The following is a 72089-nucleotide window of genomic DNA, read 5'->3' as shown; positions in this document are numbered from 1 at the left end:
ATCGCCCAGCTGACTGGTCACTGGGTCAAGGTGGGTTGCTGGAGACTGGTGAGGTGGGACAATAAGGTGTCTGGGGATTTGCTTGGGTTGTAGGTGGGATCTTGGGTTGCCCCCGGTGATAGGGTTTATTTTCGGTTTGTCCCCTCTGATATTCGCTCCCCTTGCTAGTAGTTTTTTTCTTTTTTGCCACTTCCACCCATCTGGCTTCAATCTCCCCCGCCTCTGTTACAGTTTTGGGTTTCCCATCTAGGATGTACCTTTCTATTTCCTCAGGAACACCCTCTAAGAACTGCTCCATTTGCATTAGGAAAGGACAGCTCTTCCAGAGATTTAGCACTTGCTCCTGATATCCAGGCATCCCAATTCTTTCCTATGTGGTAGGCATGTCGGGTAAATGACACATCTGGTTTCCATTTTAGGGCTCTGAACCGCCGACGGGCATGCTCAGGTGTTAGCCCCATTCTGATTCTGGCCTTGGTTTGAAAAAGATTATAATCATTCATGCGTTCCTTAGGCATTTCAGCCGCCACCTCTGCTAAAGGTCCACTGAGCTGTGGCCTCAGCTCTATCATGTACTGGTCCGTAGAGATGTTGTACCCAATGCAGGCCCTTTCAAAATTTTCTAAGAAGGCCTCAGTATCATCACCTGCCTTGTAGGTGGGGAATTTTCTGTGATGGGAAACAGTACCTGGAGAAGGGTTGTTAGGGTTGGCTGGTACATCTGGCTTAGTCCTTGCTAATTCCAGGGCCTGCTGGTGGGCCTCCCTCTGGATCTCCATCTCTTTTTGTTTCATCTCCATAACTCTCTGGTGGTCAGCCTCTTTGGCTTTTTCTTTTTTTTTTCTTTTTCTTTTTCTTTCTTCTCCACCTCTTTTTGTTTCATCTCCATCTCTTTTTCTCTCGCCTCCATAGCTCTTTTGTGGGCAGCCTCTTCTCCGGCTATTTCTAATTGTTTTATTTCCATCTGTCTCTTATGTTCATTGTCTTTCTCTGTTGCTTCCAGCCTAGCCAGCTCTAGTTTGTTAGTTGCTCCACTGGTACTCATTTTCCTGCTTTCTTGTACTGGCCACACCCCTCTGCAGCTCACTGAAACTGGGATGCACTCAGCTTAGTGCTGCTTGGTTAACAGAGACTTTCTAACTAGCTATACCTGAGAGGCAGAAAGAAAGAAAACAATTCAGTTTGTAAATTCCTTTTACTGGCTGCTTGCTCACAGCTTGAAGCCTCCTCTTAACAAAGACCCTTGTTAAAAAACTTAACACCTCTGCCTTCAGGCTGCTTTCTAAGCAGCTAGAAAGGAGAGAAAAAAATCCTACTGGCTTTTGGTTCCTAAAAAATATCCCACCACTGCCACCATGTCAAGGTTCCTTCCCCACTCTGAACTTTAGGGTACAAATGTGGGGACCTGCATGGACACTTCTAAGCTCATTTACTAGCTTAGATCTAGTAACTCTGCCACCATCCAGAAATTTCAGTGTCTGGAGCACTTCCTGTCCCCCCCAAACTCTCCCCTTCCTGGGTGGCCTTGAGGGACTTCACCAATTCCCTGGTGAACACAGATCCAATCCCCTTGAATCTTAAAACAAGGAAAAATCAATCAGGTTCTTAAAAAGAAAGGTAAAAATTATTTTTGTAAAACCAGGATGGAAAATATTTTACAGGCTAATCAAATTCGCATAGCCCAGAGGAACCCCCTCTAGCCTTAGGTTCAAAGTTACAGCAAGCAGAGGTAAAATCCTTTTAGCAAAAAGAAGGACATTTACAGGTTGAGAAAACAAAAATACAACTAATCCGCCTTGCCTGGCTATTACTTACAATTTTGAAACATGAGAGACTGATTTAGAAAGATTTGGAGAGCCTGGATGGACGTCTGGTCCCTCTTAGTCCCAAGAGCAAACAACACCCAAAACAAAGAGCACAAACAAAGACTTCCCTCCACCAAAATTTGAAAGTATCTTGTCCCCTTATTGGTCCTCTGGTCAGATGTCAGCCAAGTTCACTGAGCTTCTTAACCCTTTACAGGTAAAAGAGGCATTAACCCTTAACTATCTGTTTGACACTTGGGCCTGATTCTTAACCTGCTAACATCTGCATAACTCAGTTGGCTTTGCTGTAGTTACTCCTGAAGTATACGATACAATTGAGATCAGAATCTGTCCTTTAGCGTACAATTTAATTAAAAACGGTGCATATTGGTTGGCAATTTGTGATGTCTGCATTCCTCACAGATTTGGGCTTTGCTGCACAACTTCAATAGGATGGAAGGCTTTGTAAGACTGGAAAGTTAAGCGGTCTTAAAACAACTAAACATCATGACATCTTCACTTTCTTTTTTTAAGCCTCAGACATCTGTGCGGATATCACACATTACTTCAACGTAACTTATTAGTGGAGCTGGTGGGGAATGTTTCATCAGAATGGTTTTCTGAGGGAAAATGCAGTTTCCATAAAATTGAAATGTTCCATGGGAAAATTTGAATTTTGGTGGAATTTTTTTTTTCCTGTTGGGGTGGAAAATCAAAATGAGAGAAGCTTTCTGACTCCTTGGCAGTCCTCCTGGAGGCATGCTGAGAAGCTGGGGCTTCCAAATCCCTGGCTCCTTGGCAGCCTTCCTGGTAGATGGGTGGAGTCAGGGCTCCCCAGGTGGCTGACTCAGCGCCTTGGGTTGCTGGATCAGTGGGTTACCCAAGTCCCTGGCTGTCTGGAGCGATGAAGTGGGAATATTTCATAATGTTTTGTATGATGACTATGTGCGCTTGAGTTTCCTTTATGCTGGATTAATTTAACTAGGTGGGGGAAAACAGTTGTTTACTCTTTGCAGAGACCCAGAGGTGACTGATGCCTAGCTGTCTGGGGACAGGGGTCCTAGGCCCATAGAGAGGCTGTTTGATACCTGGCAACTAATGAGTAGGGTGCCCTGCCCTCTCTAGGAAGCCAGACAGTTGAGACCAGCTGGAGAACAAAAGACTAAAGAAGATGGCCAGGCGACAAGAACAAAGGACTAAGGAGGGGCCCCTGGGCATTGTTAAATGTGGGCTGCTGGAAGCAAGAGACACTTCTGGATGGAGACTAAAGAGGGAGTCAGAGAAACCTCTGGGACTAACCCAGATAGACTATGCTGTAATTATCCTTTCTCTATGTTAACCAAAGGACTTTATATGCTGTGTTCCAACATCTAATAAATCCTTCTGTTTTCACACCGCTGGCAGAGAGTCACTCCAGAGCCAGGAAGTCAGGATTGCATTGCTCCCTTTGGGTGCGTAAGTCTCCCCAGGTGTCCAGTTCAGGTGCACTCACTGAGTGAAGAAGGGGTGCTCAAGGCCCTGAAGTTCAGTCCCAGGAGGCAGTGAAGCAAAGGGATTTACTCCAACTACAGAGTGTGCCCCGAAGGGAATTGACATACTAAAAGGGTCCTTCCAGTCACTGTTCCAAAGCTGTTCAAGAGCACCGAACATGACACGGAATCCATGACACTTGGGCAGCCAGTTACCCCATTCCCCTAAGAATCAACTCCATGGATTACCAAATGCTTGGGGAACTGGTTCTCCAACTCCCAGGCTGCCCAGCATCTTGGGCAGGTGGCTTTCCTTAGGGATTCAGGCAGCCTGGGGAGGAATCTGAATCATTCTCCCAAATGAAATTATCTGAGACTTTTCATCCCATGAAAAAATTAAAATTTTTGACTTTTTATCCCAATTTGGGACTATTTTTTTTTCAAAAAAATTTTTACAGGAAGGAAATTATGTTTTCTGGCTTCTTTAATTATTCATATATTTTCGTTGAAGAATATGGTACCTGGAATTGCACTGAGAAGAATAACCCTACTTTTATATCTGTTCAACATTGGACATGTAGATAAGAAAAATACTTAGCGTTATATAGCTCTCTTCATCTGTCACTCTGAAAGCACTGCACAAATATGTGTCAGTGTCATTATCCATATTTTCCCAATAGGGAGACTTAATTTTCTGTGTTACTTTAGTTTGGCAAAGATCACATAGTGACTCATAACAGAATCTCAGTCCCTTCTCCTAGTCCCTTACTCTAGACACTTTCCCCATATGTACAGTACAAAACAGTAGGGGTAAGAAGAGATACCATCCTTAATGTATTTTATCTAATATGTGGCTAGTTACCATGAATTGTATGAAGAAAATGATTCTCAAGTATACTTGCTGTATTGCCAAGAACTGCTTAAAATCTGATCTAAAAGCCTGTTGAAGTCTGTCCCACATGAGGTTCTCATAAGCAAATTAGGGGAATGTGGTTTAGATTAAATTACCGTAAAGTGGGTGCACCACTGACTGAAAGACTGTATTAAAAAAGTTATCAATGTTTCACTTTTCGGCTGGGAGGGTGAATCTAGTGGGATCCCAAAGGGTCCAGTACTACTTAATATTTGCATTAATTACTTGGATAATGGAGTGAAGTATATGATGCTGGCGGACCAAGTGCTAGCTCATGCCAAAGCCCTTAGGCCTCACTGAACACTGAGCAGTGCCTAGGTGGAAACCAGTACAACTCACCTGTGTGTTAGCATTGTTGAAATAGATGTTAAGTTAAGATGTTAATGTGGTTAGTGTTTAGATTTGATGAAATGGTTGTAGGATGCTGTATGTACTGATCTCACTTATAATATCTGTAGCCCATGGTATAAAGTTAGATTGAGTGTTAGTATTGTAAACCTCTGTAATTGTGTAACTCACCAAACAGGAAAGCAGCATTAATTAGTGTAAAGTGCTGGTTTTGCAGACAAGAAGGTCCCTTGAAACCAAATGAGCCATTGTGAAACATCAAAGGACAAAGTCTTTGTTGATTGCCTGCCACATCTCCCTCCCACATACGCCCATGAAGAGAAGACAGGCACCACACTTTCCCATAGTTTGAGCTCTAAGGGAAGGGAATAATTATCTCTGACCAGAAGGAACTGTAATACTAAGCTGCTTGGAATTCAGAGATAGCAACATTTCTAAGCATAAGCAAGGGATTCCCAAGCTGCTTGGTTTGGGTTAATCCTAAAGGACATATAGAGCTTGTACATCATAGCAGCTACTATTACCTTTTGGCACCTCAGACGGTAACTCATTTGTGAGTGAATGTTCACCTGCTTTAACTTTGTAAATAAGTCTAATTTCTTTTTTTTTAATACGTCGTTAGTTAGTGTGATAGGATTTACTACAAGTGTTGTCTTTGGTTTGAGATCTGAAGTACCATTGACCTAGGGTAAGTAACTGGTCCTTTGGGATTGGAAGTAACCTGAAATTATTGTGATTTTTGGTGTAAGGGACTGTCTATCACACAGGCACATTGGCCTAAGTGTCAAGATAGATTGGAGTACCCAAAGGGACTGTCTGTGACTCCATGTTAAGGCTGTTACAGTGCTTGAGTAGTTGATTCTTGGCACTTGGTTGGTGAAATCTAATTACAAAACACACAGCCAGTTTGGGGTTTGTGCCCTGCTTCTTGACATGCCAATCTGCCCTGAGGTTTCAGAGGGGTACCTGTGTTAGTCTGTATCAGCAAAAGCATCTGATGAAGTGGGTTATAGCCCATGAAAGCTTATGCCCAAATGAATTTGTTAGGCCTTGTCTACACTACAAAGTTGCAGCGCTGGTGAGGGGGTTACAGCGCTGCAACTTAGGATGTGTACACACCTGCAGGGCATTACCAGCGCTGCAAGTCCCTGTTTGCAGCGCTGGCCGTACACCCGGTCGTGCCTCGGGTGTAGAGGATCCAGGGCTGGATCACCAGCGCTGGTCATCAGGTGTAGACACTCACCAGCATTTTTGTTGACCTCTGTGGAATAAGCAGGTATCCCAGCATACCTGTGGAAGCCTCTCTGGTAATTAAGCAAACTCCACTGCCCTCCAAGCAGGTCTCCTTCCCCGCGGTATGCTCTGGCGTTCCCCGACCCCCCCTCCAAGCAGGTCTCCTTCCCTGCGGTGTGCTCTGGCGTTCCCCGACCTCCCCTCCAAGCAGGTATCCAGCCCCGCGGTGTGCTCTGGCGTTCCCCGACCCCCCCTCCAAGCAGGTCTCCTTCCCCGCCATGTGCAACAGCGCTGCAGCGTGGCCACATCTAACACCACTTGCAGCCCTGGTTGCTGTAAGTGTGGCCCTATACAGCTGTACTAATACAGCTGTAACAACCAGCGCTGCAAAATTGTAGCTGTAGACATACCCCTAGTCTCTAAGGCAGAGGTGGGCAAACTACGGATGTGGCCCGCAGGACTGTCCTGCTTGGCCCCTGAGCTCCTGGCCCGAGTGGCTAGCCCTTGGCCCTTCCCCTTCTATCCCCCACCCCCTGCAGCCTCAGCTTGCTTGCTCTGCCACTGGCGCAATGCTCTGGGTGGCAGGGCTGTGAGCTCCTGGGACAGCGCAGCTGCAGAGCCTGGCCTGACCTGGTGCTCTGTGCTATGTGGTGGCAGCAGCAGCAGCGTGGCCTGGCTCCAGCCAGCCATCGGTGCTCTAGGCAGCGCAGTAAGGGGGCAGGGAGCAGGGGGGGTTGGATAGAGGGCAGGGGAGTTCAGGCTGGTGGTCAGGGACCAGGAGTGTGGATAGGAGTCAGGGCGGTTGGGTGGGAACAGGGGGTTGAATGAGGGCAGCGGTCCCAGGGGGGCAGTCAGGAACAGGGGGAGTTGGATAGGGCAGCAGAGGGCAGTAAGGGCAGGGGTTCCGGGGGCAGTCAGGGGTGGTTGGATGGGGCACGGATCCCGGTGGGAGGGGAGGGGGCGCATCAAGAATGAAAGGAGGGGTTGGATGGGGCGACGGAGGTCTGGGGGCAGTCAGGGAATAGGAAGCAGGGATGTGTGGATGGGACGGGGTCCTGGGGGTGAGGTGTGTCAGGGAACAGGGGGGATTGGATGGGGCAGATGGGAGGCGGGGGCCAGCACATGACCCCTCCTCTAACTGGCCCTCCATACAATTTACGAAACCCGATGCGTCCCTCAGACCAAAAAGTTTGCCCGCCCCTGCTCTAAGGTGCCACAAGGACTCTCGTTGTTTTTGCCCTGAGGCTGGCACTCATGGTTGTGAGCCACTCCATACTGCTTGACAGAGAGTACGGTTATGAAATTTGCTGATGACACCGAATTGGAAGGGGTTGTTAGGACTTTGGAGGACAGGATTAGAATTCAAAACAACCTTCACAAACTGAAGAACTGCTCTGTAATCGACAAGATTAAATTTAATAAAGACAAGTGCAGAGTACTTCACTTAGAAAGGAAAAATCAGACAACTATAAAATGGGGGAATAAGTGGCTAGGTGGTGATACCAGTGAAAAGGATCCAGGAGTTGCAGTGGATCACAAATTGAATATGAGTCAACAATATGATGCAGGTGTAAAAATTTACATCGTTCTAGGATGTATTAACAGGAGTGTTGTATGTAAGACATGGGAAGCAATTGTCCCGCTCTACTCAGCACTGGCGACACTTCAGTTCTGGGTACAACACTTTAGGAGAGATGTGAACAAATTGGAGAGAATCCAGAGGAGAGCATCAAAAATGATACAAGGTTTAGAAAACCTGACCTATGAGCAGGGCCGGCTTTAGGAAGTGCGGGGCCCAATTCGAACACTTTCGGTGGAGCCCTGGCAGGGATGACTTAAAAAGAAAAAAGTGTAAAAAAAAAAAAAAAAAAAAAAAAAGCCTTCCATTTCTTCCATGTATTATTTACTTTCCATAACTATATAAATAATAAAATTGTATATTATGTACATTGCATCATATATGCTGTTGATTGGTTATTAATGACTGCCGTTTCACATGTGTGGGTCCCCGCCACCCCTTGGGGGTGTGCACATGTGTGGGTTCCTGCTGTTTCCTGCCCCCCTCACTGAAGCAGGTGTGCAGGTTACTGGCCTGGGAACTGCAGGGCAGCAGTGGACATGGGGCTGGTTGGAGGCAGGACAGGGGCTGACTGAAGGTAGAGTCTGGCTGCAGGAAGGGCAAGGGGTTTAGGGCTGGCTGGAGACAGGGGAGTGTGGGGCAGGCTGGCTTCAGGCAGGGCCCAAGGGGGGTGCAGCAGGGGTTGGCAGGACTGGAGAAGGAGGAGTGCAGGACTGGCTGGCTTCAGGCAGGGGGGTGCAGCAGGGGTTGGCTGGACACAGGGCAGGGTGGGCAGTGCAGGGCTGGTGTGGGCAGGGATGTGTGGCAGGGGTTGGCTGGAGACAGGGCAGGGCGGGTGTGGGCAGGGGTGTGTGGCAGGGGTTGGCTGGAGACAGGGCAGGGGGGTTGGTAGGGGCTGGCTGTGGGCAGGGGGTGCAGAGCTGGCTGCAGACAGCCGGGGGTGGGGCTGGTGCAGCAGGGCAGGGGGTGCAGGAGAGGCAGCTGGAGCCCCGGCCCTTTAAAAAGCCCCCAAGCCCCCCACTATCCCAGGGCTCTGGGGGCTATTTAAAGGGCCTGGGATTCCCCTGCTTCTACCCCGCCCGGACCTTTTAAATAGCCGCTGGAGCCCTGGGGAATGCATGGGGGCGGCAGGGCTCCGGCGGCTATTTAAAGGACCGGGGTGGCAGGGGCAGCTGGAGCCCTGGCCCTTTAAATAGCCCCCAGAGCCCCCTGCTACCCCAGGGCTCTGGGGGCTATTTAAAGGGCCCAGAGCTTCAGCCGGGGCCACGGGGCTTGCTGCGCTCCAGCCGGGGCCGCGGGGCTTTTCGCACTCCGGCCGGAGCTCCAGCCGGGGCCGCGGGGCTTGTCGCGCTCCGGCCGGAGCTCCAGCCGGGGCCGCGGGGCTTGTCGCGCTCCGGCCGGAGCTCCAGCCGGGGCCGCGGGGCTTGTCGCGCTCCGGCCGGAGCTCCAGCCGGGGCCGCGGGGCTTTTCGCACTCCGGCCGGAGCTCCAGCCGGGGCCGCGGGGCTTGTCGCGCTCTGACCGGAGCTCCAGCCGGGGCCGCGGGGCTTGTCGCGCTCCGGCCGGAGCTCCAGCCGGGGCCGCGGGGCTTGTCGCACTCCGGCCGGAGCTCCAGCCGGGGCCGCGGGGCTTGTCGCGCTCTGACCGGAGCTCCAGCCGGGGCCGCGGGGCTTGTTGCGCTCCAGCCGGAGCTCCAGCCAGGAGAGCGGGGCCGCGGGGCTTGTCGCGCTCCGGCCGGCGCTTTGGTCAGGGGAACGGGGCCACGGGGCTTGTCACGCTCTGGCCGGCGCTTTGGTCAGGGGAGCGGGGCCATGGAAGACCCCAGAGCAGACCACAGCCAGTGTAAGTAAAAAAAATTTAAAAGGTGCCTAAAGCGCAGGGCCCTCTTAGGCGCGGGGCCCGATTCCCAGGAATCGGGCAAATCGGCCTAAAGCCGGCCCTGCCTATGAGGAAAGGTTTTAAATAAAGGAATGTTTAACCTTGAGAAAAAAGACAGAGGGGCGACCATATAATGGTCTTCAATATATTAAGGGCTGCTATAAAGAGGACAGAAAACAATTGTTCTCTATGTCCATGGAAGGTAGGGCAAGACGTAATGGGATTAATTTGGAGCAAGGGCAATTTAAGTTAGATGATAGAAAAAGCTTTCTAACTATCAGGATAGTTTAGCTGTGAATGAGTCTTCCAAGGGAGATTACGGAATCCCCATCACTGGAGGTTTTTAAGACCAGGTTAGAAAAACACTGTCAGGAATGGTATAGATATATTTGGTCCTGCCTCAATGCAAGGGGCTGGACTTAAAGCTCTTGATGTCTCTTCAAGTTCCACATTTCTATGATTCTATAAAATGAATAGAAAAATTCCTGCTGATTTCAGTGGCCTTTGAATCAATACCCCGGTGTTTTGGAACTAGTATTTATCAGGCTTAGATGTTTCTTGTTTTTTAAAAGACTTTTAACTCCTAATGCATTACTATTTACTAGATTTTAGTCCTCCTTGATTGTATTGAATCTTGTTGCTTCATGTTCACAAATTATAGTGAAAAGATTAGTTGAGGCTGAAATTGTTTGGATTGTTTCTCTCTGTATCATCCATTATCTTACAGCATTATAAAATACTGCTTATAAAATAAGATTGTTCTTATGAGAAAGAGAGTAAAATTCTGCTCTCAGTTAAACCAGTGCAGTCAATGGATTGTATGCACAGATATCAGTATCTTTCCTTTTCTTTCTCCTTATTCATTCATTCTTTAATCTGTTCCCAGCTCACAGATCTTTATTGCAGAAGGCACCTTCAGTTATAGCTTTCAGCCCTGACATAGAAATCAAGATGGCATATGTGAAAATAATGTGTAGAAGGACAGGAGATTAAAAGTGTGGAGAAGGATGTGTGAAAAGACTGGAATGGGTTCTTTTCCACCCTCTGCCACAGAGTGCCTGTGTCATGATGGGCAAATCACACTAGGCTAATTTTCAAAGGTTATGGGTACCCTCAAGTCCCAGTGATTTCAACTAGAATTCTGGGTGAAAATTCTATCTCCCTCTGCCTCAATTCCCCATTTGTAAAATGATGCTTCCATACCTGGTATTTAAGGCTAAATTCATTAACATTTGTGCAATGCTCAACAAAAACAGTGATGAGACTTTATCAAAGCCTGAAAGTAAATAGACTGTCTCGGAGAAATGGTTAAACAAAATTAGAGAAGGTTGCATATTTTACACATGCATTTTAACAGGAGGTTCAATTAAAATCTGGCATTTTAACATGTACATTTTAAAATACTTCCTGAAAAATTAAAAAGGGAGAGACAAACACCTGTCAACATAGGCACCGACTTCCTCTGTACCCAGGGGGTGATTGGCTCCCCCCTGCTCTGTCCATGTCTTGCCCCCACTCCACCCCTTCCCCCAAGCCCCAACCCCGCCCTGCCTCCGCTCCGCCCCTTCCCCCCGAGGCCTCACCCTGCCTTGCCTTTTCCCACCTCTTCCCTGTCTCTTTCCTCCCCATCCCTCCCAGCAACTCCCACTTGCTGCAATCAGCTATTCTGTGGAGTGCAAGAGGCATTGATCAGTGGAGCTGCCGGCAGGTGAGAGGTGCTAAGGGCAGAGGGGAAGTGTGGCTGCTGATGGGTGCTAAGCACCTGCTGATTTTTTTCCGTGAGTGCTCCAATCCTGGAGCACCCGTTGAATTGGCACCTATGCCTCAGTGTGTGTGTGGTGCTGAGGAGGGAGGACAGGATGTACTACATGGCCCCTTGAGATACCTCCTAACCCTCCATTTCTATGACTCAGTTCAGTTCTATGACAGAGAAACTTTGAAGGAAAATCTGAAATCCTTACAAATTTGGAACTTTTTAGTTTGAGAGGTGAGGCAGGTTTGTGTTTTTTAAAATTTGTAGAAAAAACACCATACTTTTGCTTTTAGTGTTTTTATTGGAGACCTTTTTATTTTCCTCACAGTTTATCAATGGTGAGGTAGGCTGAAGTATTTTGTTACTGATTTATGCATTCCGCAACAGAATCTAAAGTACCATTCTTCAAGAGTCACCCATCTCTTTCTTTAAAGCTGTTGATCGTTTGCATTTGTTAATGTGCTCCCTATGAGTGGAAGGATTCTGGGTTTCCCATGACTTCTTATTCCAACATATTTCATGTAGATCACTTACTTCAATTTATTTTTTAATATGGGTGGATTGTGTCTGAGAGATTAGGGATCTGAGGACAAATTCACCCAGCCTGCTGGGTTTTCTTTTCAAATGTATAAAACAATATGCAGAATTCTATGAAATATAACACATTGCATAACCATATGCATACAGTTTTAGATAACAAGGTTATTTTTGCTATGACATATAAACATGTTCAATTATTTACTCTTTTAAAGGCATCAAGTAACTGATTTTCAGAATTAGTTACTGCCAAACATGTACAGAGCATATAATTCAAGAGAAAACAACAAACATGATCTTGTTGATTGCTAACAGCAACTACGTTCAGGCTGTAGCCATATGGTGGTCTTTGATTGCATATGACAAAAATCCTATCTCCTTTTACAAAATGAACTGGGAAAACTTACCTACATTCAGGATCTGCTTTTGAACATGGATTTTAAAGTACAATTAAATGTGTGGTTTTGAAAAACAGCCAAAGAAAATCTCCAAATAATGGAGGAGCTCATGGAAAAGTCTTATTTGGCACTCGTGACTGTACAGTATGTTACATTTCAGGTGGCCAGCCTTGGTGTGGTGTCCCTCCTCGTTCTATATCTCCAGGCAAGGACAACAAAATGAAACTCAACAAAGACAAATATAAGGTGCTATATTTAGGAAAGAAAAAAAACAAATTCACAAATACAGAATGGGCAATAACTGACTTGTCAGCAGCACTTCTGAGAAGGATCTGGGAATTGTGGTGGATCACAGCCTCAACATAAATCAACAGTGTGATGCTGTTGCCAAAAACCAGGCAATTTTAGGTTGCATTCAAATAGGCATAGCATGCAAGTCATGGGAGATGATAGTATCACCCTATTCGGTGCTGGTTTGGCCTCAGCTGGAGTACTGTGTCCAATTTTGGTTACCAATGTATAGAAACTGGAAAGGATCCAGAGGTGAGTGACAAAGTTGATCAATGGGACGGAATGCAAGTCATACGAGCAGAGGTTGAAGGAATTGGATATGTTTAGTTTGGAAATGAGATTAAGAGGGTGCTTGATAGTGGTCTTCAAATACTTGAAAAGCTGCCATAAAAAAGATGGAGAAAAGTTGTTTTTTCTTGTCACAGAGGGCAGGAAGAGGCAATGGGTTCAAACTACAGCGTATCAGATTTAGATTAAATCTCAGGAAAAACTTCCTAACTGTAAGTACAGTAGGACAATGGAACAGGCTGCCTCGGGAGGTCATGGAAGCTCCTTCACTGGAGCTTTTCAAAAGAAGGCTGGATAGCCAGCTATCTTGGATGGTTTAGACACAACAAATCCTGCTTCTTGGCAGGAGGTCAGACTAGATGGCCTTTGCCATCCCTTCTAAACCTATGGTTCTATGATTCTAATATCATGATTATATGATTTAGGCTATGTCTACCCTACGCTACTGTTAGCTCATGGTGTAGATGCAGATTATAACAATGGAAGGAGTTTGTCTGTCACTGTAGGAACTCCACCTTCTTGAGTGATGGTAGCAATAGACCTAACTATCTACATGGGGTGTTAGGTTGACATAGATACAGCAGTCAGGGGTATGAAGTTTTCACACCCTAAGTACCATAGCTATGTCAAGCTAAATTTTAAAGGTAGGCCACGCCTTTGCTATAACGGAAAGCCTGGCAGACAGATCTGGGGTGGGATTTTCAAAAGAGTTCAACATTTGCCTAATTTCACTCCTATTGGAGTCAATGGTAAAACTCCCACTGACTTCAGTGGGAGCAGAGTTAGATCAACACTGAGCACTTTCAAAGGCCCTACCCCTAAGAAACTGAAAGCCAAGCACTTGCAGAATGGTTTGCGGGAAGAGCACTTCAATAATCAAAGCCAGTTGGTGCTTGATATGTAGATCAAGGTTCAAACATTAGCAAGGGTAAGAGACTGTCTTTTCTTAGTAAAGTATGTGAAGGTGATTTTTTTTTCTTTATTAAAAAAAAGAAGCCTGGGCTTGAGGATAACTCCAAGGCTTTATGTTGTGCCATGAGGCAGATTTTGTTTATGTATCCATATGAACTATGAACCATGGAAGCACATGCATAGCTCCATTAAGCTCTATGGGCCTGCTCTCATAAAATTAAGCATGTACATAAGTGTTTGCAGGATTGAGGCCTGCCTAAGAAATGTTAGGGAAGAATAAAAATTGTATTATTTCAGCAGTATATACTACAGAACACTAACCATATTATTGTTTTCCATCTGCCAACCGATAGCAGATGTCAGGGTGTTTGCAGGTAGGCTTCCTGGTGGAGAAGACATCAATTACATGGAGTTCGGTATATTCATAGTGCAACTTGTTTATATTACACACACCATTCATTGAGCAGAGGTGGTCACAGATGGCATGCAGGTAATTCCCTCTTTCAGGAATCTCAACCTAAAAAACGATGCCCAGTCTCCAAGAAAAAAACCTGCCTCAAAAATTGACTTTAGTTAGAGAGATTAAGGCAGAGAACAAACTTCCTTGCTGCTTGCCACTTGTCCCCCCAAAACGAGTTAATCATAAAGCTAACAACAATACCACATTTCTTCTTAGCCTGTGAGCACTGTTTAGCCTTTGAATAAGTATAAGACTGTGTAACAGTGTCATCCGGTGACTCCACCACAGCATCACTTTCTTAATAAAATACTGCTCTGGTTACTGATGTAGGGTTCTTTTGCACTTCTGTCTGCATTTGCTGTTTTGGGTTTGCTGTTAGGTAATTGTCTACTCTCTGTCCCCCATGAATGAATTATAAATCACACCAATAAAACCTTAATAAAATGTTGATTTACAAATTCTGTTTTGCACTTTGTATACAAAAGAAGTGACTGATTTATACTATTTATACCAGTTCTAAGTTTGTTTAAAAAAAAAAAGCCTTTAGGGAGATGAAATAGTTTATTTTATGGAGATTTGCAAGCTGATGAGGAACACTATTCTTGGGTAAAAATCTGTCTGGGGATTGGTCCTGCTTTGAGCAGGGGATTGGACTACATGATCTCCTGAGGTCCCTTCCAACCCTGATATTCTATGATTAAAAAAAAGATGCATTGTAGAGCTAAGCCCTTCCTCATCAGCTTATTCTAAAGCCCATCTTAAAACTCTCCCTTAACCTTCCCAAATAAAGACCAAAGACTGAACAGATATTTCTAAGGCTTTAAATTAGTTTAACTAGAAATAAGTTCCTGCTTTTCTTCAAATGCAAAGGTTACCAAAGTATGTTTTAAAGTAACACTTAGAAATTATAGTGCTCAGTCCAATGTCCTACACTAAAGTCTTCTTTGTGGTTAGAACCATAGGAAGGGACCTCTTGGGTCATCAAGTCCAGTCCTCTGCTATTGCAGATACCCTGTCATATAATCCTGTTCGTAAATGTATCTAGTTCCATTTTAAGACTCGATGGGTTGTTGGTTCTTTCTAAGATAACCTGCATGTTTGACCTGACTGCATGAGAATGGGGGCTATTTTTCTCCTTGCCTTCACTCTCCCCACAAAGCACAAATAAGTTATTTTATATTTAAAGCAGCATAGTTAGAGGTTGCATTTTTACTGGGAAAGTATTACAATTATCTTGATTATTCTACTTTAAAGAGACAGTGTGGAGGCCTGAGCTGTTTTGTTGTTCTCAGCCAGAAAGCATAGTGTAGTTCACAAAAAGTCTTGGACCTCAGAACTTGTCTTACAGAGAGGGGATGTTGGGAAACCAAGTGTAAAAGCACTGGTTTTAGGGATGCTTTAACCTAAAAGGCGAGATATGGAAATCTAAGTAATGCATCTCAACTTGTGGTACCTCTATAGCTCCCAGCTGGCCCCACAGCACCACTGTGGCACCAAGACTCTGTTAGATAGTTCACATGACGTATTTACCTTCACAATGTCATGTATTTTTCAGAAGGGAAATCTTTGAAAGATCCCTGTGCATTGCAAGGTGGCTCTAGCACGATGTTGTTGATAGTAGAGAGATTGAGAAAGTGCAGCAGTGATGTCAAACAAAATTTGGGCAAAAAGGCATTTAAAAACAAGTCTGAAAATAGAAAGGTACCAAGCATGGTTTTCACAGCTCACTTGCTAACGAAAAGAGCCAGATTATGGCTGACCCTGTGCATCTATGCAAGCAGAGGCAGAGGACACATGGTGCCTTCCCCTTGTGCCCTTTAAAGTCCAACCCTGGGTGCAAGGCTGGGAGAATCTAGGACAGCTGGGCCAGAGTCCTGAAAAATGGGAGGGTTTCCCTGGTCCAGAATCCCCTTCCACACCAGTTGAGCCAGCAAAGGTGCATGCATTGCACCAATGTAAAGAGGCTGCTGCAACGTGCCTCTCCTGGACATCAATAAATTCCAACAGAGTCCGTTATCATTCTCCTGGGAACTGCTACTGCTGCAGAGCCTCTCTGCGCAGGCTCTGTGGCTTAACATACAAAAAGAATTAAATATCTGTGTTTCTGTTACAAAAAATGCATTTTTCTTTTCTTTCCTTTTTTTAATCCTTTGCCAGCTGTTTGAATGCAGATAGTGAAGCTACTGCTCCAAGCCCTGGAACCGGAGGGGCCCAGCATTGTAGGGCCTTGTGGACAGAAGTCTTCTGGCTCTGTGAATTGTATAATTTGTGGACAGGGCATCCTCACAGACCATGATTTATCCACATCTTTTTGTAAAGTTTTATTATTGCCATGTAAATTTGCAGGTTTGAGAAACTGAGTTTTTAAAGCAAGACATGATAAAAGGAACACACCTTTGTGACAGATATGTCAGTTTCCTGTAATCTTTGGGAGCTCTTACTGTATTGCTGTGGGCCAGGGATTGCATATAGTTCCATGAGGGAACGTGACCACAGCTCCTCCAGGAACTAAGAACAATGGGGGCTGATTAGGCAAATTCACTCAGGTTCCAGAGAAGTACCATGACAGAATTCTCCAGAGACCATCAGCCAAAGAAAGGACTTTGGATAAATATCCTGAGTTTAAACTGACTCAGGGTCTTCCTTCTGATACACCAAATGGACAGGACCTTCTATCTAAGGGGAGCCCCAGTCCTTTCTGGGAAGGACTGGAAGGTCTTTGGCCTATTGAGACCCATAAAACTGTTGGTTTTTAACATGTGTATAGGAACTCTGTTTTTTTATATGCTTTTTTCTGTAATGCTTTCACCTTAAGAATACATGAGCTTGCTTATATCGAGGAGTGTGATGACTTGCAACTGCTGGCAATTACAGCTGTTCATAGCCTTCTAAGGCCTGGGCTGCACTGGTGGGCGGAACTAAGATACGCAACTTCAGCTATGCTATTCATGTAGCTGAAGTCGAAGTATCTTAGTTCGACTTATCTGGCTGTCCTCATGGCGGCAAGTTGACCACCACAGCTCCCCCATTGACTCTGCTTACTCCTCCTGCTGAGGTGGAGTACGGGCGTCGATTAGCGGATCGATTTATCGCATCCAGACAAGACGTGATAAATTGATCCCCGATACATCAAGCATTACCCTCTGATCCGGCAGGTAGTATAGACGTACCCTAAAAGAAAGCAAAATGCAGACATTGGCTTCTTTAGGCAGCCTGGGTTGCTGGGGATAGTACAGTGTAGGCAGGGAACTGTGCAGTCTGAAAAAGTCAGGCAGAGGGGGAATTTGAACCTGTCTTTTCCATCCTGGATCAGTGCCCTAACCAGTGGGCTACAGATTATTAGAGGTGCCACCATCTCCTCCTCCTCTTGTTTTGTGAATCTAGACTTTCAATTCCTTTGCTTTTTGCTAAAAATGCCCGAAAACAAAATATTTTATTTGATCCAAAACAAAATTTTCCAACTTTTTAATTCACTGAAAATTCCCAAAATGTTCTGTTTTGACTCAAATAACATAATTTTTTAATTTTTTTTCCAAAGGAACTGACAGTGAACCAAAAACCAGTTATTTGCCTGGCTCTAATGCCAAGAGTTAAATGTTTCAGTTCATGCAGCAGAACTGTATATTCTTTTAAAATTTTCAGATACGTTAACTGAAAGATTGGATGCAAGCTGTAAAAGCTGAAGACTCCCATTCTTTTCCCCTTTGATAGCAGTCTGCTTCCCATCCCAATTTGCAAAATCATGATCATGCTTTAGCTGCTGCCCTTTCCCTGATTTATTTATCTCCCCTCTTCCTTTCCCTCTTCTTAATTGCAATACTTTAGTTTGTCTGTTCATTCTCTTCCCTGCTGTGCTGTGAAGTGAACAATGATGCAGGCCGCTCTTGGAACTCTGCTGAAATGTTAAGTTTTACAGAAAGTTACCCAATTTTATGGCCTTCACATCCCAATTATTTTTTTGATTATGATAGCATCTACAACATGCTGTCCAAACACAGAGGAAAACTGTTCCAAAGAGCTCATAATCTAAGAAGCCGAGGAAGGAGAGCTCATAATCTAAGGGTAGGGAAGAGGGATAAAACATAAAATCAGTTTAAAATATGCCGTAGAAGCTCAGTTACAAACACCTCAGGAATAGAGGTTGTTCGTAACTCTGAACAAAACATTATAGTTGTTCTTTCAAAAGGGAACATTGACTTAATACAGCTTTGAAACTTTATTATGCAGAAGAAAAGTGCTGCTCTCCCTATATTTTTAGTGGTTTATGTTTAACACAGTATGGTACTGTATTTGCTTTTTTTGGTGTCTGCTACTGCCTGATTGCATATTTCTGGTTCAAAATGAGTTGTGTGGTTGAATGGTCAGTTCATAACTCTGGTGTTCATAATTCTGAGGTTCCGCTGGTTTTAGTTCTCTAACAGGGAAATTTGGAGTGTTTTTGTATCCAAGTTTGTCCCAGGATATGAGAGAGACAAGGTAGGTGAGTGTGACGAGTTTGATCACAGAGAGCCTGTAAAGGCACACGGCCGGGGCTCGACCCTCCCTGAGGAGGAGGGGAGCCACACCGGCCTCGCTACACGTCGTCTACGTCAGCCCCTGTCTTCAGGGCTGAGCGACGCTGCACAGTCGCCCGGGGCCCCAGCCTTCGGCTATAGGGCGGGGCAACAAACACTAAGTTATAGAGGCTCAGACCCTCTCGGCTTAGGGCTGAGCAACAACAGTTGAGGCAGCTCGAGCCCTTTGGGGCAGGACTGAGCAGTGGCGCAGTTAAAGGGGGCCCAGCCCTTGGTGCGGGCGGGGCACCAAACACACTGTTACAAAGGCTCAGACCCTCGTGGCTCAGGGTCGAACGGTCAATAGTTCAAGCAGCTCGAGCCCTTTGGGGCAGGGCCGAGCAGTGGCACAGTTAAAGGGGGCCCAGCCCTTGGTTCGGGCGGGGCACCAAACACACAGTTACAAAGCTTCCACTGAGCAGTCAATCACTAGGCTTGATGGCCTCCTTAGGCCGGGGAGAGGGGGATTCTGCCACCCGGGTATGGGTGGCAGGGGGAACGCAGGCCCACCCGCTCCACTGCATTCCAGCCTGGGGCCCTAGTAGCGGCTATCACCGCTAACGGTCAGTGGGGTTCCTGACTGTCACAACACACTGACATGGGTTCAGGTACACTTGCAGCCTGACTGGGGTCGGCTGCCCTTGGGCTACTTCCAATCTCCCCCTCTGGGTCTACCTGTTCTGTGGCGTCAGCCCCTGGGAAGTCCAGTAGCATGGGCCCCACCCAGCTGGGGCTGCGTGGTAGATCCGGCAGTACCTCTGGGAAGTCTGGCCAGGGTTGCTCCGGGGGTTCCTCGGGATAACAGCAGGGACGGGGCGACTCTGGCAGTCCCTCCTCGTAGTGGGTGCAGGGAAGCTCCGGCAGCTCCTCCTCGTAGCGGGTGCGGGGAAGCTCCAGCCAATCAGGGCAACTGCCCTGGGCCTCAGCAGCCTCCCAGCCACGAGCACCTTCTGGCAGGTCTGCTCCCAGTGGTGGCTGGGCTCCAACTGAGCGCCGCTGGCCGGGTTTTATACTTCCGGGTCTGGGGGCAGGTCCAGTACCCTGTGGCCTCGCCCCTTCCGGCCCCTGGCGGGGCTCGACCCTCCCTGAGAAGGAGGGGATCCACACCGCCTCGCTACAGAGCCCCTTGGGACTGTCACCTGGTGGGCTGAGACTACTTCTCAGCCCATTTTCCCTGCTAGTGTGGGACTCCAGAACCCTGTCTTGTTGAGCCAGATATGCTAATCTGCTGAAACACAAACCCAGGGTTCTGGAGACCTACGATGGCAGGGAAAACAGGCTGAGAGGTAGTCTCAGCACACTGGGTGACAGTCCCAAGGGGGTCTCTGTGATTGAACCCATCACAGTGGCGTAGGGTCTCTGCACAGCTGATTGCTTTGAGATACTGGTGGTGATTTTAAGTGAGTTTTGAGTGTGGTGGATGGAGAACAGACAAAGTGGTTACTGGTTTGTTGTTTTCTGTTTGCTTATTTTGGGTAAGGGAAATAGAGACAGGAAAATCAGCAAAATAGGTGAGAGTGAAGCTCAGAAGAAGCTAGAACTGCACAGGTTACAAATTGCTAAAAAGGAAAGAGAGAGCCAGCAAACCCTGACTTAAGTAACCCTGGTTCTACAGCCACATAAATAAGAAGAAAATAAAAGAAGAAGTGGGGCCGCTATACACTGAGGATGGAATGGAGATCAAGGATAACCTAGGCATGGCCCAACATCTAAACAAGTACTTTGCTTCAGTTTTTAATAAGACTAGTGAACCTTGGGATGATGGAGGGATGATAAACGGGAATGTGGATATGGAAGTGGATATTACCGCAACTGAGGTAGAGGCCGTACTTGAACAGCTCGATGGGACGAAGTTGGAGGGCCCGGACAATCTCCATCCGAGGATATTAAAGGAACTGGCGCGTGAAATTGCGAGCCCGTTAGCGAAAATTTTTAAGCAGTCGGTAAACTCGGGGGTTGTGCCGTATGATTGGAGGATTGCTAATGTAGTTCCTATTTTTAAGAAAGGGAATAAAAGTGATCCGGGTAATTATAGGCCTGTTAGCTTGACGTCTGTAGTACGCAAGGTCTTGGAGAAAATGTTAAGGGAGAAAGTAGTCAAGGACATAGAGGTCAATGGTAATTGGGACGAATTGCAACACGGATTTACTAAAGGTAGATCGTGCCAAACCAATCTGATCTCCTTCTTTGAGAAGGTGACGGATTACTTAGATAAAGGAAATGCGGTAGATATAATTTACCTAGTTTCAGTAAGACGTTCGACACGGTTCCGCACGGGGAACTGTTAGTCAAATTGCAAAAGATGGGAATGAATACGAAAGTTGTTAGTTGGATAAGGAACTGGTTAAAGGGGAGACTCCAGAGGGTCGTATTGAAAGGTGAATTGTCAGGCTGGAAGGAGGTCACTAGTGGAGTCCCTCAAGGATCGGTTTTGGGACCGATCTTATTTAACCTTTTTATTACTGACCTTGGCACAAAGAGCGGGAATGTGCTAATAAAGTTTGCGGATGACACGAAGCTGGGGGGTATTGCTAACACGGAGAAGGACAGGGATACTATTCAGGAAGATCTGAACCACCTTGTTAACTGGAGTAATAGGAACAGGATGAAATACAATAGTGAAAAGTGCAAGGTTATGCATTTAGGAACTAATAATAAGAATTTTGGATATACGTTGGGGGCGCATCAGTTGGAAGCGACGGAGGAGGAGAAGGACCTTGGGGTGCTGGTTGATAGCAGGATGACTATGAGTCGCCAATGTGATACGGCTGTTAAAAAAGCGAATGCAATTTTGGGATGCATCAGGCGGGGTATTTCCTGCAAGGATAAGGAGGTGTTAGTACCGTTATACAAGGCGTTGGTGAGACCCCATCTGGAATACTGTGTGCAGTTCTGGTGTCCCATGTACAAGAAGGATGAATTCAAACTGGAACAGGTTCAGAGACGGGCTACAAGGATGATCCGAGGAATGGAAAAACTGCCTTATGAAAGGAGACTCAAAGAGCTTGGCTTGTTTAGCCTGGCCAAAAGAAGGCTGCGGGGGGATATGCTTGCTCTATATAAATATATCAGGGGGGTTAACGTTAGGGAGGGAGAGGAATTATTTAAGTTTAGTACTAATGTAGGCACGAGGACGAATGGGTATAAACTGGACATTAGGAAGTTTAGACTTGAAATTAGACGAAGGTTTCTAACCATTAGGGGAGTGAAGTTCTGGAACAGCCTTCCGAGGGAAGTAGTCGGGGCAAAAGACTTTCCTGGCTTTAAGACAAAGCTTGATAAGTATATGGAGGGGATGTTATGATAGGATTGTTAATTTGGGCAATTTATCTTGGATTACCACCAGATAGGTCTGCTCAATGATCTGCGGGGAGATGTTGGATGACATGGGAACTGAGTTACTGCAGAGAATTCCTTCTTGGGCGCTGGCTGGTGAGTCTTGCCCACATGCTCAGGGTTTAGCTGATCGCCATATTTGGGGTCGGGAAGGAATTTTCCTCCAGGGCGGATTGGCAGGGGCCCTGGAGGTTTTTCGCCTTCCCCTGCAGCGTGGGGCACGGGTCGCTTGCTGGTGGTTTCTCTGCAGCTTGAGGTCTTCAAACCAGTTTTGAAGATTTCAATAACTCGATCCTGGGATAGGGGTTGTTATAAAATTGGATGGGTGGGGTTCTGTGGCCTGCCTTGTGCAGGAGGTCAGACTAGATGATCAGGTTGGTCCCTTCTGACCTATTAGTCTATGAGTCTATGAGTCTATAAAAGACAAAAAACTTGAGGCCCAGAAACAGGCTCAAATTGAACCACAAAAGGCTGCCCACCAGCAAACCCTGGACTTAAAAGACAAAGAAATTGAGACCCACAGACAAGCACAAATTGAGACCCAGAAGCACAAACTGGCTGTAATGGAGTGGAAGAGGTGCACAGAGAGATGTATCCTGGAGGTGGAAGTTGGAGTCCTGGTGACTGCTGAGAGGGGAACAGACCTCAGGGACTCTGTAGGTGGAAACAAGCCCAATCTGAGTGAAAGAGGGGAGGATTTTGCTGGCCAGTGAAGGGTCTGTCATAGCTGATAGCTGTGAGCCCACAGGTGGATTAGGGTCACCTTCCCTTTTGGGGACACAGGAGTGTCTGCCCCAGAGGGGATCCCAAAGAGGAATTTTAGGTATACTACCTTTGCCATGGACAGTGTTCAAGTCTCTGGCAGTAAGCTCAGGAGGAGGATGTGATGTTGCACTCTATATGATTTTCTGAAAATATGCTAATGAGTGTGACTATAATGTAACTGGAATATGTTTCATGCTAAAGGTCTCTTATAAGGTATGACTACAAAGCTTATAATCTACTGAGTGTGTACATCCTATTTGTATAAAAGTATTATTCTTATATCTGAACCTAGAAATTTGAAATATAACTCTGAGGTCCTATTGTAATTATGCAAAGTGTGGACCATTAATGGTGGTTTGGAATCTTAATGGCTCCCATCAACTAGGACAATTGGTTGTAAATGGCTCTGTTTACTTGCAAGCCTTCCTGTGAGTCAGGCCAGGAAGAATGAAGGCTCGGGGTCTCACAGAACATTTGATCGTGTCACCTGGTACTGGAATCCATCTTAAATCTGGTGCTTTTCCATTTAGAAGGAGGGGTGGGGACCCATGGAGACAAAAGATTCCCGCCTTATGCCAAAGCTATATAAGAGGGTGGAACAGAACAAAGGTTCCAGTCATGAGAAATCTCTAATTACCACCTGAACTGGAGCTAACAAGACCTGTACCAGGGGAAAGGATTGGGTCCTGACTAGGAAGGAGTCCATTCTGTGAAAGAAGCTTATTGGAACATCTCTGAGGATGAGATTTTATCTGTAATCAGTTTCTTAATGTATTAGGCTTAGACTTGCATGTTTTGTTTTATTTGGCTTGGTAACTTACTTTGTTCTGTCTGTTATTACTTGGAACCACTTAAATCCTACTTTTTATACTTTTGAAGCAGGTTGGCTTGGAGTATTTGGGTGTCCTATTCCATGATGTGATCTAATTCTCTGGTGGAGTGTCCTTGTTTGGTGAAAGCTGTTTTAAGTTTGGTAAAATGTATATTCTGGACTGTCTCCTCTGAGAATATTCTGTTGTATCTGAGTGTCTGGATGCAGGTAACAGATTTCTTGGTGTGTTTGGGGTGGTTACTGAATCTAAGGCAGGAGAGATGATCTGTGGGTTTTTTGCATATAGAGTTCTATTGTTGAAGCTTATAGTGGTGTTCAGGGAGTTGATGTTGCTGTGGAAATGTTCTTGAGAGACTTTGATGAACGGCTGGTAGATGTTGAAGTTGTGGTGAAAATCCATGAGTGAGTTAGGTTGTTTGTCCAGAGGATGAAAATATCAATGCATCTCAGGTACATCATTGGTTTTATGGTGCATTTGTCCAGAAATTCTTCCTCAAGGTGGCCCATGAAGAGCTTGGCATATTGGGGAGCCATCCTAGTACCCATGGCTCTTCTCATGGTTTGGACAAAGTATTCATCATTGATCGTAGAATTGTTATGGGTGAGGATGAAATGGATGAGTTTTTCACAATGTGTTTGGAGTGGATATCTGAGTGTGGTCCATTTCAACAAGGGAAGCTAGGCAGTCCTATCATATCTGGCTAAGGCATTCACATTGAAGGAATATTAAGACTCATAGAAACCATACTCAAGCCACTCACCACACAAAAGGCCACCTTCCTCCAGGACACAACCAACTTCCTTCAGAAACTCTGCAACATTAACAACCTCCCTCAGATTACCATCCTTGCCACTATGGATGTCATCTCCCTATACACCAACATTCCCCATGATGATGGCATTGCTACTTGCCTCAAATATCTCCAGCTCCACCCCCTATTCCCCAAAAGTTTAATTGGCAATATTTAGTGAAGTGGATGCCTGTATTCTTGTATGGCTGCAGTGATGGGAGGGTGAAGCAGATGTTAACCCTGATGTTAATAGAGAGATGGTGTAAAATATAAATGGTTTAGTACAACAGGCTTCTAGCGATAAACCTGTAAGGTTTTCTCAGTAGAGCTGTGTGAATAACCAATTATTTGATTTGGTGGAAAAACTGAAGAATAAAACAAAATCAGACTGTTTGGTCTGACCTGAAATAATTTTTTTCCCTAAATTTCTGTGAACCAAAAAAGTAAAAAAAAAAAAAAAAAAGAAAAAGAAAAATCAACTTGGATCAAAAGAAACATTTTGTTCACTCCCACACAAAAACATTTTATTTTCAGAGTAGCAGTCATGTTAGTCTGTATCCGCAAAAAGAACAGGAGAACTTGTGGCACCTTAGAGACTAACAAATTTATTTGAGCATAAGGTTTTGTGGGCTACAGCTCACTTCTTCGGATTATTTTGTTTTTCAATAAAATGGAAGTAAAATTATAAACAAAATTGTTTGAATCAAAAAGTTTCATTAAAGAAAAGTCAAAACATTGGCATTGTTGTTTGGGTAAAAAAAAAATCCAATAAATTTGGCGAGCTCAACACACATTTATGAAATCTTTTGGAGAGCCCTAATCTGCATTTTTCAGTGAAAAACGGTTTCATCTGAAAAACCATTGCTATTTCTTAGCTCTACTTGCCAGTTTTATGTGATATCTCTTCTTTAAATAATCATTAATAACCAGGGGCGGCTCTAGGTATTTTGCCGCCCCAAGCGTGGCAAGCAGGCTGCCTTCAGCAGCTTGCCTGTGGGAGGTCCCCAGTCCCGTGGATTTGGCGGCACGCCTGCAGGAGGTCCGCTGAAGCTGCGGGACCAGCGGACCCTCCGCAGGCATGCTGCTGAAGGCAACCTGCCTGCCGCCCTCGCGGCGACCGGCAGAGTGCCCCCTGTGGCTTGCCACCCCAGGCACACACTTGGCGTGCTGGTGCCTGCAGCCGCCCCTGTTAATAACCCCCTTTATTTGTGCCCCTGTGGGAACAATGATCACTGTATTTCAATTAAAATAAACCACTGACCTTGAAAGGGGTACTCTGACATGCTCAGTCTCTTTTAACAGTGTTTAATGTACTAGCCAGGAAAGAAACTGCATTATGAACTGTTTTAAAATCTTAAAACTTCAATACTTTAGATGTTCCTTAGATCCATACCTTGCAGCCAGCTGATTTTCCTCAGGGTGAGATACATCTTACTTTGGTATGGCCCCTCCTCCTGGTGGATTGCCACAGAGGTACTTTTCTGGAAAGTTTCTTAGCATCTCTTGTCTGCTTTGTATAAATTAACTGATTCAACCTGGTACATGAACAAAATCAAATACTTGTTATGAATTATGTTTGTGGCGTGGTATCTTATTCTTTTAACTGAATGAAAGAAATGGGTGTCTAAGACATACACGCAGCAGTTTGTGGGACATCTGAATTGAATAGCTTCCCTTTTAGATAAGTCGGTAGGAACATTATTCTGTGTGCATATTCTATTCTTATTGGAGAAACTATTCCCATGCTAACTCAAGGTTATTTTTCAGAGCTGAATAGGACTAACAAGACTAGAATTATGTGTCCTTGACTCGTATTGGTTCAAATTAAATAAAAACGAGTGGGCTCATAAAGCTTACTGATGGAATTAGGTAATTTTTTAAACAGGGTTCCGAAGAACACAAATGGCCAGAAACACTGGATGACAGAAGTACTTCGCTCAGACATGAATCACAGCAGGCACAGTGTAGAAAGATCCACTTTGGTTAGACAAGAAGAGTCAATTCAATTGAGAGCGAAGGAGAGTGCAATTAAAATCTGATTTAGTCTATATGCCAAAGACCCTCTAAAGACCACAGAATACCCCCCTTGATTCAAAGGCCAATACTAGTGGAAAAAGCCTTAGAAATAAGATTTCTCTTTGTAAGCCTCAGAGCTAGAAGGCTGAAATGGAAAGAGAAACATTCTGCACCCCCAGTAGGAGAGAGGTGGAAAAGCTCTGGCAGGCTTAATTGGCATAAATATGATCATGTATTTTCACACAGTGATGTAATATATATTTTGTTTGTTTCTGGAAATTATATTAAGTGGTGGATATAAATGCATTTTTGAAAGGTGGGTGTGGAGAAATTGTGAAAGGTAGAGCTTACAGAAAGTGGGTCACCCTCTGCTATGGTAGTGAACTCAGACCGGATAGTGATTCCAGTTAAAAAAGATAACTGGAGATTCTATCAGTGACCAGAGATACTTTTTTGGGGGTCTGGCTTTGCTTTGGGTTTCCTGTCCAGAGATTCTGGACCATGTGTGGAGTTGACTTAATGTGGCCTGAGCTGGTGTCAATGGAACTGATTTCACTGGACTGGACCTGGTCACAATGTAGCTGGATTGTGTAGCAACCAAGCTGGTGGATCTGACTCTGTAGAACAGGATCAGGCATGAGCAGAGCTTGTGGAGCTGACTTCTCTGAACCAGGACCTTCCAATAGCAGCAGATTGCCCTAATCATCAGTTGGCAAGAGCAAATGGAACAAATGCCCAGTTTAGCCAAAAAAGTGGGGTGCACGGAGGAATGTTTGGAGGGGACCAGGGGAGACACAAGGTGCTGGATGGTGCAGCTCGGGCTGTCAACCCCGGGCAGCATTGGACTAGCATGGTCAGTCTCAGCCCCAGGCGGGGCAGGGCTTGGGCAGTCTGCCTCAGCCCCAGGTGGTGTGGGCAAGCAGTGACACCAGGTGGCACAGGCCAGCCCTACGACAGGGATAAGGGGGCTCAGGCCAGACCTACTTGGGGGGCTCAGGCAAGCGATGAAGCCAGGTAGTTCAAGCCTGCCCTGTGCAGTGTTTCATTTTTACTTTGGGAAACATGATCAGCTTACCTTCATCACATTTGAGACTAATTGAATTCTTGATGGACATTATTCTGTGAATAAGAGTTCTGGTCCTTAACTAGCCAAGCAGTTAATAATTAGGATTGTGACCTAACATTGTTGGGCTTTGCTAATTTCATTTTTATGCAATTATATATTTATCTTTTTTCCCCAAATAAAAATTATTTTTGGTTTTCTGTTCCCCAGGGGCTCCTGAGTGCTTGAGTGGAAAAGCAGCACCTGTAGACATGACGAGGGCGTTCCTGAGTCTAAGGGTAAGTAAGGCTTCAATTGAACCAAGTATTATTTTTATTTAAAAAGTTTCCCTTAGCTCACCCACCCACCCACTCACAGTATTAGGTGGGTCAAGTAAAGAGTAGATTGTAAACTGGAAGTGCAACACAGAGGGGAAATCAGCATAGTTCTAGTAGTGAGAGCCAAGCAGGGTCAGAAAAAGGGCATTATAATTACTAGGTATACAAGACTGAACCTAGTGGGGAATCTAGTTTGTTGCTAATGAAAAGCACTAGACCTTTATTCTGTTTTTTGTTTGTTTTTCAAATAGACCATCTCACTTTGACCTCATAAGCAGAGAGAGGAAGGAAGGAAAGGTTTTCTCATGATAAGAGCAGGAGGGTGCACTATGGACTACTGATAGGTCAAAACAGGAAACATTTAGCTGAACCATCCCATCCTCTCTTTATGACATCCCTCTTAAATGTCCTTTATTTTGAGGTATATCACTCATTTTAGCACCCCAAATTATCTCTTTTCTACAACAAAGTGATGGATCCTCACTTTTATGATTGAAAATTATTTGCATCGCAAAAAAAGACTCATGAAACCAATTAATAGATTCCAAGGTCAGAAGGGACAGTCGTGATCAAGTATTATTTATACTAAAGAATTAATCCCACATGATTTTAAGTTTGCTACAAAAATACTTTTGTGTTCTTCATTTTGGGTCTTTGTCACACATTGTGTCCTGCATTTGAGTCTTAGCAGAATGAGATGTAAAATGGTACCTGCATCCAAACCAAGCCCTGGTTCTAGTTTTACAAAATGAGTCCAACAAGGTTTTGCAAAAGCCTCCCTGATTTGGCCCATCTTTAATTTCATCCCCAAATCTGCTACTGCCCATCCGTGGAACCATAGTAAATCAATGAATACCTTTGGTCCAAATCATGTGCTGTCCTAGGCTCTGTACAGCTACACTGATTCCACTGGGTTCCAGGGAGATTGTCAGTGGAGAAATAGGCCCTCTGCATTCTGGCTTGCCTGTCAGTAGAAGGTATTGCAATAATTACCTATCTCATGGAAGGGTTAGAAGACTTAATGTTTATAACAGCATTTTGTGACCACTGAGTGAAAGTTCTAAATATGATGTAAAACCCTATTCATAGAATTGCTGGTCCCTTCTAACCCTATGATTCTATGCTGTATGAACCCAGAAGATAAAGACAGTCCCTGCCCCAAAGAGCTTCCTGTCCAAGTATCAGACAAGAGACCACAATAGATACAAAAGAGACTGGGAAAGAGTGAGACAATATTGGCCAGACTGATAGGCAGTGCAATCAGCTCACCAGCAGCCTAACCATTGTCAAGCTTTTACTGACATCGTAGCAAAGGAGAGTTTTGAGGAGGGATTTGAGAGCAGATAATGAGGTGGCTTTGTGGATGTTTACAGGGAGCTCCCCTCAAGCATGAGGCATAGCATGGGAGAAAGCACAAAGGTGCTTATTTGAAAATGTAACGAGCGGACAGTAAAAGCATCACAGGCCAATTGGAGGCAAGACTGTGAAGGGCATTGAAAGTGAATACAAGCATCTTTTATTTAATGCAATAGAGATGGGGGAGGCAGGGAAGTGCTTCAAAGCAACAGGCTAAGAAAATGATCTTCGCAGCAGCATTCTGATTGAATACAAACAGAACAATATCGCATTTGTCAGTGACAGAGAGAAGGATGTCACAGTGCTTGAGATGCGAGATGATGAAAACCTGGATGAGAGCTGGAGGGATAAGAAAGGCCATATCTGAGAGAAGTGATGCAGAAAAAATCATAGATTTAGATGACGCCAGGACGTGAGAAATCACCCTCACCAACTTCCATCCGGGACATTCTCAGCACGAAGCTAGATTTTATTTTTGGAAGATAATTATGGGAAGTCCTGTGGAGATTTGTTTTCAGTAGAATAAATTAAATGAAAACCTCTAAATAGTTTTATTTCTCTCCCTGTAGGAATGGCAACACTCCTACCACTACTACCACTAACCCCCTGCGTATTTCAGAGCATCATACACTCAAGTCAGGACTAAATATTATCTAGACCATCGCTGACAGGTGGTTGTCCAACCTGCTCTTAAAAATCCCCAGTGATGGAGATTCCACAACCTCACTAGGCAATTTATTCCAGTACTTAACCACTCTGACAGTTAGGAAAACCAGCTTTGCTGCAATTTAAGCCCATTGCTTCTTGTCCTATCCTCAGAGATTAAGAAGAACATTTTTTCTCCCTCCTCCTTTGTTAAGGTTTTTTCCCCACTTTGAACTTTAGATAACAAAAGGGGGGACCTGCATGAACACTTCTAAGCTTAATTACTAGCTTAGATCTGGTAACACTGCCACCATCCAGAAATTTCAGTGTCTGGGGCACTGCCTGTCCCCCCAAAAACTTCCCCTCCCTGGGCTGCCTTGAGGGACTTCACCAATTCCCTGGTGAACACAGATTTAAACTCCTTGGATCTTAAAACAAGGAGGAATTAACCATCCCCCGTCTTTTCCCCCCACCAATCCCTGGTGAGTTCAGACCCAATCCCCTTGGATCTTAAAACAAGGAAAATCAATCGGATTCTTAAAAAGAAAGCTTTTAATTAAAGAAAGAAAAGGTAAAAAATATCTCTTTAAAATCAGGATGGAAAATGCTTTACAGGGTACTTAGATTCATATAGACCAGAGGGACCCCGCCCCCCGCAGCCTTAGATTCAAAGTTACAGCAAACAAAGGTAAAAATCCTTCCAGCAAAAAGAAACATTCACAAGTTGAGAAAACAAAAATACAACTAATCCACCTTGCCTGGCTATTACTTACAATTTTGAAACATGAAAGACTGATTCAGAAAGATTTGGAGAGCCTGGATGTACATCTGGTCCCTCTTAGTCCCAAGAGCGAACAACCCCCAAAACAAAAAGCACAAACAAAGACTTCCCTCCACCAAGATTTGAAAGTATCTTGTCCCCCTATTGGTCCTCTGGTCAGGTGTCAGCCAGGTTTACTGAGCTTCTTAACCCTTTACAGGTAAAAGAGACATTAATCCTTAACTATCCTCAGAGGTTAAGAAGAACATTTTTTCTCCCTCCTCCTTGTAGCAGCCTTTTATGTACTTGAAACCTGTTATCATGTCCCCTCTCAGTCTTCTCTTCTCCAGACTAAACAAACCCAATTTTTTTTCAATCTTTCCTCATAGGTCATGTTTTCTAGACCTTTAGCCATTTTTGTTGCTCTTCTCCGAACTATCTCAATTTGTCCACATCTTTCCTCAAATGTGGCACCCAGAACTGTACACAATACTCCAGCTGAGACCCAATCAACATGGAGTAGAACAGAAGAATTACTTCTCATGTCTTGCTTCCAATACTCCTGCTAATATATCCCAGAATGATGTTTGCCTTTTTTGCAACAGCATTACACTGACTCATATTTAGCTTGTAATCCACTATGACCCCCAAATCCCTTACCTCAGTACTCCTTCCTAGGCAGTCATTTCCAATTTTGTATGTGTGCAACTGATTGTTCCTAAGTGGAGTGCTTTGCATTCGTCCTCATTGAATTTCATCCTGTTTGCTTCAGACCATTTCTCCAGTTTGTCCAGATCATTTTGAATTTTAGTCCTATCCTCTAAAGCACATGCAACCCCTCCCAGTTTGGTATTGTCCGCAAACTTTATAAGTGTACTCTCTATGCCATTATCTAAATCATTGATAAAGATATTGAACAGAACCAGACCCAGAACCGATCCCTGTAGGACCCCACTCATTATGCCCTTCCAGCATGACTGTGAACCACTGATAACTACTGTCTGGGAATGATTTTCCAACCAGTTATGTTCCCACCTTATAGTAGCTCCATCTAGGTTGTATTTCCCTAGTTTGTTTATGAAAAGGTTGTGCAAGACAGTATCAAAAGCCTTACTAAAGTCAAGATATATCACATCTACCACTTCCTCCCATCCATAAGACTTGTTACCCTTTCAAAGAAAGCTATCCAGTTGGTTTGACTTGATTTGTTCTTGACAAATCCATGCTGACTGTTATTTATCACCTTATTATCTTCTAGGTGTTTGCTTAATTATGTGCTTCATTATCTTTCTGGGTACAGAAGTTAAGCTGACAGGTCTGTTATTTCCCTTTTGATAGATGGGCACCATATTTGCCCTTTTCCAGTCTTCTGGAATGTCTCCTGTCTTCCATGACTTTTCAAAGATAATTGCTAATGGCTCAGCTATCTCCTCAGTCAGTTCCCTGAGTATTCTAGGGTGCATTTCATCAGGCCCTGGTGATCTGAAGACCTCTAACTTGTCTAAGTAATTTTTGACTTGTTCTTTCCCTATTTTAGACTCTGATCCTTCCTAGGTTAGGAATGGTTGAAATTTTTTTCTATCAAAACTGTTTTTTGATGGAAAATTGTGGTTTTGACAAAACAAATTGTGTTTTCCACAGAAAATTTAAACTTATCAATGAAAAGTTTAATTTTTCAGCAGAGAAATAATCCCCACTTTTCAACCAGCTCTGAGTGAAGCCTATGGGGATATTGCTGGAGTCAGGTACTGCTCAATGTGAGTATGGGTATCCTAGTCACGCCCCAGCCACAAAGAGCAGGCAGTAGTATGCATGGATACAAACCAATCAGAAGAGAGAGAGAGGCAGAGCTGTAATGAGAATTATTCTTAATTATGTATTATCCAGATCCAGAGTGAGGGGAAAAAACAACAAAAAATCCAAATGACCAAGTAAGAAAATAAGATGTTTTTAACAAAAACTTTTACTGCTTCTGAAAGCAAATGTAATGGGTCGGTAATGAATCGAATGTTAGGCAAGAGCTTTCTCTTAACATTGTACACATTGTTCTGGAAGAGTTGTATCAACTGTCAGCATCTTGTAAATCAAAACTGCTCCCTGTGACCAGGATTTGGGGGTGGTCGTGGGGGGGAAGCGTGCAAAGGGCCTCCGCCAGTGCAGTCTCTGCATCCCAGTACATGGGGAGGGGAGAGTTGGAAATATCCCATGATAATTTCTCTCTAACCCAACCCCTGGGGTATGTGGGGGTGGTTCAGTCCATTGGCTGGCCATTTCTTCCAGCCCCAGTTCAGCAAAGCCCTTAAGCATGTACCTTATGTTAAGTGTGAACTGAACTGCACCTCTAATCAACAAAGCATTCGAGCACATGCTTAAAGTTAAGGAGGTGTCTGACTCCTATTGACTTCAGTGTGACTTAAGCATGTGTTTAAAGTTAAGCATGTGCTTAAATGCTTTTGTGAATTAGGGCCTGACAATTAGTGCCTCCAGCTTCAGGGAATCAGGAAGGACTACTATATAGAGCTGGAAATTCAGACTGGAGGAAGAGACTGCAGAGAAGCTCCAGTGAAGAGGAGAGTTCCCGTTTCCTGGGAAGGCCCTGGCAGAGGCAGGACTTTCCTGCAGGTATGAGATCCCACAGGGAGCAGGGTCAGGCTCCTGTGGGTAAAAGCCCAAAGATGGGGCCAACAAGGAGCAGAGAGAGCCCTAGCAGAAGCTGCCAGAGTCTCAGGGGAAGGGGCACATTGACAAGACAAGAAGCAACAGGGGAAGAACTCTGCAGTGGCAGGTTAGGCTCATGTAGGAAAGGCCCTGGGTCAGTAAAAGCTCTTCAGTGGAGCCAGAAAGGGGCAGAAGAGATGGGAACAACCAAGGGCAGCATGGCTGAAGAAGCTGACCTAGCTGTTTAACACTGGGTCCATGGGCCAGAACCCAGAGTGGACTGGAGCTCCCCTGTCCTGAGGAAGGGGCATGGAAGGCCAACTGCAGGAGCAAGTTAGGTTCCTGTAAGGAAGGGCCAGTAAGAACACTTCAGTGGAGCCTGAGAGGGGCAGAAGCATTATTTAGCTGTTTAGCTTTGGACCTCTAGTTACCCTGGAAAGGGACTGAATTTTCTGTGACTTGGCTAAGAGGGCTGAGCAATGGAAGACCCTGAAAGAGGCAGCAGGCCTGTAGCAGCTGCTGGAGATGAAGACTCCTTGAAGTATTGCACCTAGACAGATGGAGACACTATAGGGTAGTGAATATACTATAGAATATCAGGGTTGGAAGGGAGCTCAGGAGATCATCTAGTTCAACCCCCTGCTTAAAGCAGGACAAATCCCTAAGTGGCCCGCCTCAAGGATTGAACTCACAACCCTGGGTTTAGCAGGCCAATGCTCAAAACACTGAGCTATCCCTCCCCTCCCATAATCATAAAAGGCCCTAGTGTTTTGATGAGTACTGAATGCAAATCCTACTCTGCTGCTTGTGTGGGGAGGAAATAGCTCAATAGACCCTCCCAGTCTCCTTGCGTACTCGTGCACTGCAGGGTTTAGCCCTGAATGAGCTGATTTTATGCACGACTGTGATTTGTTTTATTTTACTAGTGAGATAGACATGCCAAAATAGCAGCCTTTTGGCATCTATGCTGTACCAATATGTTCCTTTCTGTATTGTTATCAGCAATGTAAATCTTAACATTTTGATATAGGTTGTGGCTAGAGGAATCTAAGCAAAATAAACCTGTTTGTGTGCACGTGCACCTTTTCCTCTACAAAACAAATGAATCTGCATGGTAATAGCAACTCAGGAGCATGAGATGATAGCATCATGAAAACATAAATTATCATTTATTATTTGTATTAATGTAGCACCTAGAAGCCCCAGGCATGGAGCAGTACTCCCTTGTGCTAGTCAGTCCCTAAAGAGGTTTGAATATGCTTTGTGGAAGGACCTTTACAAGGAAGAAAATATATGTATATTTTGTCTATTAACCTGTTGTATCATGGCTTTGATTTCTCCCCCCTTGTATTCAGTCTTTCTTTCTTCTCTGTGGTTTTTGATTTGTATTCGTTCATAGTCAAAGCATCTTAACCATAAATCTAGGTCTCTTGGCTAAAACTATTTCCAACATCTTCTCCCTTCTCACTCTGGCGCACAGACCTCTAAGCAAAAAGTCACATAAAATCACTCTTTAGTCAAATAATTCTCCCTGTCTCATAGCAAAGGGACAGCTGATCACAGAGCCTATTCTGGCAGTCTTTTTTTGAGCCTCTCGTATAACAACAGTTTGGGAATTTTTCCTTAGTGCTGAAAATAGAGGAAAAGGCTTTCTATAAAAACCTGAATGTTACAATTAAAGTTCCTTAAATTTGATGTTCACCAGATCCTCAAAGGTGTCTAGGGCCCTAACTCTCTTTGATCTCAGTGGGAGGTCAGCACCTAAATACCTTTTGGGCATTTGGGCCCTAGAGTATATTTGCTTGAAGAGTAGAGGAAACTATTATTCTTATTCTTGGAGGGATATTCTGCCTAAAATTCATTGTGTGTGACCTAGGGTTGGGTGAGTGACGGAAGTAAGTGATTAAAAATCAATGGACATTGTCACAACTTCCATCTGCCCTGCTGTTTTCTTCAGTTCCTTGTGAAAGAAGAAACTGGGCTGAGTAGCAGCTTTTCTTAACTGTTTCCTGGAAGTGTGCAACAGGGCTCATTTAGGAAAAATAAAAAATGTTAGTTTCCAATCTTTTGGCTACAAATCCTTGAGATCGAATAGCTGTGTGCAGATGATGTCATTTCCCCATGAAGCTGTCATGCAAGTACTAGCGCAAGACTTATTGATGCATATCCTATTGTAACAATGCTTTGTCTTTTTACATTTGTTGTGTGTATTCAGTACTCGGAAAATGTCAATTTGACATCCTCAGTGAATGAGGTCGTCTTGCCAAAAAGTGCAATGGTAGTGCAAGCTTCATGACCCTTTCCGTGCTGCTGGTGTGCTTCCATTCTGAACAATAGAGGTGACTCTAGGGGTGAGAGGATACCTGAACCAGTTAATGAATTAATGGCTTTCCCATTATTTGACTAGACTGGGGCAGGTGGCCTAAAGGAATTACTAATATAATTAAAATCTTGTGTTATTTCACATATTAAAAATCTCTACCTTTGCAAATTGAACACACAGCTAGACTACATATTTATGTGGATAAAGAGAAGATTCAGGATTTTTATGGCGGGAGGGGTGTAAAAAAAGAAAATGAGCAGTAAAGTATGGAGAAAATACTGCCGCTTACTGTAAGGCACTTTCCTATAAAACCATAATATAAACTTAAAGGCTGATGATTTTTAGGTATGTTTATTTAGGATGCTGAATATTACATGTACAGTAATTACACTGTGATAGAGGGTGCCATGGTTACTGCACAACTTCTTGAAATGGTAAAAATCAATTTTTTGGCCTATCCTTTATAGGCAGGGTTCTCCTGCTTATTAAACAACAGAGCCCGGCATAAAATTTTCCTGGCATATTGTTTTATTGACTATAGGTACTATAGTATTGTGCTTGAGAGTTTAGTAATAAAATACCTTTGCTGTCTTACTTCATCCTTTTAAAATTGCAAAGCATCACTGAGTGTCCAGTTAAGTGTATGGTGAAAATATTTTGAATGAGTAAGGGATTTACTATATGGTGTACAGCAGATGAGGTGGATGCCGCAATTTTTCAGAGGGAAGTGGGCAATAAACAATATTTTTAGGATTCCCTAACTAAGGTTAGCTGCTAATGGTTTGATCCAAAAAAGCTGGGGGCATGATAAATGTTTGTAGTAATAGACCCTGGACTCCTGCCCTTGTTGCTAAGCTTTAGGGTAACATTCATAAGCCCAGACAGCAAAGCTATTGGATGTGCTTCCAAAGTAGTGTTTATCAGTAGCTCAAATGCTAACAGAGTCAGCAAGAGAGGAACAAAGCAGGATCTCAGCGATGAGTTTGATCAATGTGTGAATTCATCCACAAGTTCAACTTTGCTCTTTCCTTCAATGGACTGAAAACCAGGGAAAGCAAAGTAATCAAATACCACAGCTGGGTGAGGACTGAAATACAGGCCAAAGTACCTCCATATTTGTCCTACAAGCCACATGTGCACTGCTCCTGGGTAGATGAAAATGATTGTGAGAAGCTTAGTGGCAAAGGGGCAGGCTAGCCATGGAATAGCCAGCAGTGCTAATGATTGCATTTTGAAGGAGAAGGGGATTCTCTTAGCTGTAGGAGATGGGTGGAATAACAGCAATTCTTTATCCAAATAACATCATCATTCGTGCATGTATTATGTAGTGTCACCTCTGTCTACCCATTCCCAGGTTAACTGCTTTGGGTGCAAAGCAATATAGAAGAGCTAGGTAGTATATTACCACACCCATTTTCATGGTAACTGAGTGCCCTGCTCTCAGCTGGGGACATCATAACAATTATGGAGATCAGGGGATACTCCTTTGCCCTATGTAAGGGCCTTCTTCTTTGTCTCTGTGTCTTTCTTCTTGGCCTCTTTCCTTTGCCTTTAACAAACCATAAAAATCATCCTAAAAAAACTATAGGGTCACCTTGTGGCCCATGTGCTCTTAGTTCCTCGTGCTCTTATTTGGCACCGCTACTGCTTTACTTTAAGTCACACAGTAGTGACAGAAAAAAGTTCCCAGATGTGTAGTGCTGAGAGCTATGCCAGGGCTGAACAGTTTTGTGGGTTCTTAAGAATTACTGGGGGATTTCTGTGGCAATCCCCAGACATACCCTCTTTTGCAGCTAGCAATAAAATTTCCCCAACCTGAATGGAACTTGCCACACTTTAAAACTAAATCGTAGGGTCTCCAAGGTGGCAATAGACCAGGGCAATTCCCAGGGTCCTGCCAACTGTGTAAGTGGCCAGAAGCAAGTCTCAGAGCCCAGGTTGACAGGCTCAGCTACAACACTAAAAATAGCTGTGTAGACGGTGTGGCATAGGCTGGAGCTCAGGCTCCAAAGCCCGCCCTCTCCCTAGACTTCAGCACCGAGCTCCAGTCTGAACTGCAATGGCCATTCTTTGCACTGTAGCATGAGCTCAAGTCAGTCGAGCTGGGCTCTGAGACTCACAGCTGCTCTGTGTAGACTTAACCTTAGGGGCATCTTTGCTGTATAATTTGGTTTCTACAAGTAAATTTATAGGAGGAGCAGAACAAAATGCTCAGGCCAGTGGGAGGAGGCTAAAGTAAGCCTTGCACCCTTGGCTTTCTGGGGCCACAGTGTATTTTTAGACATCGCTGGGGACCTGTCTACATTACAATAGCCTGTCCCCAGCTGCATTTGGGCAGCACCACTGTCTTGAATCACTGCATTGGTGGGAACGCCACTGCCCTGTCCCTCTCGCTCCCATCCCCTCCCCGGTAAGCCCCCAGTGCCAGGGTTTGTGGGGGGCTTCTCAAAAGGCAGCCATATGTCTGTCTGTCTTCAATTCCTGAACTGGGTAAATTCTCTTGAGAGGCTCTGGACCTCTTTGGGCTCTTTTGCGCAGCTCCACTACTCTTTACCTGGTGTAAAAGGACTAGAGATTGGATGAGGTGCTCACCCCTAATGATTAAGGCCATCTTGTGCCTGGTAACATACTCATCAGTCACTGCCGCCTCATACCAATCATGTATCTAGACCAGGGGTTGGCAAACTTTTTGGAAATTGTATGGCGGGCCATGAATGCTCACAAAATTGGGGTTGGGAAGCAGTAGGGGGTGAGGGATCTGGTTGGGGGTGCAGGCTCTGGGGTGGGGCCAGAAATTAGGAGTTCAGGGTGCGGGAGGGGACTCTGGGCTGAAACTAAGGGGTTCAGAGGGGGAGGGGGATCGGGGCTGGGGCAGATGTCTGGGGTGGGGGAGAGGCTCAGGGGTGCAGGCTCCAAGCGGCACTTACCTCAAGTGGCTCCCAGAAACAGCGGCATGTCCCTGCTCCGGCTCCTACGTGGAGGAGTGGCCAGGTGGCTCTACTCTCTATCCCATCCTCAGGTACTGCCCCTGCAGCTCCCATTGGAGCACCGGAGGGGGCCATTGGAGTGGGGCCATTGGAGCACATAGGAGCCAGAGTGGGGCCATGCTGTGGCTTCCGGGAGCCACATGGAGCAGCCCCTGACCCTGCTTCCTGGCTGGAATGCCAGAGCGCTGGAGTGGGGCAAGCCTCAGACCTTGCTTCCCAGTGGGAGCTTGAGGGTCAGCTAAAAATGGCTGGTGGGCCGTAGTTTGCCCACCCCTGATCCAGACTGTAGCATGTTACTCATTTGCACATGTAGATACAGTTTTTGCATGCATCATTTTTGCATACACACCTGCTGACTTTTTTTTTTAAAAGGTGGTCCTGTCCTCTTTAAGGATGGGAAGAACTACAATAATGTCCTCTTTTGTTCTTTGCATGCTTGGATAAAATACAATGAAATGCTAGCCTCTAGGGGTCACTGATGCATAAGGGTTTGAGAGACAGAAAAGGGTAAGAGAAGATTTGGAAGGATTATACATTCACAAGTAGTGAGTGAAAGGAAATATTAGCCAAGTGAAAAAGATTTTGGATTAATTTTGCTACCAAGGAACAAATAAGTAAATTCAGAGTTAATTTATTTTTTCTGCATGCAGTTAGCCAGAGAAAATGTTTAAAGAAGCCATAGAGATTGAGCTATTCTCTGGCTGATAGTTTGAGATAGTCAAAGAACAAGCAAAACTAGTGCTATGTAGTCAGAAAGTTAATATCCTTCTCTGCACACAACTGATCCAAGGAGATATTTCCCAGCACCAGCACTCTGGGAATCAGAGTGAAATAATGTACCACTAACCCTTAGAGAACAATGAAAACAGGCGAGGATCTCCTAGCCCTAAGGACTCCCCCACAACTTTGTTATATTTTAAAATCAGATTTGGTTTAGTGAGCAAGTCTGAAATCCCTTTCCCCCTTTGTCCATATTCCCCAGGATGATGCTTGGAACTGCAGTGTTGTGGATGGGCAGCTTGACTGTCCCTACGCTCAGAAATACTGCAGCACGGGAAAAGGCAAACTCATTTGTATGATCTCTTCAACTCCCCACAGCAGCATTAGGTGACTTGGGTGCAAGGTTGGTTTTCTGGGTTTCTTTATGTCCCCCTCATTAAGTCAGCATACTGTGATGGCAGAATTCATAGTCATCAAGGGCTTATCTGGCTCGGAAAGCTAAGGATATCTTTTGCTCTAAACTGGGATCCTTGCCTATTAAATTGCTCACAACACACTTGCATCTTATAATGCTGTGCAAAATATTCCTGAGAGGTGAAGAAAACTACTGAGTATAATATACGGATTTTGGCATACACAGAACACTCAATGAAAAAAAATTAACATGGCTAAAAGGGTTCAGACAAGTCCCGTGTAGATTGCAATTTGTGAGGAATGGCTCCATTGTTATTTACCATTACTTTATTATTTTAACTTTTAAGCTAATTTCATCTCCATGATAAATTTCCCCTTTATAGTCTTAAAATTCTGCTGTAAAATAGAGCTCCATAGCTCAACCACAAATGTATAAATGTTGTTGAAAATCCAGGATGTGCTATGGGATACCATTGGTGCTGAATGATTGACCTGGGTGTAGCCAGCCAGCCTTTCACAGCATTGTTCCTGAAGCACTTTGAGCTTAGCAGATAGGAATTCCTTCACTGAAACTTTCCCAGTGTTTAAATGTTAACTTACAGCTGACCTGTCAGGAACTCCGCTTTTCCTTGCTTCTTCCTGAGAGTTCCTCCAGCGCAGGACTGATTACCTTCAATCAGCAAATCTGCTGGGCTTTGCTAAAATGTCCCCTAGCTAAATATTAGAACACTATAGAAAAATTAGTGCTGATTTTTTTTAAATGCAGTTCTCCAGTGCTGACTCTTATCCTTTCTTTAAATGGTGACTTACAATTTAATGTCCCAGTAATTAACTTTCTTTTCATTACTTTGTTTATATTGCTAAATTTCAATGTGCACTGTATATCCTCAAAGAGCAGATGATTGTAGTCACTGAACTCAGAATACTGATTTAACTAAACAACATGGGCTGTAGTGATACTGAGTTCTTAATTTTGTGATGGCCAGACACCATGGACATTTTTATATAGAAACATTTAATTTAAAATGCTTTATAAAGCCTTTGCTCTTTAACTCTGTATAGTTTAAAAATAAAAGTTGAGAGCTCTCTTTAAAAATGTGTTTTGTAGGATTCTTTCTAGGTAAGTGCACAAGTAAATATACATACAAAATGCATAGATGAGCATTTGGATTTTAGGTTACGGTATTATTCTCTATACAGTGACAAACAAATGTATTTGCTGCTGTGCTGTTGTACGTGGAAAAGTCCACTGAGGTTGGTACAGGGTTTTATTGTGCGAGTAGGTTCCTGAATATTTGATGCAGGGAAATATGTCGTTACTTATACAGGGTGCAGTCCTACATGATATTTTGTATCTCCTGTTGAGAACTGAGGGTGTTTTCACACTGCTCAGAAAGCACTCGACACCTTGCAGCATCAGGCCCATCCTAGATAAATAACAAGAGGACAGCTTTGTAGATATGGCTGAAGGTAGTATTAGTTTTCTGTTATAGTTGTTTATCTTTTATAATTTGCATGTTATAAGCAGTTTTTTTTTACTGTACCCCAGTGCTCCTCACTCTGGGGTTGGGACAGTTTGATGCAAGGTGTTGTCTGTTTAATCTGTCTCATATTTTATTGAGCTGCGTTGCAAATTCTAAGGTTTTCTCTTGAGTCATAATGCATTTCCTTGCTGCTACTAACAGTCTGAATAAATATCCTTGGAGTTGGGGCTGGGGGCAGTGGAAAATCTCCTAGAACAGACATACACAGGCTGTGGTGTTTGTTTGTTTTTAAATTGAGTGTATGTCAAAGGTTTTCTGTAAACTTTGCTGTGTGTGTGACCAAAAGCTTTGGGTTTCTGGACAGACCAAGACAACATGTGGGTTCTACAGTGTTTGCCAATATCTGCTCCGTCAGATGCTGGACCTGTCTGTATTCATTTTGCTGGCAATTATTGTGGCATATCAGCTATATGGATTAGCATTTTTCTTTGTTGATGAAAACTATAGGCCTGACTCTTACTATCGTAAATGACAAGTTATACTAGGGTAAAACTGGTGTAGGTGAACTAAAAATCAGTCACAAGCCCAGCCTACACTACCAAGTTAGGTCAATATAAGTCGCCTTGTGTCAACCTATTTGTGCATGTACGTGTACTCAGATTTGTCTGCATCCAGTGTAAGCACCCTGTTGCAGGAATGCAATAAATAGTGTGGAGCCATGGTTTACCTAATGAGGTTGACACAGTGCACGAGTAGACACTACGTGACCTGTTTCAACACTAACAGTCTTCCAGCAGCTTTCCCACAATGTCCCATTCCCTATGATGATGACTGCTCTGGTCACAATTGTAAACTCCGCTGCTTAGGCACCCAGACCGTGGCCCTGCTTCTTTCCCCTGAGGCTCCCCCTGCCCACAGCTCACTCCTATCTGCCCCCTCCTCTGCTTGCTTTAAGGTAGGAAAAAATGGGAGGTCATAGCCCTCCCACCTGTAAAAGTGATGGGGCCGTGGGCCCCTGGCTCCCCCTGTTCTGGCGCCCCTTAGCTGAATTGCTCTGGCATCAGCACACACAGTAGGAGGAGGAGTCCCACAGCTGGGCCAGCCCGTGAGAGGCTGTGCGTGCTGATGCCAGAACAACTCAGCTAAGGGGCACTGGAAGGGGGGAGCATGGCCCTATCACTTTTAAAAGCGGAAGGGATTTGCCCTCCCACTTTTTACATGCCTTAAGGGTGAGCGATGGTGGGGGGTGTGTGCGGATAGGAGCAAGTGGTGGGCAGGCGAGTCTGAGGGGAAGAGGCCGAGCAGGAACGGAAAGATGCCAAGTGTGGGTGGAGCCATGATCTGGGCACTGGTGCCTTCCCCAAACTTCTAGGGAGCTTCCAGCAGTGGTGCTCCAAAGAAAGCAGGCCAGTGCACCTCCAAAGGTAGGTGACCCACACCATATCCAGCATTTCTTGTCCCTTGGATGGCCAGCCTTCTTTGGGGAGGCTTAGCCTCTCCAAATCTCTTATATGTGTCATCCATGTAGAGTTGGCATCTGCTTTTCATTTCCCTGTTGGGTTAGGTGATGACGCATGAAGCACCTTGTTTATGTACATTGTGATATCCTTTTTATCTGCCTGAGAGATCTCTATGAACCTTCCATGGAGGTACTCTGCAATCCTCTCTCGAAGGTTCTAGGGATAGCTGCCTTATTTCTTCCTCTGTGGAAGGATGCTTTCCCACACCACTCCATGACACGTTCGGCTGGCACCATTGCAGTATACAAGCTAGCAACATGGGGCCTGGGTAGCTTCGAGATGACAGCAATAGCTGTGTTTTCTGTGCCTTTGTTACTCTCAGGAGTTGGATACCAGCTAAAACCACCACCGCCTATGGAAAACCATGCCAGTATGCAGTGTCATTGCCCTATACTCATACCCTTGGAATACAGACAAAAGTTTTATAGCTTTGTGAAACAGAACAGCTTTCCCCATCTTGCCTTTGGTGGGCAGTACTCATCATGGCTAGGGCTGGAGAACGGGCCTGTGCTGAGGTGATTCAAAGCTGAGGAGTCACTAAGCATTTCTTATTGAACGTATGTTGACCAATGATTGTAGTGTAGTTGTGACCTTTGTGTCTCTGACTTAGAATCATTGGTGGGTAACTAGAAGTAGTGCTACTGTAGACACTGATCCTGTAAAGTCAATGAGGTTCCACACAGGCACAAGACTTCACCCAAATGGAGCTCATTACAGAATTGGGGCTATAGTGGGCACCACCAGAAACTCAACATCTCTTCTATCTATGTTCTTAGACCTATCATCACCATAATGTCTGAGTGCTTTACTGCTCTGTAGCAGTTGTGGTGGCTCCTTACTGTAAACACAGGGAGATGCCTTTTTTTAACCATAGATTCCTGGGGCAGTGAAAGGTATACGTGTGTGCACTTTCTAATAAAGCAATCATCCAAAGCTTGATTAGGATCATCAAAATGTGTCATGGTGCCAGCAATTGCATCTTGTAATTGACAAATCAACCAGGAGTGCAAATGAACTTTCTCTTGCTTTTTCATTTCTAGTCTTGTTTTTTATCTGTTATATTGGAGGGAAGCTCCAGAGAAAAAGCCATTTTTGCGTGTTTTAATTTAATCTACTTCTAGTTCCTTAGTTTGCCTCTCTTTTCCTCCTGAGGAGAAAAGACAAACCAGACTTAATGTGAATGAGAAATCTGAAATGTCACAAGCAATATGAGTGGAGATTCTGACTGGCCTCAAAAAATCTTTCTTGCAACTTGACTCTGGGCAACTACAGTAGAACCTCAGGTTACAAACACTCCTGGAATGGAGGTTGTTTGTAATTCCAAACAAAACATTATGGTGGTTCTTTCAAAAGTTTACAACTGAACATTGACTTAATGCAGCTTTGAAACTTTACTAAGCAGAAGAAAAATGCTGCTATTAACCATCTTAATTTAAGTGAAGCAAGCACAGAAATAGTTTCCTTATCTTGTCAAATCTTTTTTTTTTAAACTTTCCCTTTATTTTATTTTTTTAGTAGTTTACATTTAACACATTTGCTCTTTTTTTGTCTCTGCTGCTGACTGATTGCATACTTCAGGTTCCAAATGAGGTGCGTGGTTAACCAGTCAGTTCGTAATCCTGGATGTTCGTAACTCTGAGGTTCTACTGTATCTGCCTCTGTTACCCCTTTAAACATGCATCTGTTCAGAAAGCATTTTACTAGAGAACATCCTTGGAGAAGATGCACATTTATTTTTACAGTAGTTGGCAAAATGCTAACTGTATAAGTGTTGAAGAAAGTTCATTTACTACATAAAATCTGTTTTAGCAACAGCATTAGGTAACACTGACACACTGAGAAGTGAAGGATGTGCATGGAAGATTTGAGAAGCAGGCAATATGCCATCATATGAATGTATAAGATGTTTATGTAGATTCCTTAACAGCTAGTGCTGCTCCCTTTTACTATATCCCTTACCCATATGGATCTGTCATTTGCATATGAATGTTCCTTATCCCCACGGAGAGAAGAGATTTGGCATAGTGGAAGGCATTTGGTTGGAAGAGTTTAGGCCATGTTGGGAAGCAGGTTGCCCTGGCACTGTCTCAGTTTAGCTCATGCATTTCCCACCACTGGAGAGAACAGCTATACATTTGGAATGATGACTCAGCAGTTATCACTTCATGTGATTTGTCGCTCTCTGTCAAGCTGCCCCATTAAGAGACTCGGTTGCTTCTCTCTCAAATGCTCTGTTGCTTCTGCAGGATGCTCCTTGGAGGAGCTAACCAGCAGATCAAATGCAAGTGAGAACTGGAGATAGTTGTGAGACCAGTATTGCCTAGAGACTGAAATTATTTGGGAATTCCTCTAAGATTCCAAGCAGTTTGACGGTTTCTCTGAAGCAGGTGGTCTGCACATGGAATAGAGAGAAGGATTTTCACACTTGCCTTCCACCCAGGCAGCTGATTGTGTCAGTCGTTACTTATTTCCCTTTTTATTCGTTGTATGTAATATTTGTTACAGCCCTCACCACCTTAGATCTGTCCATCTTCCCCACTGCTTTTGTTGGCTTGTGAGTTCCCATGACAGTGAATCAGTTTCTTGTCCGGAGGCAGCACATCCAGCCCATTCATTGCAGTGAACATCAGCAAGCCAGGAGTGAGGACTGCAGTGTGCCACTGCATGAGGACTTCAGACAGAAATAAATGACAGATGGCTGGTTTGTAGCTGGAAATGTGGTCTGAATACTCTCCTGGGCCCTAAAACACCTCCAGCCCACTTTCCCCCCTGTGCTGTAATCAGTCTGTATCACAGTGCTAAGGTACAAAAGCAAATGGCCTCATTGCTAATAACATTGCCATAGTGTCTTAAGAAAATTGTCTCATGCAATCTGTATGTTTTTCGTGCTTCCAGAAGAACAGGGCCAATACATCTACACCTGTTTTCTTAGCCACTTTTCAAATGAAGATAATTACTTTTCCATAACTTGATCAGACTGTGAATCTGGAGGATTTGCACTTAGCTGTGCATATCTCTGACTAGCCTCAGAGGAAGAACTGCAAGGTAGCATGACTGGTCAGGGTCACCCTTTATTAGGTTTTTCATAGGTATCTCTTACAAGCCATTATTATGTGTGTGGTTGGCTTCTGGGAATATGTTTTTTAATTTATGTGCCCTTAAATATATGGGTGTGGCAGGCACATCCTTCTTTTTGAAATATTACCTTAACCTAGAATGGGAAGGAGTGAGTCTTCCATCATTATTAATGGAGCTGTTATGTCCTCACAAGAGATCTGCTTGCCTGATACATACTATTACTTGATTTAAAGATGCATTGGAAACTCTGACTTAGTACATGTCAGCCTTATAAAGATATTGTAGTAGTGGAACCAAAGTAGCTATCAGATTCTGGCATGCACTGCATCTTGTACTTTTAGAAGTTACTATATTTTAGTAAAGGTGGTCTAGGAAAAGGCGGCAATCTGACAAGTATTCCAAGATTTTTTTCTCTCTGCTGTATATTTTTATTTCCTTTCCTAGTTATATTTAAGTGAATTGTATTGAAGTCACTCCCCTCCCTACCCACCCCAAATTAACCATTCTGTTATATATTTTGTTTTCAAATTTGAAAAAAATCCCTGTTTGTATAACACAAGGTGAGTTTATGTATATTGAGGAATAATCACACTGCAGATGTTTAAGCACTAACAGTGTATTCAGTGCTGTATGAAACAGAAAACAAAATCAGACACAATGCACAAGATTAATCAAAGGATAGCTTTGTCTTAGAGCATAGAGCTGTAGTTATTATTTAATGAGGGTGTGAGAGTTCTCATCTCAGAACTCAACTACTGCAACATCCTTTTGTGCAGCCTTGAAAAATACCATTTTGCCCTGCTTGCATCAGTTCAGAATGCTGTTGCAAAGATCATTGTCCCAGCCCATCGCTTTTCCCACATCATCCCTCTCTTTGAATCCATCCATTGGCTTCCCCTTCTCTATCACATCATTCCTGGGGACATTCTGTGCCAAAACATTAAAAATTCTGCAAAATTCTGCACATTTTATTTGTCAAAATAACACTACATAATCACACCAGTTTCAATTATTTTGGTAATTTAATTCAAAATACATGTCAGCAAGTATGTCTATAACAATACAGACACACACAAAAATCCCCCCAGGAGCAGAGTTTCAAAGAAATCCCTATGGCTACTCCGTTCCTGTTTCTCTGCCCTCTTCCCGCCACCCTGAGCCCAGCCGCACCCCCGCCAATATACCTGAACTCCCAGAGCCCACCCGTGAGGTTCCCCTGGCCCAGATACCCACCCAGCTGCAGGCCCCCCGCCCTTTCTCAGATACCCAGATGCCCTCCCCCTCTCCAAGAATCCAGGGATCCAGGGTGAGAAACAGCCTGATGCTCAGTCCCAGGCTTACACACAGTTTCCTGTGCACCACCCTCGTCTTCCTTCAGGGCATGCTGGGGACTGCAGCTGCCAGGAACCTTCCAGCTCCATCCCTCTCCCCCCAGCAGTGTCTTTTATATACAGTAACTCCTCACTTAACGTTTTAGTCATGTTCCTGAAAAATGCTACTTTAACTGAAATGGTGTTAAGCGAATCCAATTTCCCCATAAGAATTAATGTAAATGGGGGGATTAGGTTCCAGGGAATTCTTTTTCACCAGACAAAAGACTATATTACACACACACACACACACACACAGTAAGTTTTAAACAAACAATTTAATACTGTATACAGCAATGATGATTATGAAGCTTGAGTGAGGTGGTGGAGTCAGAGGGTGGGATATTTCCCAGGGAATGCCTTACTGCTAATTGATGAACTAGAAGAGCTGAGCCCTCAAGGGTTAACACGTTCTTAATGTAGCCTCACTCTCTAAAAGGCAGCATGAATGGAGGGAGGGGAGACAGCATGGCAGAGAGAGAGAGAGACACACACACATACACACACCGTGTGTGTGAAAGACTGTTTTGCCCCTTTAAGCATGCTGACCCCAATCTAAGTACACTGCCTTTTTAAGTAGATCAGCAAGATGAGACAGCCCCTGCTTCCAGCATGCTCCCTCCACCCTGAGCCCTGTCGTGTCCCCATCCCCACAGCCTATGAAAATGGGGTAAGCGAGAGGCAGGAGCAGGGGGAATAGGGACACCCTTACAATTAGCTCTCTTCTTCTCACCTTCCCCCCCCCCCCCACAGGAAGCAGGAGGCTCCCAGGAGCAGCTCCAAGGCAGAGGGCAGGAGCAGCTCCAAGGCAGTGGGGGGAGGGACAGCTGAACTGCTGGCAACTGATAGCCTGCTGAACAGCTGCCACACAGGGAATGTAGGGGAGCGGGGAGCTGGTAGGGGGGGCTGCCAGTTCACCCTGGTTCCAAGCCCCTGCCAGCTAGCTCCAATGGGCTGCTCTTCCTGCAACCAGTGGACAAAGCAGGTGGCTGCCAAACCATGTTATAAGGGAGCATTGTGCAACTTTAAATGAGCACGTTCCCTAATTGATCAGCAACATAACAACGAAACAACGTTAACCAGGACAACTTTAAGTAAAAAGTTACTGTACAGGCTGGGCTCTTTGCCAGGTCCATCAGCCTCTAGTGGCAGCTGGCAGCACTGCAGCCCATTTCTGAGGGGGGAAAGGAAATTCTGCACCCACAACATTAATTTCTGCAAAATTCTGCAGTGCGCAGTGGTGCAGAATTCCCCTAGGAGGATCACATAAAACAAAAGCTACTTGTCTTCCCTTTTGAAGCCACTCATGGCCTGTCTTCACTCTACCTATCCACTCTTTCACTATCAAAATGTCAACTCCCGCCTCTGATCGGCCCCCAATGCCAGCCTCCATCACCTACTTGTTACATTTTCAAACAAGCTGTCTTCCATGCTGCCTTCACCCCAGGAGGAGTTCCTTGTAAACATTCACAAAGCTACATCTTTCTCTTCCTTCAAATCCCTACTTAAAACTCTGCTTAGCTGTGATGCTTCTGGTGCTGGTTTCCTTAGGATCTACTTTTAGTTTAGAGCCTTCTGATAAATTCATAGAAATATGAATCATCTGAATCTTTAACCCCTCCTTTCTGTTTTCAAAATGTGAATGTTTTGTCTTTGCTCAAATCCCTCTGTGGTGTTAGTGTGGGTAGCAGAATGTTGAAATGCCTTTCATCTGCTCTCTCTAGCATCATGTTTATTGTATAATGCAATATACACAGTTTTTAAAAATTGTTTTTACAGCTCAGTTGTCATTTGGGAAACAAACCTCATAAATAGAAACCGAGATGTTGGAAGAATCATTGTGTACCCACCAATGCCTCCCCAGTCCACTGATGTTGCTATTCCCTGAAAGTACTGAGTCCTTTCCCAAAGATGTTTTTTCATCAGTGGCTGTGAGCACCATGAAGGAAATAGTGGGAGAAGGAAGGAAAAGGTGGAAGGAGGGAGACTCTTTTGAAGCTACATTGGAGTGACATTGCCCTGAATCCGGGAGTCTTGCTCACTTCATTAACTAGACGTTAATGAGTCTGGGTATGTCTACGCTACGGGATTATTCCGATTTTACATAAACTGGTTTTGTAAAACAGATTGTATAAAGTCGAGTGCACGCAGCCACACTAAGCACATTAATTCGGTGGTGTGCGTCCATGGTCTGAGGCTAGCGTCGATATCTGGAGCGTTGCACTGTGGGTAAGTATCCCGTAGCTATCCCATAGTTCCCTCAGTCTCCCCCGCTCACTGGAATTCTGGGTTGAGATCCCAGTGCCTGATGGGGCAAAAATCATTGTCGCAGGTGGTTCTGGGTAAATGTCATCACTCATTCCTTCCTTCCTGAAAGCAACGGCAGACAATCATTTCGCACCCTTTTCCCCTGGATTGCCCTGGCAGACACCATAACATGGCAACCATGGAGCCTGTTTTGCCTTTTGTCACTGTCACCGTATGTGTACTGGATGCTGCTGACAGAGGTGGTACTGCAGTGCTACACAGCAGCATTCATTTGCCTTTGCAAGATAGCAGAGACAGTTATCTGTTGTTCTGTACCATCTGCTATGCCATTGTAAATTGGCGATGAGATGACATCAGTCGTTCTGTACCGTTTGCTGCTGTCATAGGTGCCCCTGGCTGAGGTCAGCCGGGGGCACAAAGACAAAAATGGGAATGACTCCCCGAGTCAATCCCTCCTTTATGGTATCTAAAAATAGAATCAGTCCTGCCTAGAATATGGGGCAAGTGTACTAGAGAACCAGAGAGCACAGCCGCTCCGTGTCGATCCCGCAGAAATGATGAGCTACATGCCATTCTAGGGGGTGCCCCTGCAACAACCTCACCCGTTGCTTCCCTCCTCCCCCAACCCTCCTGGGCTACCGTTGCAATGTCCCCCCATTTGTGTGATGAAGTAATAAAGAATGCAGGAATAAGAAATACTGACTTGTTAGTGAGATAAAATGAGGGGGAGGCAGTCTCCAGCTGCTATGATAGTCCAGGTAGGACATTAAACTGTGTGGGGGAGAGGAGCTCAGCATCCCGCTGCTATGATAGTCCAGGCAGTACAGAATCTTTTCTTTACAAATGAAAGGGAGAGGGCTGATGGAGCTCAGCCCCCAGTTGCTATGATGAAGACGTTACCAGCTGTTCTGTACCATCTACTGGGAATGACCGGGAGTCATTCCTATTTTTATCCAGGCGCCCCCGGCTGGCCTCACCTGAGGCCAGCCAGGAGCACTCACAGGCTGATGATGATGGCGGATAGCAGACATATTGTACCGTCTGCCACTGGGGAGAGGAGAGGATACTGCTGTTCACTGCTGCAGCATCGCGTCTACCAGCAGCATGCAGTAGACATAGGGTGACATTGAAAAAAGTCAAGAAACAATTTTTTTCCCTTTTCTTTCACAGGGGGGAGGATGGTAAATTAACGAGCTATACCCTGAACCACCCTGGACACTGTGTTTGACCCTACAGGCATTGGGAACTCAGCCAAGAATGCAAATACTTTTCAGAGACTGCTGGGGACTGTGGGATAGCTGGAGTCCTCAGTACCCCCTCCCTTCCTCCATGAGCATCCATTTGATTCTTTGGCTTTCCGTTACGCTTGTCACGCAGCACTGCGCTGTGGACTCTGTATCATAGCCTGGAGATTTTTTTCAAATGCTTTGGCATTTTGTCTTCTGTAACGGAGCTCTGATAGAACAGATTTGTCTCCCCATACAGCAGTCAGATCCAGTATCTCCCATATGGTCCATGCTGGAGCTCTTTTTGGATTTGGGACTGCATCGCCACCCATGCTGATCAGAGCTCCATGCTGGGCAACAGGAAATGAAATTCAGAAGTTTGCAGGGCTTTTCCTGTCTACCTGGCCAGTGCATCCGAGTTCAGACTGCTGTCCAGAGCGGTCACAGTGGTGCACTGTGGGATACCGCCCGGAGGCCAATACCGTCGATTTGCGGCCATGCTAACCCTAATCTGATATGGTAATACCGATTTCAGTGCTACTCCTCTCATCGGGGAGGAGTACAGAAACCGGTTTAAAGAGCCCTTTCTATCGATATAAAGGGCCTCGTTGTGTGGACGGGTGCAGCATTAAATCGATTTAACGCTGCTAAAATTGGTTTAAACGCATAGTGCAGACCAGGCCTCTATGTCAGAATACTACAATGGGGATTTAAAGCAACTGCTCTACTATACCTCACTTGACTTTGCATTATGCAGCAGGTATTTTCTGTGCCTGTATAGCTAGATCTCAGGTACTCTGCTAACAACTATGGCATTATCTTTCCTCTTGGTCTCTGTGAATATAGCAATGCGGTAGCACATTAACGCATAGTCAGACACTACAGGAATATTCTTATGAACAGCAGCCTTGCCAAATTAAGCACATAGGCCTGATCCAATTCCTGTGGACCATCCAGTCCATTATCTTACCTCTAACTGGGGCCAGTGCTAGAGGCTTCAGAAGAAGATGCAAGAAACCCTGCAATGGACAGATGTGGTGTAATTAGCCCTCCTGCCCCTGAAGGTCTCATTCAAATCCCCAACAGTCAGAGATTGCCTCAGATCCTGAAACACAAGGTTTTACATAATTTATAGCATACACAGAGTCACATTAACAGAACATTATTTAGGCTGCAAAGACAAACATTCGGAAGTTAGGGAATACCAGGTTTACAGTTGTCCATGCAGCCTTAATTCTGGCCCCTTGTGTCTCCATCCTGTGCACTGAATAAGGCCAGAAACCTGTGGAAAAATAATATGTCATCATGTACATTAAGACTGTACTATAATGCACAAAAGCAAAGGAAAGCACAAGTATTGAGGCCCGTTGGGACCTATGGACACTATGGCTCAGTCTTTGGCAGAGAGGAGGGAGGAGGAAACTGATGTTAGCAGGATAACCAAAGGGCCTTAGAGGCTGGCTGCCAAGGCAGCTTATACAATGCTTTGTTGCTGTTTTTAATGCCCTCCTGAAAGGGTCTTCCTTTACACTTTGTTTTTAAACATTGTTTAAAACCTTTAGAACTTAAACTCCCAGCAATAAACGCTTAGACAAACTCTTGCTGGATTCTCTTGGTTGACTTTGCCAGATTACAGGCTCTTTGCCAGAGGTACTCCAATCACAGACAACTATTTGGACTTGTTCTGAGTTACTTTGACTGTAACTGAAAGTCCAGTCATTGTCCTCGCTAGTCCCGCCTGCAGGCTCATTCTAATTATATCAACACTGAGTGTGGTGTTCTTGTCTCATGTGGATCGAATTTTCTTTCCTCCACATCTGTCTGGGAATAAAGTAAGTGTCCTAGGAAAGTCAGAGGACAGCAAGAGGGTAGCATTTGTATCCAGGCATGAAAGGCACCACAGAAAAACATAATGGAGGTTTGTTATAAGGAGAAAAAACCCATAGTCAGTATTACACGTTTCCTCAGAACAGTGTATTAGGAAAGCAGGGGTCACAGGATAAGCATACATAAGGGAATTATTGGAAAAACCAGGGGCTGGAGTTGATCAGGCTGTCCCCTCCTCAGAAGGTGTCATTTTTATCATCTCATTCCCACAGCTGGGTTTATATTTCTTATTTTGTTTTTCCTCCTCTCTCCAATGAAAGCACAACACACACGCAGAAAACAAAATATGTTCAGTACTGTTTTGAGGCAAACCTGCAGTCTGATCTATGTTCAGGATAACATTTTGCAAGGCAATTTCACAAGCCAGCACCAAAAGGATTTGCGAGCTGCAAGAGTGCACAAGGCAAAGGATATGTTATCTTTTCCATGGAGAGATGCCTAAGGGTGGTCTGTTGGGTAGCTGTGTCTGAGGTGAGCCCCTGGTCCTATGGCCTCAGTGCTGCCATGGGGCTGGGGTGTCAGAGGTGCTGTGCAGACACAGGGCTTCCATGCAAATTGCCACGACCACTCATTGATAACCTTGGGTCCTGTATGGATCTCAGGAGGTGCCTGGGGATTTGGGGGCCAGTCCTGAAGACTTTCTCCACCTGCTAATGGAACCTCAGCTGCCAAAAGTGATCCTCATGAGATCTTTGTCAAGATTTCCTCTCCCTGACCATACTGCTTCCAATTTTGTCCCAGAACGGATTGGGCCATCCATCCCTAAAACATCAAACCTCCAAATGTAGAACTCTAGCCCTGGACTTTGGGGCAGTTTGACTTTGGCTTCAGTTCTGGGTCAGCATATTGTGACTTGGGCCCATTTATAGTCCTGAGTTGAATTAATTTGTTACCACATGGGACAAGAAAGGAAGAGAGAATTTTTTTTAAAAATCAAGTGTTTTTGTTTATAGAGTCAGACTTTATAGAGAGCTCTTCCTTGATGGCAGCTGTCTGTCTCTTTTCATCCTATAGAACCAACACCCTCTGGCAGGGTGACTGACCCCTTTGGAGGAAGACTGCTCCAGCCCCACCTGTAGCACATCAACTTGCCTCTCCATATGGAGAAAATGAGTAATATCACATGACAGGTGGGTCACATTTCTAATTCAGGCCTTTGGGGGTAGATAAGAGAAGCTGTGAAGGGAAGGGGAGAAGAGGCCTTAGGTCTTTTCAAGAGAAAGGAAGGAGACATCAGGTAGGAAATATACTGCTTGATAAGGAGCACAAGGGTGGTGTGAGCGGCACTACATATAGACCCTTCTTAGCTCCCAGGGACAAGGCCTGGACAGTGCAGAGAGCCAGTAGCGCCAGCAAGCCTGTGATATAGGGAACAGGTTGGCTAAAGATTAAGCCACAGTTTTATTTTACTTTTGAACTCTGTTAATAAACCAGACTTCTAGGGAGGGCTGTTAGATGTATGAAAGCTTTTGAGTTATTGAGGAGTCCAAAGGAGAAACTGAGGCATCCGTGAGTGGAAACTTAGGCAGAGTAAAGCAGTGTGACACACTCCTTCACAATAAGGGGGGCCCTAATTGACTAAGCAACAACATTTATCTCTGTGCAAATGTTACACAACTCGAAAAATAGCTTTCCTTGTCTCACCCTAGTGAACTGGTGCTCTGAACCCTGAGTGAGGGGTTACTGCTCGTGAGGGGCTAAATCCCCTTCTAGAAACACAGTTCCCATCACAGCTGGCTGCTGTCCTTTTACAAATGTTTATTCTGGGCAAAGAAGGATCACTTCCATAGAGAGAGCAGGGTCCTCTCTCATTTATTCCACTTGTCTGGCTCTGACTGAGTTTCAAGGTCTACAAACCCCAAGTGAATGGCTGAAAGGATTATCGATCCTGAAATGGATGTAATTTCCATAGCTCTGTTTTTGGGGTATGTCTGAAATTTAGTTTGTGCTGTTATACTGAGATATTGGTAGCTGTCTGGTAAATGTCCTGTCTGAGGGATGGGCTGGATGGCTTTGGTCAATAGTCTTTATTTTATGATTTATTGGGGATCTGCTGCCTGGAAGGTTGTTAAATTTCACAAGTTCTTTCAGTTTTATTACTCTTTCTTAAAGTTTTCTTCTTTATTCACATTTAAGATTCCTTGGGAATCTGTAAGGAGCAAAGTGGTGTTTGCCTGTGGATTGCATTGCATTTCTAGAAAGAATTGTTCTTCTGGCAACACTGCTCATTTGATTATCTATCAGCCTTCTTTATTTCATCTACATTGTTCTCAAACTTATGACGTGTTCTGTATTTTTGGCATGTTCTTTGTTGTGCTTTGATTGACTTGCACAATGGTCATAGTCATAGAAATGTGGGGCTGGAAGAGACCTTGAGAGGTCATCAAGTCCAGCCCCCTGCACTGAGACAGGACCCAGTATATCTAGACCATCCTGAGAGGGGCTTGTCCAGTCTTTCATAAAAACCTCTAGTGATGAGGATTTCACAGCCTGCCTTGGAAGCTGTTCCTGACCTTAACTACCCTTATAAGTAGAAAGATATTAGGGGAAAAAACTAACCTAATATTCTGTTCCTAGCAGTGCATTATTCTGTGTACAGTAGGTAAATCACTGAGATGAAGTCTGAATTGTGGCATGTCCCAGGGACTCTAAATCCTCTGTTCAGGTGCACAGAGGAATCTCCATAACAGTGGCACGAAAAGAGAGAGAACATGCCCAAGGAGCTAATACTTACTGTTCTTAGTTCCCATCATACACTGGCCATTTTGACTTTCAAATTTGTGGGCTAAACCCCAGGGTTCAGATCTTGCACCACCTCCTTCTGCACAACTCATCCCTTGAGGTTTGATTTACTCATTGTTCTCTTGCAGAAATGTTGTTGACCTCATTTGGAAAAAAAATCTTGAAGACAGTTTTTCACATGCGGGAAAAAAAAATCAATCCTTTCATGCAGCAAATGCCTCCCTTTAAAGCCTGTGCTATAAATAAGTGATGGTTTAAACCACAGAGCCATGGGATAAAGAAAAAGTTACATGACTGGCCCTCTCAATGAATCAAGTGTGTGTTTTTTGGGGGAGGAGAGAGCTGCCTTTGAATCTGCTTTATAAATAGCATTATCACCCTTTGTATGATACACAGGGTAGCACCTCAGTTTAATACTCCCAGAGACTTCTTCTCTGTGTGCAGATGGTAGGGGGGAAAAAAGACAAATGAGCAGAAATACTTTTATAAAAAGGGTTTTACATGAGAGGGGATGGGGAATCATTTAGAAAGTTGAAGCCATTTTAGACACAGTTTTAACAAATAAAACACACAGGTCTCCACTTACTGCTGGCATAAAGTGAAAGTAAAAACTTCTTCAGTGGCCTGTTAAGTTTATTTGTCTAGCGCTTAAGAATGCTCTGCAATAGGGTAGGCACCTTAAATCCTAAAAGATGTGCTCTTATCAGTTACAAGTTAGTGGGCTTAATAATGTTCATAGTGAGACAATGAAATTCTTCAGCCCACCTTATGCAGAAGGTCAGGCGTAGTAGTCTCTTATGGCCTTACAAACTAGGAAGCCTATGATGAGGAATCATAAAAAGAGTCACTTCATAGTAAGATAAGTAAGTTAAGGTTTTCATGCGTTTCATGTCAGCCTTCCACAAAGGGCCTTAAAGTTAGTGGCTCAGCAGGCAACCTCCCCGGACTCCATAATAGCCGCCCTACAATATGGTCAATACAGAACAAAGATGACGTTGGTCATTGGTGGGGATGGAGTAATTTAAAATTAAGTGTTCCAAATGTAAGAAGCTGTGATCTCAAACATAGTTGAATGTGCATTTAGCAGAGAGATGGATTAGTAAACCAGGAAGGTGTTTTCCTTCTCTGATTGTGACAGACTGAGCAGTAGAGATGCCATGTAACTGAGAACCTGGTTTCAGCTTCCTTGACCTATATTGTTTTGCTAGTAATACCTATCTGTGTTCAAAGCTCTAAATTTGTACACAGAAGTAGGTGGTTTCATTGCCTTCCCTAAGGAGAGAGGGGGGAAGAGAGGCTGGATGAGAGAGATCAATCTACTCCCTGATCTTAACGCTATCCAACGTATAGAATCGTTGTTTCCTCCTAGCCATACGAGCTCTAAAGTAAATTTAATCTCACTTATAGCGCTAAACCTTTCTTACATAGACTTCAGTCGGGCAAGAATCTGTAATAATTTAGGGTCATTTCATCCCCTCCATGAGGAAAGCCCTTGGGAGGGGAAAAATGACTCAAAAATCCTGAAAAGTGAAACTTGCAGAATTACTATTATTCCAACAGGTAGGAGCATCTGCAGAAGCAGCTGAATCAGGAACTGCTGTGCTACACTGGAGGAGTAAAATAGAGACTCCCAACCCCAGAACTATGCAAGGGGGACCAAGCTGGTGCCTCCCCTCCCCACAGCCATGTGGCCTTCGGGGGGGAAAACAACTGCAGAGAGGAACCAGTCCAAGACTCCAGCTGGTAGTAGCAGAAACAGCCAAAGCAGGAACCTTGAGACATTCAGAGAACTTTCTTCTGTTGTGACTGGACTTTCTCTACTCTGTGCTAATCGGCTCAACCCTCTCTCTTCCTCAACCTCTTCATCTCAACTTCACAGAACACTTGCCTGTTACCCTTCTCTTCCTTGCCATGTTCCCCTTACCCTCTTCCCTTCAATGTCCCCGTCTCTCCTCTCCCCCCTCTCCAATGAAACCTAGCCCCTCGTAACTAAACCTGGGTTTTTTAAAGTATGTACAGATAGATTCCAAATGTAGGGATCATCCACTAGGAGAGCACCATGCTGCACCGTTTCTGGGTTCATATTCCCCACTGGTTTTCACGCTGCTGCACCCATGCTCTTCCCATGCAGAGTAGAAGGTAGGTGACAGGGAAGCTAATATTGCTCTGACCGTACAGCTAGCTTTTCCAGCAGTGTTTCCACTAGGCTTGGAGGGAAGAATGACATGTGGAGTAGCTGTTCGTCTTACCAGCCATGCCTCTCAAATCATGCAGAAACTCTGTTTTTGGGTCTCTCACAGGGCTCTGGATAAGGGAGGACTGTGCAAAGTCTGTTCTACTTCTCACCACTCCTGACTTTTCCACTGATGTTGGAGACCTTTCTCCTTTTTGCTCCTCTTTTTGCCATTCATTACCAGGAACATCTCTTGAGTGCCAGGTCCCTCTTGGACTCATGAAGTTCTAAGAACATAAGACCTGTTTGAGGCCACTGATTTTCTATGCCTGACTAGCCTGACCTGATCAGTCTTACCTTCTGATTTGAGATTCTCAGGTGACAGCAGTTCCTGCAGGTAGCAATTATTTTTGATTCTCACTGATCTCCACTGTAACACTGTCAAATTGTGGTGGGTTGTTATGCAGCCACTTTTCCATCCTTTCTCTTCCGTGTTTCAGAAGTGTGGGTCCCTTTCTAAGGAACCGTGGGAGCCTGTTATTTGAAAGATACCTTCCTATCTCTTCATGTTGTTGAATGATGTATTTTTATGGGAGACTAGAGCTTGAGCCCTTCACTCCAGATATCATGGCCAGCCCTATTCTTCCTTTAGGCTAAGGGTAACAACCAACTTCCTGCATTGTGATGCCATTCCAGGCAGTGCTTCCTGCTTTTACTTTCAGTCATCTATATGAGTTAGAATAGAAGCAGTGCACTGTTGAGAGGATGAGCACTTTATAGGAAATAATTAATCTTCTTGCACCAAATTGCAATATCCCCATAAGAAAAATACCTGTAATGGTTAAATGGTTGGCCACTGAATACAGCCCACACTGGGTTAATAAGCAGACCTGGAAGATTGTAACCAAAATCAGATTTCACAGAGCTTGAGTCCTTTAATATACTTGAGGCTTCTAAATTTTGCTTATTGGAAATGCTGCCTCTTTAGGTTCTCTGGAGCTTTCCTATCACCTCCAGGCAAGTTCTTTCCTTTATGGGTTCCCACAATGAAATCTAGTGTGTGTCATTTCCCCATTCAGTCCTCAGTTGACTGGCTGAACAACCTTTACCTTCCCCTTCTCAATCTATAGTGAGAGTTCTTTGACTTTCACCGTACTTCTCCGCTATGGTAAGACTACAGTTGCTATGCAACTAGCAAGGGCTCTCACCATCTGCCTTCTATGAGCTACTGAGCACGTCCTGCACTGCATCTCAGGGCTGGTCTATACAAGGGGGGAAAATTGATCTAAGATACACAACTTCAGCTACTTGAATAGCATAGCTGAAGTCGAAGTATCATAGATCGAGTTACCTACCATTCTCACGGCGCGAGATCGACATCCGCGGCTCCCCCTGTCGACTCCACTACCGCCGTTCGCGTTGGTGGAGTTCCGGAGTCGACAGGAGCTCGTTCGGGGATCAATATATTGCGTCTAGATGAGACGTGATATATCCATCCCCGAGAAATCGATTGCTACCCGCCGATACGGCCAGTAGTGAAAACGTACCCTCAGTGGGAGCCAAGTCAAGCAACTTGCAGGATCAGGGACAAAAGGGCTCAGTCATGAGCCATCTTTCATACCTGTGCAGGGATGTAAAGACTGAAAAGATTCCAGTGGCTTCCTCCTACTCCATTACATGGGTTATCATCTTTCCTGGAGCGTGGGGGTGGAGGGAAGAACAGCTACCACCAAGTTTCTCCCCACCTCCATTGCAGATAGGCAGGCAGGGGTCAGGAATCCCCAACACACCAGCAGCTCTCTGGAGCCAGCACATTGCAGGAAACACTAGCAGAAAGCCTGGAGAATCTTATTTTCCCTGTGAAGTGAGATGGGAGCACTAGACAGACTCAGAGTTACAGTCTAGTTCATGTCCTACTCCTGGGGAAGAACTGTGCTGCCCCTCATTTCAGTTGGCTGGTAGGGTTGCAATCCAGGCTACAGAGTGTCTGATCAGTTTTCTCTATCTTGGTTAGTACAACCTGCTCTCTAGCTTAGCTTTTAACTTTCTTTCTGTGTTCTCCTGACTGTCAGCAAAGCGGTTTGCACAGTTCCACTTTGCAGGAAGGGGATACCCACCACATCCTGAATCTATTCCAACCCATTGTTCTTCTTTGCTACTGATAGGGCGGATATCCGGTTACACAAAATCAGGAAAGTGCAGCTGCAGAGTGGCTAAACTTTTGACTATGTTTTTGCACTGAGATAGCAAACTCGAGATATATATCCTGATGTAAAATCCTACTGGAGACAAGGCCGGGGTAGTTTTTACTATTCCCCCCTGGGGAAATACACCTGGGGTTTACATTGACTAGCTACTCTGAGGTAAAAATTAGTGGCTTGTCTCCAGAGAATTTTACATCAAGTTAGCAATCTCAGAGGGAAAAAAACACGTTCTCTTGCAATGAAGATAGCCTTTAAGAGAAAATATAATTGTCATTGATTTAAATGGTATTTTGTTTGACAGCCCCATCCTGTCTTGCATAAAGGATGCAAACCAAGCTGATTATTTTTTTTTAAGTTGTGCAGTGATTTTGTGATTAGTGATGGGAGATCCAGAAGTGACAACCAGGTTGATTCTTAGCTCAGATCTTGATCCCAAATCTTTCTCTGTAGGTTAGGGGAAAAAATGTTCCTTTCCCCATTTCTGGCTCTAAGTGGGCCTGCTACCTGTGATGAAGTGAATAGGATCTCAACCGGGCTGAAAGTCGTATATAGGTTTGCTATTGTCTTGTGATTATAGCAGCTAGATAGAGTTCAGCAGACTGAGTATCAGAACCAGACTCTTACAATTGTGGTTTTTGTATGTAGGGAGGGGGGAACCTGTTGAGAAATCAGGGACAGGTTCTGGCAGTAGCTCACTATGGACCTAAATAAAATCCACAATGCTGAGAACTTACTCCACTCTATTTAGAATCTTATATTGCACCCACTATCATGAAATCTTAATCCATCATTCCTGTATTGGAGTCTGAAATATGGCAGAACCTGAAACTTTTCCAAGTTTTATATGTCTGACTTTCCAAGTCTGCCTGTTAGAGTTTTGAGATGTGAATTCAAATCTACACCCTGCATTCAGAGCCTGGGTTTTGGATCACACCAGTTGAGTTAGGAAGAAGGGAGGGGAAATAATTAATTTGTGAATAAAGAGATCATAAATTCAGGTCAGCCTGCAAATATCTCTGTATTTATCTGAAATGAACCTACTGAAGTTTTTCCTGGCCCATAACTAAGGCTGTGAGTCTGTCAAGGAGATTGAGCTACAACAGCCAGTGCAGTTGACCCCAGGGCCACCTGAGCAGCTGGCTGGGGCTAGTCATTGGGGTGGTCCTGCAGCCAGCCACACTGGCCAGCTGCACTGGCCAGCCACTGGGGAGGTACCTGAGCAGTGGCCCTAGGGGTGGCTGGAGGCAGTCAGCCCCTACTGCTGGAGCAGCAGTCCCCTGCCTCCCCTTTCCACAGCAGTGGCACCCTATGGGCAGGTAAGATTTAGTCATGGGTATTTATAGTAAAAGTCATGGACAGACCAGGGGCTGTGACTTTTTGTTTAATGTCTGTGACCTATCCATGACTTTTACTAAAAATACCCCTGACTAAATCTTAGCCTTACCCATAACTATGCACAGATTAGGAATTAACTCACTTTGGTTTGTGATCAATAAACTACTAAATGAGGTATGTAATTCTGCCTAGACTATATTTAAAAGCCATGTTTTGCAAACTCAGTCTACAGATGCAAAAATGTATGTGTGCATATGCTTCAGTCACATGAGTCACAGCTGTGAAAGTGTGTTAGTGCATGTCAACTGTGTTTGCCTTTTAGCAACCTTTATATCCTAATTCTAGTATTTAAAGAAGAAAATAATCCTATATGTATTAGTTTTGCTGGCAACCTAGGGAGATGTACAATAACTTACATAATATTAATGCATTTGCAGTGATTAATTAGTGTGCCAGGTATCATTTCTCTCACAAAAAAGCAAGCATCCTTTCTGTTCTTATCTCCACCCTGTTTACAGGTTACTTAATATACTTGCTAGCTACTGAATCAAAACCCGAGAGACTAGAGCTAATTATCAAGATTTTCTCTGAGTGATACTCATCTTCCTCTGAATGGGGTATATAGCACAAGGTATCTGAAAATCCACATGGCCAAAATGTCAGAAGTACATTTCTCATTCTGAAACATATTTATTGCCTAGCTTGACTCAAAAAATGAATAAAGAGATACAAACTGTGAATAATTATTGCAATTATAGTACAAAGCATCCAAAGGCAGATGGTTGAATAGGCAGGCTGAATAACTTGTTGAGGTGTCAGTGAGTTGGTAACCATGCTGGGTGAAATCTTGTCCCTATATAAATCAAAGGAAGTTTTGCCATTGATTTCACAATGAGGCCCAGATTTCACCTGTACTGTACTCTTAGTGCCTGAGTCTCATGTACAGTAAGGCCACTTTACACCACTCTGGCAGTGAAACAGGGCCCTTAAAGGGGGAGTATATTATTTATGTAAGCAGAGTCAGGATGAGCTCTACCCTGACATCTGGTGGAAAGAATTTCAGAGAGTGTATTTGCATAGGTACGCCTACCCCATCCCAGGCTGCCGAGCTGTGGGACTGCTTTGTGATAGAAATGACTCAACCTCAGTTGGGTGGTACTTGCTAGACAAGGGACATGGGTTCCAAAACCCAGTGAATGGAGAGAGGCTGGGCACACGTATCCGTGCCTGGTGGTGAAGTCTCCTTGTGGAGCCAGAAGCACCAGTTCCACCCCCTCCTCTCTCCACTGTGGAATGTCAGAGTTGATTTTTTTATTCCCTCAAGAATCTAGATACAGGTTACTGAGCTGAACTCACTCTGGGCTAATGGTGCACTAGCAGTGGGGCTCCCCTACTAAGAGCTGAGATCACTAAGAGTTGAAATCACTAAAGAGCTGAAATTACTGAGCTGAGAGCACTGAGTACTGTGCTAACTAGTGGGGGAGCCTGAAGGTATACTGTGGAACAGAGCAGCTGGCGGAGTGGAGCAGTTTGTGGGGACGGCTGGAGCAGATCACGTGACAGCTGGTGGAGCAGAGCAGCTGGCAGAGCGGAGTAGCTGTGGGACTGGTGGAGCCGCCCACAGAGCGAGCGGAGCCGAGCAGTTTGCAGGGAGAACTGGAGCAGCTCATGGAGCAGAGCAGCTGGTGGAGCAGAGTGGAGCAGCTGGTAAAGTGGAGCAGTTCGTGGAGAAGGTGGAAGCAGAACCCATGGAGAGGCAGGGCAGTTGGCCCCGGACCATGTAAGGTGCCCCTTTCTACCCAGGCTGGGGGGAGGGACCTCTACAGATAAACTCTCAAACTCTGGTGTGGCATTGACCAGAGACTTTTGGGTTGTTGGACTTTGGGGTGATTGGACTTAAAACCCTAAGGGGAAAAAGGACATTGCCAAACGTACTTGGAGGTGGGTTTTTGGTTATGGTTTGTGTTATAACCCTGTTTGTGGTGTTTCTCCAATGGGATGCTGCATTGATTCCTTCCTTTATTAAAAAGATTTTGCTACACTCAGACTCCGTGCTTGCGAGAGGGGAAGTATTGCCTCCTAGAGGCGCCCAGGGGGGTGTGGTATGTAAGTGTCCCAGGTCACTGGGTGGGGGCTCGAGCTGGTTATGCATTGTGTTACTGAAACAGAACCCCTGGATACTGAAACCGGCCCTTGTTGCAGCCAACTCAGAGGGGCAGAAGGGTTACATTTACAAACGCGTAGTCATGTAAGAGGCCTTAAACTGTTTTTAACTCTAAATAAGAATTAGGTCTTTTGTACTAAACCATATCAAAACAAACAAACAATGCGGGTGGTGTGTTTAGGAACCAGTTGCACATGAGTCTGAAGGGAAGTGAGAAAGTGAGGTATTCTGTCTGAGGCAAGGAATGTCTGAGTGCTTTATAAAATATTCTTCATGTGAAAGAGTGACAGAAGGTCTATGACATGGGTATATCTCTCTCAGTTAACAGACTCTTCACACTTATTTGTATGATTACTCGTATAGCTTTACAAGAACTGGAATTTACCAAACTTACTGGCACCCTTCTATTACTGATGACTGGCACTTAAAACTTAATATCACAGGGCAAGTCTAAACTAGACACATATTTATTTATTTACAGCTGTGCTGCTGTAGTGCGTCTGGTGAAGATGCTCTATGCTGAGAGGAGAGCGCTCTCCTGTTGGCATAATTACTCCATCTCCACAAGAGGTGGAAGCTATGTCAGTAGGAGAGTGTGTTCTGCTGACACAGTGTTGGTGTGGAAAGCACTTACGTTGCTGTAACTTGCATTACTCGGGGGGTGTCTTTTTCACACCCCTGAGTGACTTAAATTAGATTTCCACTTCTTACGGCTAAATGCAGTGCCTTGCATGGTGTCAAGTATCAGAGGGGTAGCCGTGTTAGTCTGGATCTGTAAACAGCGACAAAGAGTCCTGTGGCACCTAACAGACATATTGGAGCATAAGCTTTCGTGAGTGAATACCCACTTCGTCAGAGCATGCCCGGGAATGCAAATAATTACAGAGGACAACTGAAAATATAACAAGGAGAGCTGTGAATGTCAAAGAGTCAAAACAAACAAACAAACAAAACCTGAAGGGACACCAAGCAGAGAACCCCTGAGAGTGTCTACTGCTCCTCAAAGGTGTCAGGGGAGCCAGTGGACTCCACCCAGAGGAACTCTGCCTGGATGCATGAACAGAGGGAGGATCGGAAATAGGCCCCTCACTCGCAGAGAATCCCCTCAGCCAACATCCTCTCCCTGATGTTGTAGATGGCCATTTTGGCCATTGTTAGGAGGAAGTTGAGGAGGAGGTCCAGCAACTTTGTGGGGCCATGGATGGGGAGTGCATATATAAGAAGGTGAGAGGAGAAGTGCAGCCAAAAAGGTAAAAGAAGATCCAGGAGAAGCCAGAATAGGGTCTTCAACCTGGTGCATTCAAGGTAGACGTGCGTCAGGGTCTCCCTCATTCCACAAAAGGGACAGGCATTGGGAATGGGGGTGACCCATGCCAAGTACACGCATGTGCTCACAGCTCCATGAAGGAGGCACGAACCAATATCCCCAGTGGGCCATGGAACTAAGATGGAATACAGAGTGGCCCACCGGGGTTCCTCACCCGCAATAGGTCCTGCCACTTAGCATTGAGGCAGGACATGAGGGTGAGGAAATGGACAGTATGGAGCACGAGCATATACAGATGTGCCCTTGGCACAGTTTTAAAGTGAACCGGCTGCAAGTCATGCAGCCGGCTTGGGGTGTGTGGGTGGAGCAGCCGGGGGGTCTCATGGGGCACGGACCTAAGAAAAGGTCCAGAGGACCCAAGGTGTGGAGTGGGTGGGGAGCATGCTCTCACAGGACCTGCTCGAGGTAAATCAGAGAAATGGGCGATAAGGCTGCCCTTACCTCCTGAAGTACGTGCTGGGGAGTATGCTCCCTGTGCGCTGAGTGAGCGTCTCCCTGGTCGTAGTCCAGGAGGTCTCCGATTCTGGTGACTTCTGCCAGAACCAACCTCTGGCATACCGATGGGGACTCCGCCACCTGCACACGGAGCTGGGGATTGTGTAGCAGGGGCTTCGCGAGGATATCTGTCCCCTTGGTGGCTGGGAATGGGTGACAGGGGATGGATCTGTTCTGATTACCTGTTCTGTTCATTCCCTCTGAAGCACCTGTCATTAGCCACTGTTGGAAGACAGGATACTGGGCTAGATGGACCTTTGGTCTAACCCAGTATGGCCATTCTTATGTTCTTAAATCATGCATAAATGTTTTTATTTGAACCATGAAAATGAATTTCTTACTGTGAATATAAGTTTCTTAAACATTGGGTAACAATATTTTCAAAGTCTTAAAAATATTGTAGGTAGAAATATTGCAAGCACACTACCACATTTGTCATGTGAGTGCCTTAAATTTCCTGGGCTTATGGTGATTTATAGCTCTTGCTATTGCTGAAAACTAGACAATACACATAGCTAAAGGCTTATAATCCATACTTCTCAGAGTAATCGATCTGCTGAAGAAAAACCCAGGGAAAGCTGAGTTTTTACTTTCAGACTTGTATAGAACCAGTTGCTGTTGTTTGTCACCAAACATGTTACCTAGTATAATCTGATATATCTGCCCTAAACAGGTCACCTCATCCTGAAATGTCAGCCAGAATAGACACTATTAGTTTGCTTCTAGTAGACTAATATCCTTTCTATCTAAGGGATTTATTATGGCTGCTGTGGATAAGAAATCCAGTGTCCTTTTTCAGTGTAAGCCTAAAAGCATTAAAATACCCCAGAGAACAAGTTATTATCTGTGAATCCTCACTTAAAAGCATGCTAGTAAAATGGCTGTAACAGCTGGATCTGAACAGAGAAAAGGAAGGGGTGTTTTCTGCAGAAATTACCACCCCACAACTTTAATTAAGACCTTCCTTTCTGATAGCCAGCAATTTGTGGGACAGCTTCCTTTCGCCCCTTTCTTTGACACAACTTGTTCAGAAGGAATGTGTGGGATGGGTGTGATCTTCCCAAACATTAGAGTGAAAGGAAGTAACATACCAAACAGATGATGGCATAAATGCTGATGAATCTAATAACAACCTCCACCCTGTGGGTCACCACTCAGCAATATTTCTAAAGGCTGAGTTGTTAATAATAATAATAATAATAATAATAATAATAATAAACTCCATATAGGAACTGTCCGTATTAGGGTCAGATTCAAGGAAGGCTAATTGATAACTGGATTTATTGATACACTGTGTGTTCTGTTTTCCAGAGAGATGTGTTGTGTTCAGCTCAGCAGTCTGAAAGTTCAAAAGGTCAGGAGCATTTTGTGCCATAAATATATTATGAAGTGCTGACAGCAGACCAGTTCAGAACAAGTAAGAATGCCTGACCCATTGCCCATTCATGCTCAAACCAAGCTATAGTCTGAGGTTAAAGAACACTTGATTAATGGTCCCCTTCTCCAGCCCTCTCCTTGAGGGAGATAATGAAGGTCTAGTATCAACCCAACACCATCCAATCCCCCATTCACAATTGTTATTTCTGGTGATAGATCTCTTGGGCCTTGATTCAGGAAAACATTTAAGTGGTGAAATCCATACCTATTTAGTTAAGCACTTATTTACTTGCTTAACTTTAAGTACGTGTTTAATTCCATTGAAATCATTCAGTAGGATTAAGCATGTGCTTAAGTGTCTTGCTGAGTAGAGATGCTGTCCTAAATCAAGGCCATTGTGAGGAGGCCCAACAATCTGTGTGTGGATGTCCTTGCTATGCAGTAATAAGTTGGCTCACTTACCTTTGGTGTTTTCAGGTGGGCAACCAGCTTCCAGTCTAATCCATTTAGATGGCATCTTCCAGAGTAGAACAGCAGGAGCAAATATGTATCTGCTCTCACTGCTTTGCCCTTTGACATGCGAGAGCATTGTGATAGAGAAATGCATAATCACACACAGTCCTGCACTTCGATATTCTTTGAAATCAACAGTTCTCTAGTGATTACTCATGAAGTAAGAGACTACTCAGCATGGGCAAGTGTAGCAGAATCAGGCCCTGAATAAGTAAGGCCCCAATTCTGGATGATACTCACCGCCCATTGACTTAAAGGGTGCTCAACACCTCATTGGAGCTGTTGGTACCTTGCAGGATTGGACACTAATATCTGGACACACTGTCATTATACATATGCTGTCCACTAATATATGAATAAATATACCCTCCTTGGTTAATTCATTTACATTAAACCTCTCCTTTTTGAACTCCCAGGCTACCTGGTGAAATCATTAGCTATTTAGATAATGCTTTGTTTTAATCAACTAAAAACTCCCATTCTATTTTTCAAGCATTTTAAAAAAATTGATTCAATAAATACCTAAGTCTTGAGCCTATATGTTCACTAGGTATTCATGTTCAGGAAACACTTTAAAATACATTACAGGCAATAAACCTTAATACTAGATTCAAATGATAGGTCTTTTGGATAAAATTTTAACTGCACTCTTATTAGCTCAAGAACTATATACGCCAAATACTGTTGGGACTCACTCTGTAGCCGTACCGACTGTTAGCTCTTTGCCATCCAGTGGATCACCTTACACAATAGTAATCCTCAGAAGACTGGCTCCACAAGCTTTTCAGCTGCTTTGAATCACCACTGTGGGGCTGCGCAGCCTTAGTTGAACACTTGGCCCAACTGGATGGTGGTGTGAGTTCCATGTTCGAAGCAGTTTGCAAGCACTAATTTTTTTTTTTCCTGGAATCATCTAGTGCTGTTGTATCTAACACATTGCTGCTGTTCAGGGACAGGTTGGGAGTGACTCTGAGTAGTATGTGGACATAGCTTGAGTACATTAGATAGCAGAGGTACCATCTTTGAAGCCAGAAGGTCTTTTTTAAACAAATATAGACAAAACAGAGTCTCATGATCTTATGTTTTAGAATATTGGAGTCCCTGTGTGTTTTGTTAGCATAGAATCATAGAATATCAGAGTTGGAAGGGACCTCAGGAGGTCATCTAGTCCAACCCACTGCTCACAGCAGGACCACTCTCTAGATGGATTTTTGCCCCAGATCCCTAAATGGCCCCCTCAAGGATTGAACTCACAACCTTGGGTTTAGTAGGCCAAATGCTCAAACCACTGAGCTATCCCGCCTGCCCCCCTGTGTGGTTCTCTTGCATGAAGGTTCACTAATATGTCGTGCTGAAAGGAGGTGTACAGCGTTTGCATGGCAGCCATAAGTGGGAAGGGTCACTTCAACTCTTTCAAACTGAGTTTGCTTGTACACATTGGATTTCAGTGCCAACTTGTGGGATGGTTTTTTTTTTGCAACCCTCAGCAAAACGGGAAATTTCAACTGCTTCCAACCAACATATAAAACATCCAGCTGCTTTATCACACCTCTTTATGTCTATCTGGTGGAACTGTTAGTCCCTGAGTGGAGATGGAAAAGGGGAGGCAGTTACCAGTTTCAGTTGTCAGGTACTGCAGGCCTAATCCTGAGCCAGGTGTTTGTGCTTACACATGAAGGTGATGGGCATGGCAATGACTACTCATTCTTACTTTGATGCAGCAAGCCCTGAATGGGGTGATTGTCCTATTGCATATCTATGAATGGAGTTGTGGATGTCTGTCAGGTAATGCTAGCTCTGAGTTGGATTCTTGTTTTAGCCTCTGATTCAGCAATGCACTTAAGCGTGTGCTTAGGTCTCAACTATTTTGCTAAATAGGAATGGACTTATGCACATGCTTATTGGTGCCTTTGCATAATGTGTGGAACTGAGAAATGTGGAAGTGAGGAGATGGCTGCATTGCTGGACAAGCTAGCCTCAAATGGAAGTGTTGTCCATAGGCGCATGGAGAGGTGAAGGCAACTGTCTAGTGCAGCCAGCCCTTGCTGGATGTGGTGGTGGAGATTTGCACTACAATAGTGCCTAGAGGGCCCAGTCATAGATCAAGGCCCCACCCACTGTGTTATGTGCTGTACAAACACATAAGACAGTTCTTGTCCCCAGGAACTTCAGTTTACGTCATGCACAATAGTTACATGAATGCACGGAGGTTGTCATCTTTGTATGGCTGATGTAGATCTAGAGCAACAATTATAATTTTGCATTTAGGTGGTTAAGCCAGATAATTGTGTCAGGAGTAGTGGAGTGTATTGCTGTGGTTCCTCTTGCGTATTTGTGAATCGGGCATGGAGGTGAGGGGTATGGAGGAATCATAAGGTAGTTTTGTCTTTATTAGCTCCCTCTTGGGGACAAGTGCAGCCCTTCCTAAATTAGACTAATTGTCTTAAATTATAAAATAGTTATATTTATGCAAAAATGCCATGTTACAATTGCAGAATTAACCCCCCAAAGGTAGCAATGCAAAAAATAAGGTTGAGCATATAACCTTAAAACTGCCCCCTTGCACACATACATTATGACAGTGTTAAACTTCATGATCACTTGTTTTCTAAAATACACGTATCTAGGATTGCAGAAAAACCTGTATTAATTACACTAAATTCAATTTCAATACACCCTAGGGACTCTTCCAAATACAAATTGTTCTTTAAAAATAAATACTTTCATCCCCATGTTATTGCACAGTAATATGTTGTGCATGAATGTTGAAAGAAAAATTGGTAACAAATTTTAAATAAAGATGAAAAATATATTGAAAATGTCCTTTTATGTCAAGACAAAATAAAAACTGGATTCATTCAGCAATATTAAGGTGATTACATTGCTTTGGGTGACCCATTTTAATGTCATTTAATCTCCATTTAAGACATATGAATATTTGGGACCTGCTCTGAGGTAGCAAAGGCAAGCAATAATTAGGATTAAGATGCTTTGCTTCTGGACATTTTTAGCTCACAGCCCAGTGCTGGTGCATTGAAATATTGTGTGATAATTTTCTTGCTGAATCAGTGGGAAGGAGATGACCTATAATATTTAATCTTTACTGCTTTGATGTGTGGTGTGGTTAACATGCTTAGCATATCTGATTCAACTTTAACTTATCCTTGATGGAGCAGCTACTTTATTCCTTATGTTTTATTGGGTTTTACCACTGCAAAAGGAGCTTGAACTTCATAGCCTGAGTAGGTAGACTTTGGTGTGCAGATAAATATATTTACCTTTAAAATGTAGTTCTCATTATGGTGGGAAAAACAATCAAAGAGGTTTTACTCTGTCAGTACGCCAGCTCTATGACTCATTTTTTACCTAATGTGATCATCATTCCAGCAAGTCATAAGGGTTTCTGAGCAAATATTTGCATCTTAATCAGGAATGCTAGAAATTCATCTTTTTAATTACTTCAGCTCTCCATGTGCTCAAAGAAACTGACTGATTAGCTGATACTAATATCCAGTTTGTACATAAATCTACACAAAATACAAGGCTATGAAATTATTCACATTTCTGCTTAATATGTACATTAATGAAGTAACCCTAATCCTGTTACTGTGAGTGAACAGCTATAGAAAATAGCAAGTAGTGCCAAAGAGACAGCAATAGTAGTAGTAGGAGGAGGAGGAGTATTTTTGTATCAACTAGGAGCCCTAGTCACAGCCCAGGACCCCATTGTGCTAAGCGTTTTATAGACACAAATCAAAATGATAGTCTCTGTGCCAAAGTAGGAAAAAGCCACACAGCTACATAGATAAGAGAAAAAAAAATACTGCTACAAAGATAGCCAAAGCGACTCTTCTCCCTCTCTTTGTGAGGCTTCATTACCACAAAAAAATTGACAGCAATTCTGAATTCAAGTGCATGTGGAAGAAGGTAATGATATGGAACAGATAGTAATGCTTTCTTTGATAACTTTTCAGCATCATCTGGTATAAATGAAGGCTGGATATTTTGGGGGGAGCAGAGAAGGGGAAAGAGGAATATAGACTCTCATAAACTAGCCCTATTTGCATTTGTCCAACTGAAGCCAAGCATCATGGATTCAAACATTGTGAAGTTTAAGATCTACATCTTGATGCCATGCCCAAGATACTCACTTGGTGATGGGCTTCATGAGTGGCAGTACAGGAATTCCCCCATGGGGAAGCCACAAGCATCTATGCACCAACAGGTACCTGTCAAATACAGAGACAGAAAACATCACTCACACAGTTTGTAGTCTCCAGTTACCTGCAATTCATTTCTGGAGCATGGGCTTTAGTGGGCCAGCTTCATGACATGACACTTGAAGTCGACATCAGGTAACATTCAGGGTTAGCCAAACTTTGCAGCTAAATATAGAATCATGAATAATGGACCAGTTTCCCTGGATAAATCTGATTTTTTTCCCCCCTGTCCACTGCATCTTGTATAATCATTTACAGCAGTGCAAAGTTGGTTGAAAATGTTCCCATTCTGATTTGGTAGCATTTTACACTCTTTGTGTTGGTGTAAATTACTTCACAAGGTACAGGGCCATGGGGAATCAGGCCCAGAGTCTGCACTGCAAGAAACTTGGATAGACCCTGGTGGAGCACCCTGGGCAGCAGAAGTGCATTGAGAGAAGAGTTCTGGTGGCACAAGGTGTCTGCAAACTCACATCCACTAGCACCCACAGCTGGCCATCACAGCTCTAAAACCGTCCATGGAATGGTCATTACTAGGGAATACATTGATTCAATATATCCCCTGGGCAGCCTCTGCTAGCGGGGCTAGACAGTGCCTAGTAAGGAGGCATCAGGCCAGCTTGTGCCTAGCTGCATGAGCAGGGCTGAATTTAGTCCTTTGGAGATGCATGTCCTTAGCATAATTCCCATGAAGTGCACTGGAAATAGAAAGTTGTGCTTTAAAAATGACTATCTGAGTTGTTTTGTCAATTTACAACCTAATTATCTTAGTGCAGGCAGTGCAGGTACTGTTTCATACAGTATCGATCACTGAGAGCCATTATCAAATAATAAATAACATGCTCTTTCCAGGATCTCGTTAGTTGCCTTTATTCTCCTCCCCCCCACCCTATGAAAACAGAGCTTAGTAGATGTGACATTCCCCTGGTGTTATCTGGGCCGGTGATCTGCTAGATCACTCAATCCTCGATTCTGGGAGCCAGCCTTACCCTGCTCTACTGTGAGAACCCTCACTCCTAGGCTGTTCATGCACAGCCTCTGGCATGTAAACTGCTTGGATTGTGCAACCAAATGACACTAGCCAATATCTCCAGTCCCAGACACAACCCTAGGAACCTCCATCTTGCAGTGTCCAGTTATGCCTGCTGGACTCTGCAAGCTTATATGAGTTTGTCAATTTAACAAAGAAATTGATATGCACCAGGCTTGTTATCCCAAGGGGAGTCTCTGACACACTTCAAACCAAACGCATTGCTTCAGGTGGAATAAACAAATGTATTAGCTACAAAAGATAGATTTTAAGTGCT

This window comes from Gopherus evgoodei, chromosome 6 (assembly GCF_007399415.2).
Source record: "Gopherus evgoodei ecotype Sinaloan lineage chromosome 6, rGopEvg1_v1.p, whole genome shotgun sequence".
Classification (NCBI taxonomy): Eukaryota; Metazoa; Chordata; order Testudines; family Testudinidae; genus Gopherus; species Gopherus evgoodei.
Note: the sequence above shows the minus strand (reverse complement) of the source record.